A 72,089-nucleotide genomic window follows, 5' to 3' on the forward strand; every position below is an offset into this window, starting at 1 on the left:
CCCGAGTGGGACGGGTATGCTCTGACGTGAGTCCCGTGCTCTCCATGCCACTGGAATCAAGCTACCCTGGCTAAAGAGGGGTGAAACCCCAAAACCGGTCCTAGGATGCTTGTTTCCAGTCCAGGGATGACCTGGCCTGGCAGTTCGGGCTGGACAGTTCCCATTGGGCACAGGGTCAAGACTGATTTGCATATGGCTCTGTCCAAACTGGAATGGCATGGTGAGCAAAAAAACGATGGAATTAGGCCCAGATCTATGTACTGGGGTGAATGAATGACATTGTTCTGCATTCTGTCCATCAATAGTTCTTTTTGAATTTGTCACCCTGAGTGGAACGGGTATGCTCAGGCGTGAGTCTCGTGCTCTCCATGCCACTGGAATCAAGCTACCCTGGCGGAAGAGGGGTGAAACCCCAAAACCGGTCCTAGGATGCTTGTTTCCAGTCCAGGGAGGACCTGGCCTGGCAGTTTGGGCTGGACTGTTCCCATTGGGCACAGGGTCAAGACTGATTTGCATATGGCTGGGTCCAAACTGGAATGGCATGGTGAGCAAAAATACGATGGAATTAGGCCCAGATCTCTGTACTGGGGTGAATGTATGACATTGTTCTGCATTCTGTCCATCAATAGTTCTTTTTGCATTTGTCATCCCGAGTGGGACGGGTATGCTCAGACGTGAGTCCCGTGCTCTCCATGCCACTGGAATCAAGCTACCCTGGCTGAAGAGGGGTGAAACCCCGAAACCGGTCCTAGGATGCTTGTTTCCAGTCCAGGGAGGACCTGGCCTGGCAGTTTGGGTTGGACTGTTCCCATTGGGCACAGGGTCAAGACTGATTTGCATATGGCTTGGTCCAAACTGGAATGGCATGGTGAGCAAAAAAACGATGGAATTAGGCCCAGATCTCTGTACTGGGGTGAATGTATGACATTGTTCTGCATTCTGTCCATCAATAGTTCCTTTTGCATTTGTCACCCCGAATGGGACGGGTATGCTCAGACGTGAGTCCCGTGCTCTCCATGCCACTGGAATCAAGCTACCCTGGCGGAAGAGGGGTGAAACCCCAAAACCGGTCCTAGGATGCTTGTTTCCAGTCCAGGGAGGACCTGGCCTGGCAGTTTGGGCTGGACTGTTCCCATTGGGCACAGGGTCAAGACTGATTTGCATATGGCTGGGTCCAAACTGGAATGGCATGGTGAGCAAAAATACGATGGAATTAGTCCCAGATCTCTGTACTGGGGTGAATGTATGACATTGTTCTGCATTCTGTCCATCAATAGTTCTTTTTGCATTTGTCATCCCGAGTGTGACGGGTATGCTCAGACGTGAGTCCCGTGCTCTCCATGCCACTGGAACCAAGCTACCCTGGCTGAAGAAGGGTGAAACCCCGAAACCGGTCCTAGGATTCTAGTTTCAAGACCGGGGGGGACCTGGCCTGGCAGATCGGGCTGGACTGTTCCCATTGGGCACAGGGTCAAGACTGATTTGCATATGGCTGGGTCCAAACTGGACTGGCATGGTGAGCAAAAAAACGATGGAATTAGGCCCAGATCTCTGTACTGGGGTGAATGTATGACATTGTTATGCATTCTGTCCATCAATAGTTCTTTTTGCATTTGTCACCCCGAGTGGGACGGGTATGCTCAGACGTGAGTCCCGTGCTCTCCATGCCACTGGAATCAAGCTACCCTGGCTGAAGAAGGGTAAAACCCCGAAACCGGTCCTAGGATGCTTGTTTCCAGTCCAGGGAGGACCTGGCCTGGCAGTTCGGGCTGGACTGTTCCCATTGGGCACAGGGTCAAGACTGATTTGCATATGGCTGGATCCAAACTGGAGTGGCATGGCGAGCAAAAAAACGATGGAATTAGGCCCAGATCTCTGTACTGGGGTGAATGTATGACATTGTTCTGCATTCTGTCCATCAATAATTCTTTTTGCATTTGTCACCCCGAGTGGGACGGGTATGCTCAAACGTGACTCCCGTGCTCTCCATGCCACTGGAATCAAGCTACACTGGCTGAAGAGGGCTGAAACCCCGAAACCGGACCTAGGTTGCTTGTTTCCAGTCCAGGGAAGACCTGACCTGGCAATTCAGGCTGGACTGTTCCCATTGGGCACAGGGTCAAAACTGATTTGCATATGGCTGGGTCCAAACTGGAATGGCATGGTGAACAAAAATACGATGGAATTAAGCCCAGATCTCTGTACTGGGGTGAATGTATGACATTGTTCTGCATTCTGTCCATCAATAGTTCTTTTTGCATTTGTCACCCCGAGTGGGACGGGTATGCTCAAACGTGACTCCCGTGCTCTCCATGCCACTGGAATCAAGCTACACTGGCTGAAGAGGGCTGAAACCCCGAAACCGGTCCTAGGATGCTTGTTTCCAGTCCAGGGAGGACCTGGCCTGGCAGTTTGGGCTGGACTGTTCCCATTGGGCACAGGGTCAAGACAGATTTGCATATGGCTGTGTCCAAACTGGAATGGCATGGTGAGCAAAAAACCGATGGAATTAGGCCCTGATCTCTGTACTGGGGTGAATGTATGACATTGTTCTGCATTCTGTCCATCAATAGTTCTTTTTGCATTTGTCACCCCGAGTGGGACGGGTATGCTCAGACGTCAGTCCCATGCTCTCCATGCCACTGGAATCAAGCCACACTGGCCGAAGAGGGGTGAAACCCCGAAACCGGACCTAGGTTGCTTGTTTCCAGTCCAGGGAAGACCTGACCTGGCAGTTCAGGCTGGACTGTTCCCATTGGGCACAGGGTCAAGACTGATTTGCATATGGCTGGGTCCAAACTGGAATGGCATGGTGAGCAAAAATACGATGGAATTAAGCCCAGATCTCTGTACTGGGGTGAATGTATGACATTGTTCTGCATTCTTTCCATCAATAGTTCTTTTTGCATTTGTCACCCCGAGTGGGACGGGTATGCTCAAACGTGACTCCCGTGCTCTCCATGCCACTGGAATCAAGCTACCCTGGCTGAAGAGGGCTGAAACCCCGAAACCGGTCCTAGGATGCTTGTTTCCAGTCCAGGGAGGACCTGGCCTGGCAGTTTGGGCTGGACTGTTCCCATTGGGCACAGGGACAAGACAGATTTGCATATGGCTGTGTCCAAACTGGAATGGCATGGTGAGCAAAAAACCGATGGAATTAGGCCCTGATCTCTGTACTGGGGTGAATGTATGATATTGTTCTGCATTCTGTCCATCAATAGTTCTTTTTGCCTTGTTCACCCCGAGTGGGACGGGTATGCTCAGACGTGAGTCCCGTGCTCTCCATGCCACTGGAATTAAGCTACCCTGGCTTAAGAGGGGTGAAACCCCGAAACCGGTCCAATGGATTCTTGTTTCCAGTCCAGGGAGGACCTGGCCTGGCAGTTCGGGCTGGACTGTTCCCATTGGGCACAGGGTCAAGACTGATTTGCATATGGCTTGGTCCAAACTGGAATGGCATGGTGAGCAAAAAAACGATGGAATTAGGCCCAGATCTCTGTACTGGGGTGAATGTATGACATTGTTCTGCATTCTGTCCATCAATAGTTCTTTTTGCATTTGTCACCCCGAGTGGGACGGGTATGCTCAGACGGGAGTCCCATGCTCTCATGCCACTGGAATCAAGCTACCCTGGCTGAAGAGGGGTGAAACCCCGAAACCGTTCCTAGGATGCTTGTTTCCAGTCCAGGGAGGACCTGGCCTGGCAATTCGGGCTGGACTGTTCCCATTGGGCACAGGGTCAAGATTGATTTGCATATGGCTGGGTCCAAACTGGAATGGCATGGTGAGCAAAAATACGATGGAATTAGGCCCAGATCTCTGTACTGGGGTGAATGTATGACATTGTTCTGCATTCTGTCCATCAATAGTTCTTTTTGCATTTGTCACCCCGAGTGGGACGGGTATGCTGAGACGTGAGTCCCGTGCTCTCCATGCCACTGGAATCAAGCTACCCTGGCTGAAGAGGGGTGAAACCCCGAAACTGGTTCTAGGATGCTTTTTTCTAGTCCACGGAGGACCTGGCCTGGCAGTTCGGGCTGGACTGTTCCTATTGAGCACAGGGTCAAGACTGATTTTCATATGGCTGGGTCCAAACTGGAATGGCATGGTGAGCAAAAAAACGATGGTATTAGGCCCTGATCTCTGTACTGGGGTGAATGTATGACATTGTTCTGCATTCTGTCCGTCAGTAGTTCTTTTTGCATTTGTCAACCCGAGTGGGACGGGTATGCTCAGACGTGAGTCCCGTGCTCTCCATGCCACTGGAATCAAGCTACCCTGGCTGAAGAGGGGTGAAACCCCGAAACCGGTCCTAGGATGCTTGTTTCTAGTCCAGGGAGGACCTGGCCTGGCAGTTCGGGCTGGACTGTTCCCATTGGGCAAAGGGTCAAGACTGATTTGCATATAGCTGGGTCCATACTGGAATGGCATAGTGAGAAACAAAACAATGGAATTAGGCCCAGATCTCTGTACTGGGGTGAATGTATGACATTGTTCTGCATTCTGTCCATCAATAGTTCCTTTTGCATTTGTCACCCCGAGTGGGACGGGTATGCTCAGACGTCAGTCCCATGCTCTCCATGCCACTGGAATCAAGCCACATTGGCCGAAGAGGGCTGAGACCCCGAAACCGGACCTAGGTTGCTTGTTTCCAGTCCAGGGAGGACCTTACCTGGCAGTTCAGGCTGGACTGTTCCCATTGGGCACAGGGTCAAGACTGATTTGCATATGGCTGGGTCTAAACTGGAATGGCATGGTGAGCAAAAATACGATGGAATTAGGCCCAGATCTCTGTACTGGGGTGAATGTATGACATTGTTCTGCATTCTGTCCATCAATAGTTCTTTTTGCATTTGTCATCCCGAGTGGGACGGGTATGCTCAGACGTGAGTCCCGTGCTCTCCATCCCACTGGAATTAAGCTACCCTGGCTGAAGAGGGGTGAAACCCCGAAACCGGTCCTAGGATGCTTGTTTCCAGTCCAGGGAGGACCTGGCCTGGCAGTTCGGGCTGGACTGTTCCCATTGGGCACAGGGTCAAGACTGATTTGCATATGGCTTGGTCCAAACTGGAATGGCATGGTGAGCAAAAAAACGATGGAATTAGGCCCAGATCTCTGTACTGGGGTGAATGTATGACATTGTTCTGCATTCTGTCCCATCAATAGTTCTTTTTGCATTTGTCACCCCGAGTGGGACGGGTATGCTCAGACGGGAGTCCCATGCTCTGCATGCCACTGGAATCAAGCTACCCTGGCTGAAGAGGGGTGAAACCCCGAAACCGGTCCTAGGATGCTTGTTTCCAGTCCAGGGAGGACCTGGCCTGGCAGTTCGGACTGGACTGTTCCCATTGGGCACAGGGTCAAGACTGATTTGCATATGGCTGGGTCCAAACTGGAATGGCATGGTGAGCAAAAAAACGATGGAATTAGGCCCAGATCTCTGTACTGGGGTGAATGTATGACATTGTTCTGCATTCTGTCCATCAATAGTTCTTTTTGCATTTGTCACCCCGAGTGGGACGGGTATGCTCAGGCGTGAGTCTCGTGCTCTCCATGCCACTGGAATCAAGCTACCCTGGCGGAAGAGGGGTGAAACCCCAAAACCGGTCCTAGGATGCTTGTTTCCAGTCCAGGGAGGACCTGGCCTGGCAGTTTGGGCTGGACTGTTCCCATTGGGCACAGGGTCAAGACTGATTTGCATATGGCTGGGTCCAAACTGGAATGGCATGGTGAGCAAAAATAAGATGGAATTAGGCCCAGATCTCTGTACTGGGGTGAATGTATGACATTGTTCTGCATTCTGTCCATCAATAGTTCTTTTTGCATTTGTCATCCCGAGTGGGACGGGTATGCTCAGACGTGAGTCCCGTGCTCTCCATGCCACTGGAATCAAGCTACCCTGGCTGAAGAGGGGTGAAACCCCGAAACTGGTCCTAGGATGCTTGTTTCCAGTCCAGGGAGGACCTGGCCTGGCAGTTCGGGCTGGACTGTTCCCATTGGGCACAGGGTCAAGACTGATTTGCATATGGCTGGGTCCAAACCGGAATGGCATGGTGAGCAAAAAAACGATGGAATTAGGCCCAGATCTCTGTACTGGGGTGAATGTATGACATTGTTCTGCATTCTGTCCATCAATAGTTCTTTTTGCATTTGTCACCCCGAGTGGGACGGGTATGCTCAGGCGTGAGTCTCGTGCTCTCCATGCCACTGGAATCAAGCTACCCTGGCGGAAGAGGGGTGAAACCCCAAAACCGGTCCTAGGATGCTTGTTTCCAGTCCCGGGAGGACCTGGCCTGGCAGTTTGGGCTAGACTGTTCCCATTGGGCACAGGGTCAAGACTGATTTGCATATGGCTGGGTCCAAACTGGAATGGCATGGTGAGCAAAAATAAGATGGAATTAGGCCCAGATCTCTGTACTGGGGTGAATGTATGACATTGTTCTGCATTCTGTCCATCAATAGTTCTTTTTGCATTTGTCATCCCGAGTGGGACGGGTATGCTCAGACGTGAGTCCCGTGCTCTCCATGCCACTGGAATCAAGCTACCCTGGCTGAAGAGGGGTGAATCCCCGAAACCGGTCCTAGGATGCTTGTTTCCAGTCCAGGGAGGACCTGGCCTGGCAGTTTGGGCTGGACTGTTCCCATTGGGCACAGGGTCAAGACTGATTTGCATATGGCTGGGTCCAAACTGGAATGGCATGGTGAGCAAAAAAACGATGGAATTAGGCCCAGATCTATGTACTGGGGTGAATGAATGACATTGTTCTGCATTCTGTCCATCAATAGTTCTTTTTGAATTTGTCACCCTGAGTGGAACGGGTATGCTCAGGCGTGAGTCTCGTGCTCTCCATGCCACTGGAATCAAGCTACCCTGGTGGAAGAGGGGTGAAACCCCAAAACTGGTCCTAGGATGCTTGTTTCCAGTCCAGGGAGGACCTGGCCTGGCAGTTTGGGTTGGACTGTTCCCATTGGGCACAGGGTCAAGACTGATTTGCATATGGCTTCGTCCAAACTGGAATGGCATGGTGAGCAAAAAAACGATGGAATTAGGCCCAGATCTCTGTACTGGGGTGAATGTATGACATTGTTCTGCATTCTGTCCATCAATAGTTCCTTTTGCATTTGTCACCCCGAGTGGGACGGGTATGCTCAGACGTGAGTCCCGTGCTCTCCATGCCACTGGAACCAAGCTACCCTGGCTGAAGAAGGGTGAAACCCCGAAACCGGTCCTAGGATGCTAGTTTCAAGTCCGGGGGGGACCTGGCCTGGCAGATCGGGCTGGACTGTTCCCATTGGGCACAGGGTCAAGACTGATTTGCATATGGCTGGGTCCAAACTGGACTGGCATGGTGAGCAAAAAAACGATGGAATTAGGCCCAGATCTCTGTACTGGGGTGAATGTATGACATTGTTCTGCATTCTGTCCATCAATAGTGCTTTTTGCATTTGTCACCCCGAGTGGGACGGGTATGCTCAGACGTGAGTCCCGTGCTCTCCATGCCACTGGAATCAAGCTACCCTGGCTGAAGAGGGGTGAAACCCCGAAACCGGTCCTAGGATGCTTGTTTCCAGTCCAGGGATGACCTGGCCTGGCAGTTCGGGCTGGACTGTTCCTATTGAGCACAGGGTCAAGACTGATTTTCATATGGCTGGGTCCAAACTGGAATGGCATGGTGAGCTAAAAAACGATGGAATTAGGCCCAGATCTCTGTACTCGGGAGAATGTATGACATTGTTCTGCATTCTGTCCATCAATAGTTCTTTTTGCATTTGTCACCCCGAGTGGGACGGGTATGCTCAGACGTGAGTCCCGTGCTCTCCATGCCACTGGAATCAAGCTACCCTGGCTGAAGAGGGGTGAAACCCCGAAACCGGTCCTAGGATGCTTGTTTCCAGTCCAGGGATGACCTGGCCTGGCAGTTCGGGCTGGACTGTTCCCATTGGGCACAGGGTCAAGACTGATTTGCATATGGCTGGGTCCAAACTGGAATGGCATGGTGAGCAAAAAAACGATGGAATTAGGCCCAGATCTCTGTACTGGGGTGAATGTATGACATTGTTCTGCATTCTGTCCATCAATAGTTCTTTTTGCATTTGTCACCCCGAGTGCAATGGGTATGCTCAGACGCGAGTCCCGTGCTCTCCATGCCACTGAAATCCAGCTACCCTGGCTGAAGAGGGGTGAAACCCCGAAACCGGTCCTAGGATGCTTGTTTCCAGTCCAGGGAGGACCTGGCCTGGCAGTTCGGGCTGGAATGTTCCCATTGGGCAAAGGGTCAAGACTGATTTGCATATAGCTGGGTCCATACTGGAATGGCATAGTGAGAAACAAAACAATGGAATTAGGCCCAGATCTCTGTACTGGGGTGAATGTATGACATTGTTCTGCATTCTGTCCAACAATAGTTCTTTTTGCATTTGTCACCCCGAGTGGAACGGGTATGCTCAGACGTGAGTCCCGTGCTCTCTATGCCACTGGAATCAAGCTACCCTGGCTGAAGAGGGGTGAAACCCCGAAACCGGTCCTAGGATGCTTGTTTCCAGTCCAGGGAGGACCTGGCCTGGCAGTTTGGGCTGGACTGTTCCCATTGGGCACAGGGTCAAGACTGATTTGCATTTGGCTGTGTACAAACTGGAATGGCATAGTGAGCAAAAAAACGGATGGAATTAGGCCCAGATCTCTGTACTGGGGTGCATGTATGACATTGTTCTGCATTATGACCATCAATAGTTCCTTTTGCATTCGTCACCCCGAGTGGGATGGGTATGCTCAGACGTGAGTCCCATGCTCTCCATGCCACTGGAATCAAGCTAACCAGGCTGAAGAGGGGTGAAACCCCGAAACTGGTCCTAGGATGCTTGTTTCCAGTCCAGGGAGGACCTGGCCTGGCAGTTTGGGCTGGACTGTTCCCATTGGGTACAGGGTCAAGACTGATTTGCATTTGGCTGTGTACAAACTGGAATGGCATAGTGAGCAAAAAAACAATGGAATTAGGCCCAGATCTCTGTACTGGGGTGAATGTATGAAATTGTTCTGCATTCTGTCCATCAATAGTTCTTTTTGCATTTGTCACCCCGAGTGGGACGGGTATGCTCAGACGTGAGTCCCGTGCTCTCCATGCCACTGGAATCAAGCTACCCTGGCTGAAGAGGGGTGAAACCCCGAAGCCGGTCCTAGGATGCTTGTTTCCAGTCCAGGGAGTACCTGGCCTGGCAGTTCGGGTTGGACTGTTCCCATCGGGCACAGGGTCAAGACTGATTTGCATATGGCTGGGCCCAAACTGGAATGGCATGGTGAGCAAAAAAACGATGGTATTAGGCCCTGCTCTCTGTACTGGGGTGAATGTATGACATTGTTCTGCATTCTGTCCATCAACAGTTCTTTTTGCATTTGTCACCCCGAGTGGGACGGGTATGCTCAGACGTGAGTCCCGTGCTCTCCATGCCACTGGAATCAAGCTACCCTGGCTAAAGAGGGGTGAAACCCCAAAACCGGTCCTAGGATGCTTGTTTCCAGTCCAGGGATGACCTGGCCTGGCAGTTCGGGCTGGACTGTTCCCATTGGGCACAGGGTCAATACTGATTTGCATATGGCTGGGTCCAAACTGGAATGGCATGGTGAGCAAAAAAACAATGGAATTAGGCCCAGATCTCTGTACTGGGGTGAATGTATGACATTGTTCTGCATTCTGTCCATCAATAGTTCTTTTTGCATTTGTCACCCCGAGTGGGACGGGTATGCTCAGACGTGAGTCCCGTGCTCTCCATGCCACTGGAATCCAGCTACCCTGGCTGAAAAGGGGTGAAACCACGAAACCGGTCCTAGGATGCTTGTTTCCAGTCCAGGGAGGACCTGGCCTGGCAGTTCGGGCTGGACTGTTCCCATTGGGCAAAGGGTCAAGACTGATTTGCATATAGCTGGGTCCATACTGGAATGGCATAGTGAGAAACAAAACGATGGAATTAGGCTCAGATCTCTGTACTGGGGTGAATATATGACATTGTTCTGCATTCTGTCCATCAATAGTTCTTTTTGCATTTGTCACCCAGAGTGGAAAGGGTATGCTCAGACGTGAGTCCCGTGCTCTCTATGCCACTGGAATCAAGCTACCCTGGCTGAAGAGGGGTGAAACCCTGAAACCGGTCCTAGGATGCTTGTTTCCAGGCCAGGGAGGACCTGGCCTGGCAGTTTGGGCTGGACTGTTCCCATTGGGCACAGGGTCAAGACTGATTTGCATTTGGCTGTGTACAAACTGGAATGGCATAGTGAGCACAAAAAGGATGGAATTAGGCCCAGATCTCTGTACTGGGGTGAATGTATGACATTGTTCTGCATTATGACCATCAATAGTTCCTTTTGCATTTGTCACCCCGAGTGGGACGGGTATGCTCAGACGTGAGTCCCATGCTCTCCATGCCACTGGAATCAAGCTAACCAGGCTGAAGAGGGGTGAAACCCCGAAACTGGTCCTAGGATGCTTGTCTCCAGTCGAGGGAGGACCTGGCCTGGCAGTTCGGGCTGGACTGTTCCCATTGGGCACAGGGTCAAGACTGATTTGCATATGGCTTGGTCCAAACTGGAATGGCATGGTGAGCAAAAAAACTATGGAATTAGGCCCAGATCTCTGTATTGGGGTGAATGTATGACATTGTTCTGCATTCTGTCCATCAATAGTTCTTTTTGCATTTGTCACCCCGAGTGGGACGGGTATGCTCAGACGTGAGTCCCGTGCTCTCCATCCCACTGGAATTAAGCTACCCTGGCTGAAGAGGGGTGAAACCCCGAAACCGGTCCTAGGATGCTTGTTTCCAGTCCAGGGAGGACCTGGCCTGGCAGTTCAGGCTGGACTGTTCCCATTGGGCACAGGGTCAAGACTGATTTGCATATGGCTTGGTCCAAACTGGAATGGCGAGCAAAAAAACGATGGAATTAGGCCCAGATCTCTGTACTGGGTTGAATGTATGACATTGTTCTGCATTCTGTCCCATCAATAGTTCTTTTTGCATTTGTCACCCCGAGTGGGACGGGTATGCTCAGACGGGAGTCCCATGCTCTGCATGCCACTGGAATCAAGCTACCCTGGCTGAAGAGTGGTGAAACCCCGAAACCGGTCCTAGGATGCTTGTTTCCAGTCCAGGGAGGACCTGGCCTGGCAGTTCGGGCTGGACTGTTCCCATTGGGCACAGGGTCAAGACTGATTTGCATATGGCTCTGTCCAAACTGGAATGGCATGGTGAGCAAAAAAACGATGGAATTAGGCCCAGATCTATGTACTGGGGTGAATGAATGACCTTGTTCTGCATTCTGTCCATCAATAGTTCTTTTTGAATTTGTCACCCTGAGTGGAACGGGTATGCTCAGGCGTGAGTCTCGTGCTCTCCATGCCACTGGAATCAAGCTACCCTGGCGGAAGAGGGGTGAAACCCCGAAACCGGTCCAATGGATTCTTGTTTCCAGTCCAGGGAGGACCTGGCCTGGCAGTTCGGGCTGGACTGTTCCCATTGGGCACAGGGTCAAGACTGATTTGCATATGGCTTGGTCCAAACTGGAATGGCATGGTGAGCAAAAAAACGATGGAATTAGGCCCAGATCTCTGTACTGGGGTGAATGTATGACATTGTTCTGCATTCTGTCCATCAATAGTTCTTTTTGCATTTGTCACCCCGAGTGGGACGGGTATGCTCAGACGGGAGTCCCATGCGCTCCATGCCACTGGAATCAAGCTACCCTGGCTGAAGAGGGGTGAAACCCCGAAACCGTTCCTAGGATGCTTGTTTCCAGTCCAGGGAGGACCTGGCCTGGCAATTCGGGCTGGACTGTTCCCATTGGGCACAGGGTCAAGATTGATTTGCATATGGCTGGGTCCAAACTGGAATGGCATGGTGAGCAAAAATACGATGGAATTAGGCCCAGATCTCTGTACTGGGGTGAATGTATGACATTGTTCTGCATTCTGTCCATCAATAGTTCTTTTTGCATTTGTCACCCCGAGTGGGACGGGTATGCTCAGACGTGAGTCCCGTGCTCTCCATGCCACTGGAATCAAGCTACCCTGGCTGAAGAGGGGTGAAACCCCGAAACTGGTCCTAGGATGCTTGTTTCCAGTCCAGGGAGGACCTGGCCTGGCAGTTCGGGCTGGACTGTTCCCATTGGGCACAGGGTCAAGACTGATTTGCATATGGCTGGGTCCAAACTGGAATGGCATGGTGAGCAAAAAAACAATGGAATTAGGCCCAGATCTCTGTACTGGGGTGAATGTATGACATTGTTCTGCATTCTGTCCATCAATAGTTCTTTTTGCATTTGTCACCCCGAGTGGGACGGGTATGCTCAGGCGTGAGTCTCGTGCTCTCCATGCCACTGGAATCAAGCTACCCTGGCGGAAGAGGGGTGAAACCCCAAAACCGGTCCTAGGATGCTTGTTTCCAGTCCCGGGAGGACCTGGCCTGGCAGTTTGGGCTGGACTGGTCCCATTGGGCACAGGGTCAAGACTGATTTGCATATGGCTGGGTCCAAACTGGAATGGCATGGTGAGCAAAAATAAGATGGAATTAGGCCCAGATCTCTGTACTGGGGTGAATGTATGACATTGTTCTGCATTCTGTCCATCAATAGTTCTTTTTGCATTTGTCATCCCGAGTGGGACGGGTATGCTCAGACGTGAGTCCCGTGCTCTCCATGCCACTGGAATCAAGCTACCCTGGCTGAAGAGGGGTGAATCCCTGAAACCGGTCCTAGGATGCTTGTTTCCAGTCCAGGGAGGACCTGGCCTGGCAGTTTGGGCTGGACTGTTCCCATTGGGCACAGGGTCAAGACTGATTTGCATATGGCTGGGTCCAAACTGGAATGGCATGGTGAGCAAAAAAACGATGGAATTAGGCCCAGATCTATGTACTGGGGTGAATGAATGACATTGTTCTGCATTCTGTCCATCAATAGTTCTTTTTGAATTTGTCACCCTGAGTGGAACGGGTATGCTCAGGCGTGAGTCTCGTGCTCTCCATGCCACTGGAATCAAGCTACCCTGGTGGAAGAGGGGTGAAACCCCAAAACTGGTCCTAGGATGCTTGTTTCCAGTCCAGGGAGGACCTGGCCTGGCAGTTTGGGTTGGACTGTTCCCATTGGGCACAGGGTCAAGACTGATTTGCATATGGCTTGGTCCAAACTGGAATGGCATGGTGAGCAAAAAAACGATGGAATTAGGCCCAGATCTCTGTACTGGGGTGAATGTATGACATTGTTCTGCATTCTGTCCATCAATAGTTCCTTTTGCATTTGTCACCTCGAGTGGGACGGGTATGCTCAGACGTGAGTCCCGTGCTCTCCATGCCACTGGAACCAAGCTACCCTGGCTGAAGAAGGGTGAAACCCCGAAACCGGTCCTAGGATGCTAGTTTCAAGTCCGGGGGGGACCTGGCCTGGCAGATCGGGCTGGACTGTTCCCATTGGGCACAGGGTCAAGACTGATTTGCATATGGCTGGGTCCAAACTGGACTGGCATGGTGAGCAAAAAAACGATGGAATTAGGCCCAGATCTCTGTACTGGGGTGAATGTATGACATTGTTCTGCATTCTGTCCATCAATAGTGCTTTTTGCATTTGTCACCCCGAGTGGGACGGGTATGCTCAGACGTGAGTCCCGTGCTCTCCATGCCACTGGAATCAAGCTACCCTGGCTGAAGAGGGGTGAAACCCCGAAACCGGTCCTAGGATGCTTGTTTCCAGTCCAGGGATGACCTGGCCTGGCAGTTCGGGCTGGACTGTTCCTATTGAGCACAGGGTCAAGACTGATTTTCATATGGCTGGGTCCAAACTGGAATGGCATGGTGAGCTAAAAAACGATGGAATTAGGCCCAGATCTCTGTACTCGGGAGAATGTATGACATTGTTCTGCATTCTGTCCATCAATAGTTCTTTTTGCATTTGTCACCCCGAGTGGGACGGGTATGCTCAGACGTGAGTCCCGTGCTCTCCATGCCACTGGAATCAAGCTACCCTGGCTGAAGAGGGGTGAAACCCCGAAACCGGTCCTAGGATGCTTGTTTCCAGTCCAGGGATGACCTGGCCTGGCAGTTCGGGCTGGACTGTTCCCATTGGGCACAGGGTCAAGACTGATTTGCATATGGCTGGGTCCAAACTGGAATGGCATGGTGAGCAAAAAAACGATGGAATTAGGCCCAGATCTCTGTACTGGGGTGAATGTATGACATTGTTCTGCATTCTGTCCATCAATAGTTCTTTTTGCATTTGTCACCCCGAGTGCAATGGGTATGCTCAGACGCGAGTCCCGTGCTCTCCATGCCACTGAAATCCAGCTACCCTGGCTGAAGAGGGGTGAAACCCCGAAACCGGTCCTAGGATGCTTGTTTCCAGTCCAGGGAGGACCTGGCCTGGCAGTTCGGGCTGGACTGTTCCCATTGGGCAAAGGGTCAAGACTGATTTGCATATAGCTGGGTCCATACTGGAATGGCATAGTGAGAAACAAAACAATGGAATTAGGCCCAGATCTCTGTACTGGGGTGAATGTATGACATTGTTCTGCATTCTGTCCAACAATAGTTCTTTTTGCATTTGTCACCCCGAGTGGAACGGGTATGCTCAGACGTGAGTCCCGTGCTCTCTATGCCACTGGAATCAAGCTACCCTGGCTGAAGAGGGGTGAAACCCCGAAACCGGTCCTAGGATGCTTGTTTCCAGTCCAGGGAGGACCTGGCCTGGCAGTTTGGGCTGGACTGTTCCCATTGGGCACAGGGTCAAGACTGATTTGCATTTGGCTGTGTACAAACTGGAATGGCATAGTGAGCAAAAAAACGGATGGAATTAGGCCCAGATCTCTGTACTGGGGTGCATGTATGACATTGTTCTGCATTATGACCATCAATAGTTCCTTTTGCATTCGTCACCCCGAGTGGGATGGGTATGCTCAGACGTGAGTCCCATGCTCTCCATGCCACTGGAATCAAGCTAACCAGGCTGAAGAGGGGTGAAACCCCGAAACTGGTCCTAGGATGCTTGTTTCCAGTCCAGGGAGGACCTGGCCTGGCAGTTTGGGCTGGACTGTTCCCATTGGGTACAGGGTCAAGACTGATTTGCATTTGGCTGTGTACAAACTGGAATGGCATAGTGAGCAAAAAAACAATGGAATTAGGCCCAGATCTCTGTACTGGGGTGAATGTATGAAATTGTTCTGCATTCTGTCCATCAATAGTTCTTTTTGCATTTGTCACCCCGAGTGGGACGGGTATGCTCAGACGGGAGTCCCATGCTCTCCATGCCACTGGAATCAAGCTACCCTGGCTGAAGAGGGGTGAAACCCCGAAACCGGTCCTAGGATGCTTGTTTCCAGTCCAGGGAGGACCTGGCCTGGCAATTCGGGCTGGACTGTTCCCATTGGGCACAGGGTCAAGATTGATTTGCATATGGCTGGGTCCAAACTGGAATGGCATGGTGAGCAAAAAAAACGATGGAATTAGGCCCAGAGCTCTGTACTGAGGTGAATGTATGACATTGTTCTGCATTCTGTCCATCAGTAGTTTTTTTTGCATTTGTCACCCCGAGTGGGACGGGTATGCTCAGACGTGAGTCCTGTGCTCTCCATGCCACTGGAATCAAGCTACCCTGGCTGAAGAGGGGTGAAACCCCGAAGCCGGTCCTAGGATGCTTGTTTCCAGTCCAGGGAGTACCTGGCCTGGCAGTTCGGGTTGGACTGTTCCCATCGGGCACAGGGTCAAGACTGATTTGCATATGGCTGGGCCCAAACTGGAATGGCATGGTGAGCAAAAAAACGATGGTATTAGGCCCTGATCTCTGTACTGGGGTGAATGTATGACATTGTTCTGCATTCTGTCCATCAACAGTTCTTTTTGCATTTGTCACCCCGAGTGGGACGGGTATGCTCAGACGTGAGTCCCGTGCTCTCCATGCCACTGGAATCAAGCTACCCTGGCTAAAGAGGGGTGAAACCCCAAAACCGGTCCTAGGATGCTTGTTTCCAGTCCAGGGATGACCTGGCCTGGCAGTTCGGGCTGGACTGTTCCCATTGGGCACAGGGTCAAGACTGATTTGCATATGGCTGGGTCCAAACTGGAATGGCATGGTGAGCAAAAAAACAATGGAATTAGGCCCAGATCTCTGTACTGGGGTGAATGTATGACATTGTTCTGCATTCTGTCCATCAATAGTTCTTTTTGCATTTGTCACCCCGAGTGGGACGGGTATGCTCAGACGTGAGTCCCGTGCTCTCCATGCCACTGGAATCCAGCTACCCTGGCTGAAAAGGGGTGAAACCACGAAACCGGTCCTAGGATGCTTGTTTCCAGTCCAGGGAGGACCTGGCCTGGCAGTTCGGGCTGGACTGTTCCCATTGGGCAAAGGGTCAAGACTGATTTGCATATAGCTGGGTCCATACTGGAATGGCATAGTGAGAAACAAAACGATGGAATTAGGCTCAGATCTCTGTACTGGGGTGAATATATGACATTGTTCTGCATTCTGTCCATCAATAGTTCTTTTTGCATTTGTCACCCAGAGTGGAAAGGGTATGCTCAGACGTGAGTCCCGTGCTCTCTATGCCACTGGAATCAAGCTACCCTGGCTGAAGAGGGGTGAAACCCTGAAACCGGTCCTAGGATGCTTGTTTCCAGGCCAGGGAGGACCTGGCCTGGCAGTTTGGGCTGGACTGTTCCCATTGGGCACAGGGTCAAGACTGATTTGCATTTGGCTGTGTACAAACTGGAATGGCATAGTGAGCACAAAAAGGATGGAATTAGGCCCAGATCTCTGTACTGGGGTGAATGTATGACATTGTTCTGCATTATGACCATCAATAGTTCCTTTTGCATTTGTCACCCCGAGTGGGACGGGTATGCTCAGACGTGAGTCCCATGCTCTCCATGCCACTGGAATCAAGCTAACCAGGCTGAAGAGGGGTGAAACCCCGAAACTGGTCCTAGGATGCTTGTCTCCAGTCGAGGGAGGACCTGGCCTGGCAGTTCGGGCTGGACTGTTCCCATTGGGCACAGGGTCAAGACTGATTTGCATATGGCTTGGTCCAAACTGGAATGGCATGGTGAGCAAAAAAACTATGGAATTAGGCCCAGATCGCTGTATTGGGGTGAATGTATGACATTGTTCTGCATTCTGTCCCTCAATAGTTCTTTTTGCATTTGTCACCCCGAGTGGGACGGGTATGCTCAGACGTGAGTCCCGTGCTCTCCATCCCACTGGAATTAAGCTACCCTGGCTGAAGAGGGGTGAAACCCCGAAACCGGTCCTAGGATGCTTGTTTCCAGTCCAGGGAGGACCTGGCCTGGCAGTTCAGGCTGGACTGTTCCCATTGGGCACAGGGTCAAGACTGATTTGCATATGGCTTGGTCCAAACTGGAATGGCGAGCAAAAAAACGATGGAATTAGGCCCAGATCTCTGTACTGGGTTGAATGTATGACATTGTTCTGCATTCTGTCCCATCAATAGTTCTTTTTGCATTTGTCACCCCGAGTGGGACGGGTATGCTCAGACGGGAGTCCCATGCTCTGCATGCCACTGGAATCAAGCTACCCTGGCTGAAGAGTGGTGAAACCCCGAAACCGGTCCTAGGATGCTTGTTTCCAGTCCAGGGAGGACCTGGCCTGGCAGTTCGGGCTGGACTGTTCCCATTGGGCACAGGGTCAAGACTGATTTGCATATGGCTCTGTCCAAACTGGAATGGCATGGTGAGCAAAAAAACGATGGAATTAGGCCAAGATCTATGTACTGGGGTGAATGAATGACCTTGTTCTGCATTCTGTCCATCAATAGTTCTTTTTGAATTTGTCATCTGAGTGGAACGGGTATGCTCAGGCGTGAGTCTCGTGCTCTCCATGCCACTGGAATCAAGCTACCCTGGCGGAAGAGGGGTGAAACCCCGAAACCGGTCCAATGGATTCTTGTTTCCAGTCCAGGGAGGACCTGGCCTGGCAGTTCGGGCTGGACTGTTCCCATTGGGCACAGGGTCAAGACTGATTTGCATATGGCTTGGTCCAAACTGGAATGGCATGGTGAGCAAAAAAACGATGGAATTAGGCCCAGATCTCTGTACTGGGGTGAATGTATGACATTGTTCTGCATTCTGTCCATCAATAGTTCTTTTTGCATTTGTCACCCCGAGTGGGACGGGTATGCTCAGACGGGAGTCCCATGCGCTCCATGCCACTGGAATCAAGCTACCCTGGCTGAAGAGGGGTGAAACCCCGAAACCGTTCCTAGGATGCTTGTTTCCAGTCCAGGGAGGACCTGGCCTGGCAATTCGGGCTGGACTGTTCCCATTGGGCACAGGGTCAAGATTGATTTGCATATGGCTGGGTCCAAACTGGAATGGCATGGTGAGCAAAAATACGATGGAATTAGGCCCAGATCTCTGTACTGGGGTGAATGTATGACATTGTTCTGCATTCTGTCCATCAATAGTTCTTTTTGCATTTGTCACCCCGAGTGGGACGGGTATGCTGAGACGTGAGTCCCGTGCTCTCCATGCCACTGGAATCAAGCTACCCTGGCTGAAGAGGGGTGAAACCCCGAAACTGGTTCTAGGATGCTTTTTTCTAGTCCACGGAGGACCTGGCCTGGCAGTTCGGGCTGGACTGTTCCTATTGAGCACAGGGTCAAGACTGATTTTCATATGGCTGGGTCCAAACTGGAATGGCATGGTGAGCAAAAAAACGATGGAATTAGGCCCAGATCTCTGTACTGGGGTGAATGTATGACATTGTTCTGCATTCTGTCCATCAATAGTTCCTTTTGCATTTGTCACCCCGAGTGGGACGGGTATGCTCAGACGTGAGTCCCGTGCTCTCCATGCCACTGGAACCAAGCTACCCTGGCTGAAGAAGGGTGAAACCCCGAAACCGGTCCTAGGATGCTAGTTTCAAGTCCGGGGGGGACCTGGCCTGGCAGATCGGGCTGGACTGTTCCCATTGGGCACAGGGTCAAGACTGATTTGCATATGGCTGGGTCCAAACTGGACTGGCATGGTGAGCAAAAAAACGATGGAATTAGGCCCAGATCTCTGTACTGGGGTGAATGTATGACATTGTTCTGCATTCTGTCCATCAATAGTGCTTTTTGCATTTGTCACCCCGAGTGGGACGGGTATGCTCAGACGTGAGTCCCGTGCTCTCCATGCCACTGGAATCAAGCTACCCTGGCTGAAGAGGGGTGAAACCCCGAAACCGGTCCTAGGATGCTTGTTTCCAGTCCAGGGATGACCTGGCCTGGCAGTTCGGGCTGGACTGTTCCTATTGAGCACAGGGTCAAGACTGATTTTCATATGGCTGGGTCCAAACTGGAATGGCATGGTGAGCTAAAAAACGATGGAATTAGGCCCAGATCTCTGTACTCGGGAGAATGTATGACATTGTTCTGCATTCTGTCCATCAATAGTTCTTTTTGCATTTGTCACCCCGAGTGGTACGGGTATGCTCAGACGTGAGTCCCGTGCTCTCCATGCCACTGGAATCAAGCTACCCTGGCTGAAGAGGGGTGAAACCCCGAAACCGGTCCTAGGATGCTTGTTTCCAGTCCAGGGATGACCTGGCCTGGCAGTTCGGGCTGGACTGTTCCCATTGGGCACAGGGTCAAGACTGATTTGCATATGGCTGGGTCCAAACTGGAATGGCATGGTGAGCAAAAAAACGATGGAATTAGGCCCAGATCTCTGTACTGGGGTGAATGTATGACATTGTTCTGCATTCTGTCCATCAATAGTTCTTTTTGCATTTGTCACCCCGAGTGCAATGGGTATGCTCAGACGCGAGTCCCGTGCTCTCCATGCCACTGAAATCCAGCTACCCTGGCTGAAGAGGGGTGAAACCCCGAAACCGGTCCTAGGATGCTTGTTTCCAGTCCAGGGAGGACCTGGCCTGGCAGTTCGGGCTGGAATGTTCCCATTGGGCAAAGGGTCAAGACTGATTTGCATATAGCTGGGTCCATACTGGAATGGCATAGTGAGAAACAAAACAATGGAATTAGGCCCAGATCTCTGTACTGGGGTGAATGTATGACATTGTTCTGCATTCTGTCCAACAATAGTTCTTTTTGCATTTGTCACCCCGAGTGGAACGGGTATGCTCAGACGTGAGTCCCGTGCTCTCTATGCCACTGGAATCAAGCTACCCTGGCTGAAGAGGGGTGAAACCCCGAAACCGGTCCTAGGATGCTTGTTTCCAGTCCAGGGAGGACCTGGCCTGGCAGTTTGGGCTGGACTGTTCCCATTGGGCACAGGGTCAAGACTGATTTGCATTTGGCTGTGTACAAACTGGAATGGCATAGTGAGCAAAAAAACGGATGGAATTAGGCCCAGATCTCTGTACTGGGGTGCATGTATGACATTGTTCTGCATTATGACCATCAATAGTTCCTTTTGCATTCGTCACCCCGAGTGGGATGGGTATGCTCAGACGTGAGTCCCATGCTCTCCATGCCACTGGAATCAAGCTAACCAGGCTGAAGAGGGGTGAAACCCCGAAACTGGTCCTAGGATGCTTGTTTCCAGTCCAGGGAGGACCTGGCCTGGCAGTTTGGGCTGGACTGTTCCCATTGGGTACAGGGTCAAGACTGATTTGCATTTGGCTGTGTACAAACTGGAATGGCATAGTGAGCAAAAAAACAATGGAATTAGGCCCAGATCTCTGTACTGGGGTGAATGTATGAAATTGTTCTGCATTCTGTCCATCAATAGTTCTTTTTGCATTTGTCACCCCGAGTGGGACGGGTATGCTCAGACGTGAGTCCCGTGCTCTCCATGCCACTGGAATCAAGCTACCCTGGCTGAAGAGGGGTGAAACCCCGAAGCCGGTCCTAGGATGCTTGTTTCCAGTCCAGGGAGTACCTGGCCTGGCAGTTCGGGTTGGACTGTTCCCATCGGGCACAGGGTCAAGACTGATTTGCATATGGCTGGGCCCAAACTGGAATGGCATGGTGAGCAAAAAAACGATGGTATTAGGCCCTGCTCTCTGTACTGGGGTGAATGTATGACATTGTTCTGCATTCTGTCCATCAACAGTTCTTTTTGCATTTGTCACCCCGAGTGGGACGGGTATGCTCAGACGTGAGTCCCGTGCTCTCCATGCCACTGGAATCAAGCTACCCTGGCTAAAGAGGGGTGAAACCCCAAAACCGGTCCTAGGATGCTTGTTTCCAGTCCAGGGATGACCTGGCCTGGCAGTTCGGGCTGGACTGTTCCCATTGGGCACAGGGTCAATACTGATTTGCATATGGCTGGGTCCAAACTGGAATGGCATGGTGAGCAAAAAAACAATGGAATTAGGCCCAGATCTCTGTACTGGGGTGAATGTATGACATTGTTCTGCATTCTGTCCATCAATAGTTCTTTTTGCATTTGTCACCCCGAGTGGGACGGGTATGCTCAGACGTGAGTCCCGTGCTCTCCATGCCACTGGAATCCAGCTACCCTGGCTGAAAAGGGGTGAAACCACGAAACCGGTCCTAGGATGCTTGTTTCCAGTCCAGGGAGGACCTGGCCTGGCAGTTCGGGCTGGACTGTTCCCATTGGGCAAAGGGTCAAGACTGATTTGCATATAGCTGGGTCCATACTGGAATGGCATAGTGAGAAACAAAACGATGGAATTAGGCTCAGATCTCTGTACTGGGGTGAATATATGACATTGTTCTGCATTCTGTCCATCAATAGTTCTTTTTGCATTTGTCACCCAGAGTGGAAAGGGTATGCTCAGACGTGAGTCCCGTGCTCTCTATGCCACTGGAATCAAGCTACCCTGGCTGAAGAGGGGTGAAACCCTGAAACCGGTCCTAGGATGCTTGTTTCCAGGCCAGGGAGGACCTGGCCTGGCAGTTTGGGCTGGACTGTTCCCATTGGGCACAGGGTCAAGACTGATTTGCATTTGGCTGTGTACAAACTGGAATGGCATAGTGAGCACAAAAAGGATGGAATTAGGCCCAGATCTCTGTACTGGGGTGAATGTATGACATTGTTCTGCATTATGACCATCAATAGTTCCTTTTGCATTTGTCACCCCGAGTGGGACGGGTATGCTCAGACGTGAGTCCCATGCTCTCCATGCCACTGGAATCAAGCTAACCAGGCTGAAGAGGGGTGAAACCCCGAAACTGGTCCTAGGATGCTTGTCTCCAGTCGAGGGAGGACCTGGCCTGGCAGTTCGGGCTGGACTGTTCCCATTGGGCACAGGGTCAAGACTGATTTGCATATGGCTTGGTCCAAACTGGAATGGCATGGTGAGCAAAAAAACTATGGAATTAGGCCCAGATCTCTGTATTGGGGTGAATGTATGACATTGTTCTGCATTCTGTCCATCAATAGTTCTTTTTGCATTTGTCACCCCGAGTGGGACGGGTATGCTCAGACGTGAGTCCCGTGCTCTCCATCCCACTGGAATTAAGCTACCCTGGCTGAAGAGGGGTGAAACCCCGAAACCGGTCCTAGGATGCTTGTTTCCAGTCCAGGGAGGACCTGGCCTGGCAGTTCAGGCTGGACTGTTCCCATTGGGCACAGGGTCAAGACTGATTTGCATATGGCTTGGTCCAAACTGGAATGGCGAGCAAAAAAACGATGGAATTAGGCCCAGATCTCTGTACTGGGTTGAATGTATGACATTGTTCTGCATTCTGTCCCATCAATAGTTCTTTTTGCATTTGTCACCCCGAGTGGGACGGGTATGCTCAGACGGGAGTCCCATGCTCTGCATGCCACTGGAATCAAGCTACCCTGGCTGAAGAGTGGTGAAACCCCGAAACCGGTCCTAGGATGCTTGTTTCCAGTCCAGGGAGGACCTGGCCTGGCAGTTCGGGCTGGACTGTTCCCATTGGGCACAGGGTCAAGACTGATTTGCATATGGCTCTGTCCAAACTGGAATGGCATGGTGAGCAAAAAAACGATGGAATTAGGCCCAGATCTATGTACTGGGGTGAATGAATGACCTTGTTCTGCATTCTGTCCATCAATAGTTCTTTTTGAATTTGTCACCCTGAGTGGAACGGGTATGCTCAGGCGTGAGTCTCGTGCTCTCCATGCCACTGGAATCAAGCTACCCTGGCGGAAGAGGGGTGAAACCCCGAAACCGGTCCAATGGATTCTTGTTTCCAGTCCAGGGAGGACCTGGCCTGGCAGTTCGGGCTGGACTGTTCCCATTGGGCACAGGGTCAAGACTGATTTGCATATGGCTTGGTCCAAACTGGAATGGCATGGTGAGCAAAAAAACAATGGAATTAGGCCCAGATCTCTGTACTGGGGTGAATGTATGACATTGTTCTGCATTCTGTCCATCAATAGTTCTTTTTGCATTTGTCACCCCGAGTGGGACGGGTATGCTCAGACGGGAGTCCCATGCGCTCCATGCCACTGGAATCAAGCTACCCTGGCTGAAGAGGGGTGAAACCCCGAAACCGTTCCTAGGATGCTTGTTTCCAGTCCAGGGAGGACCTGGCCTGGCAATTCGGGCTGGACTGTTCCCATTGGGCACAGGGTCAAGATTGATTTGCATATGGCTGGGTCCAAACTGGAATGGCATGGTGAGCAAAAATACGATGGAATTAGGCCCAGATCTCTGTACTGGGGTGAATGTATGACATTGTTCTGCATTCTGTCCATCAATAGTTCTTTTTGCATTTGTCACCCCGAGTGGGACGGGTATGCTCAGACGTGAGTCCCGTGCTCTCCATGCCACTGGAATCAAGCTACCCTGGCTGAAGAGGGGTGAAACCCCGAAACTGGTCCTAGGATGCTTGTTTCCAGTCCAGGGAGGACCTGGCCTGGCAGTTCGGGCTGGACTGTTCCCATTGGGCACAGGGTCAAGACTGATTTGCATATGGCTGGGTCCAAACTGGAATGGCATGGTGAGCAAAAAAACGATGGAATTAGGCCCAGATCTCTGTACTGGGGTGAATGTATGACATTGTTCTGCATTCTGTCCATCAATAGTTCTTTTTGCATTTGTCACCCCGAGTGGGACGGGTATGCTCAGGCGTGAGTCTCGTGCTCTCCATGCCACTGGAATCAAGCTACCCTGGCGGAAGAGGGGTGAAACCCCAAAACCGGTCCTAGGATGCTTGTTTCCAGTCCCGGGAGGACCTGGCCTGGCAGTTTGGGCTGGACTGTTCCCATTGGGCACAGGGTCAAGACTGATTTGCATATGGCTGGGTCCAAACTGGAATGGCATGGTGAGCAAAAATAAGATGGAATTAGGCCCAGATCTCTGTACTGGGGTGAATGTATGACATTGTTCTGCATTCTGTCCATCAATAGTTCTTTTTGCATTTGTCATCCCGAGTGGGACGGGTATGCTCAGACGTGAGTCCCGTGCTCTCCATGCCACTGGAATCAAGCTACCCTGGCTGAAGAGGGGTGAATCCCCGAAACCGGTCCTAGGATGCTTGTTTCCAGTCCAGGGAGGACCTGGCCTGGCAGTTTGGGCTGGACTGTTCCCATTGGGCACAGGGTCAAGACTGATTTGCATATGGCTGGGTCCAAACTGGAATGGCATGGTGAGCAAAAAAACGATGGAATTAGGCCCAGATCTATGTACTGGGGTGAATGAATGACATTGTTCTGCATTCTGTCCATCAATAGTTCTTTTTGAATTTGTCACCCTGAGTGGAACGGGTATGCTCAGGCGTGAGTCTCGTGCTCTCCATGCCACTGGAATCAAGCTACCCTGGTGGAAGAGGGGTGAAACCCCAAAACTGGTCCTAGGATGCTTGTTTCCAGTCCAGGGAGGACCTGGCCTGGCAGTTTGGGTTGGACTGTTCCCATTGGGCACAGGGTCAAGACTGATTTGCATATGGCTTGGTCCAAACTGGAATGGCATGGTGAGCAAAAAAACGATGGAATTAGGCCCAGATCTCTGTACTGGGGTGAATGTATGACATTGTTCTGCATTCTGTCCATCAATAGTTCCTTTTGCATTTGTCACCCCGAGTGGGACGGGTATGCTCAGACGTGAGTCCCGTGCTCTCCATGCCACTGGAACCAAGCTACCCTGGCTGAAGAAGGGTGAAACCCCGAAACCGGTCCTAGGATGCTAGTTTCAAGTCCGGGGGGGACCTGGCCTGGCAGATCGGGCTGGACTGTTCCCATTGGGCACAGGGTCAAGACTGATTTGCATATGGCTGGGTCCAAACTGGACTGGCATGGTGAGCAAAAAAACGATGGAATTAGGCCCAGATCTCTGTACTGGGGTGAATGTATGACATTGTTCTGCATTCTGTCCATCAATAGTGCTTTTTGCATTTGTCACCCCGAGTGGGACGGGTATGCTCAGACGTGAGTCCCGTGCTCTCCATGCCACTGGAATCAAGCTACCCTGGCTGAAGAGGGGTGAAACCCCGAAACCGGTCCTAGGATGCTTGTTTCCAGTCCAGGGATGACCTGGCCTGGCAGTTCGGGCTGGACTGTTCCTATTGAGCACAGGGTCAAGACTGATTTTCATATGGCTGGGTCCAAACTGGAATGGCATGGTGAGCTAAAAAACGATGGAATTAGGCCCAGATCTCTGTACTCGGGAGAATGTATGACATTGTTCTGCATTCTGTCCATCAATAGTTCTTTTTGCATTTGTCACCCCGAGTGGGACGGGTATGCTCAGACGTGAGTCCCGTGCTCTCCATGCCACTGGAATCAAGCTACCCTGGCTGAAGAGGGGTGAAACCCCGAAACCGGTCCTAGGATGCTTGTTTCCAGTCCAGGGATGACCTGGCCTGGCAGTTCGGGCTGGACTGTTCCCATTGGGCACAGGGTCAAGACTGATTTGCATATGGCTGGGTCCAAACTGGAATGGCATGGTGAGCAAAAAAACGATGGAATTAGGCCCAGATCTCTGTACTGGGGTGAATGTATGACATTGTTCTGCATTCTGTCCATCAATAGTTCTTTTTGCATTTGTCACCCCGAGTGCAATGGGTATGCTCAGACGCGAGTCCCGTGCTCTCCATGCCACTGAAATCCAGCTACCCTGGCTGAAGAGGGGTGAAACCCCGAAACCGGTCCTAGGATGCTTGTTTCCAGTCCAGGGAGGACCTGGCCTGGCAGTTCGGGCTGGACTGTTCCCATTGGGCAAAGGGTCAAGACTGATTTGCATATAGCTGGGTCCATACTGGAATGGCATAGTGAGAAACAAAACAATGGAATTAGGCCCAGATCTCTGTACTGGGGTGAATGTATGACATTGTTCTGCATTCTGTCCAACAATAGTTCTTTTTGCATTTGTCACCCCGAGTGGAACGGGTATGCTCAGACGTGAGTCCCGTGCTCTCTATGCCACTGGAATCAAGCTACCCTGGCTGAAGAGGGGTGAAACCCCGAAACCGGTCCTAGGATGCTTGTTTCCAGTCCAGGGAGGACCTGGCCTGGCAGTTTGGGCTGGACTGTTCCCATTGGGCACAGGGTCAAGACTGATTTGCATTTGGCTGTGTACAAACTGGAATGGCATAGTGAGCAAAAAAACGGATGGAATTAGGCCCAGATCTCTGTACTGGGGTGCATGTATGACATTGTTCTGCATTATGACCATCAATAGTTCCTTTTGCATTCGTCACCCCGAGTGGGATGGGTATGCTCAGACGTGAGTCCCATGCTCTCCATGCCACTGGAATCAAGCTAACCAGGCTGAAGATGGGTGAAACCCCGAAACTGGTCCTAGGATGCTTGTTTCCAGTCCAGGGAGGACCTGGCCTGGCAGTTTGGGCTGGACTGTTCCCATTGGGTACAGGGTCAAGACTGATTTGCATTTGGCTGTGTACAAACTGGAATGGCATAGTGAGCAAAAAAACAATGGAATTAGGCCCAGATCTCTGTACTGGGGTGAATGTATGAAATTGTTCTGCATTCTGTCCATCAATAGTTCTTTTTGCATTTGTCACCCCGAGTGGGACGGGTATGCTCAGACGGGAGTCCCATGCTCTCCATGCCACTGGAATCAAGCTACCCTGGCTGAAGAGGGGTGAAACCCCGAAACCGGTCCTAGGATGCTTGTTTCCAGTCCAGGGAGGACCTGGCCTGGCAATTCGGGCTGGACTGTTCCCATTGGGCACAGGGTCAAGATTGATTTGCATATGGCTAGGTCCAAACTGGAATGGCATGGTGAGCAAAAAAAACGATGGAATTAGGCCCAGAGCTCTGTACTGAGGTGAATGTATGACATTGTTCTGCATTCTGTCCATCAGTAGTTTTTTTTGCATTTGTCACCCCGAGTGGGACGGGTATGCTCAGACGTGAGTCCCGTGCTCTCCATGCCACTGGAATCAAGCTACCCTGGCTGAAGAGGGGTGAAACCCCGAAGCCGGTCCTAGGATGCTTGTTTCCAGTCCAGGGAGTACCTGGCCTGGCAGTTCGGGTTGGACTGTTCCCATCGGACACAGGGTCAAGACTGATTTGCATATGGCTGGGCCCAAACTGGAATGGCATGGTGAGCAAAAAAACGATGGTATTAGGCCCTGATCTCTGTACTGGGGTGAATGTATGACATTGTTCTGCATTCTGTCCATCAACAGTTCTTTTTGCATTTGTCACCCCGAGTGGGACGGGTATGCTCAGACGTGAGTCCCGTGCTCTCCATGCCACTGGAATCAAGCTACCCTGGCTAAAGAGGGGTGAAACCCCAAAACCGGTCCTAGGATGCTTGTTTCCAGTCCAGGGATGACCTGGCCTGGCAGTTCGGGCTGGACTGTTCCCATTGGGCACAGGGTCAAGACTGATTTGCATATGGCTGGGTCCAAACTGGAATGGCATGGTGAGCAAAAAAACAATGGAATTAGGCCCAGATCTCTGTACTGGGGTGAATGTATGACATTGTTCTGCATTCTGTCCATCAATAGTTCTTTTTGCATTTGTCACCCCGAGTGGGACGGGTATGCTCAGACGTGAGTCCCGTGCTCTCCATGCCACTGGAATCCAGCTACCCTGGCTGAAAAGGGGTGAAACCACGAAACCGGTCCTAGGATGCTTGTTTCCAGTCCAGGGAGGACCTGGCCTGGCAGTTCGGGCTGGACTGTTCCCATTGGGCAAAGGGTCAAGACTGATTTGCATATAGCTGGGTCCATACTGGAATGGCATAGTGAGAAACAAAACGATGGAATTAGGCTCAGATCTCTGTACTGGGGTGAATATATGACATTGTTCTGCATTCTGTCCATCAATAGTTCTTTTTGCATTTGTCACCCAGAGTGGAAAGGGTATGCTCAGACGTGAGTCCCGTGCTCTCTATGCCACTGGAATCAAGCTACCCTGGCTGAAGAGGGGTGAAACCCTGAAACCGGTCCTAGGATGCTTGTTTCCAGGCCAGGGAGGACCTGGCCTGGCAGTTTGGGCTGGACTGTTCCCATTGGGCACAGGGTCAAGACTGATTTGCATTTGGCTGTGTACAAACTGGAATGGCATAGTGAGCACAAAAAGGATGGAATTAGGCCCAGATCTCTGTACTGGGGTGAATGTATGACATTGTTCTGCATTATGACCATCAATAGTTCCTTTTGCATTTGTCACCCCGAGTGGGACGGGTATGCTCAGACGTGAGTCCCATGCTCTCCATGCCACTGGAATCAAGCTAACCAGGCTGAAGAGGGGTGAAACCCCGAAACTGGTCCTAGGATGCTTGTCTCCAGTCGAGGGAGGACCTGGCCTGGCAGTTCGGGCTGGACTGTTCCCATTGGGCACAGGGTCAAGACTGATTTGCATATGGCTTGGTCCAAACTGGAATGGCATGGTGAGCAAAAAAACTATGGAATTAGGCCCAGATCTCTGTATTGGGGTGAATGTATGACATTGTTCTGCATTCTGTCCCTCAATAGTTCTTTTTGCATTTGTCACCCCGAGTGGGACGGGTATGCTCAGACGTGAGTCCCGTGCTCTCCATCCCACTGGAATTAAGCTACCCTGGCTGAAGAGGGGTGAAACCCCGAAACCGGTCCTAGGATGCTTGTTTCCAGTCCAGGGAGGACCTGGCCTGGCAGTTCAGGCTGGACTGTTCCCATTGGGCACAGGGTCAAGACTGATTTGCATATGGCTTGGTCCAAACTGGAATGGCGAGCAAAAAAACGATGGAATTAGGCCCAGATCTCTGTACTGGGTTGAATGTATGACATTGTTCTGCATTCTGTCCCATCAATAGTTCTTTTTGCATTTGTCACCCCGAGTGGGACGGGTATGCTCAGACGGGAGTCCCATGCTCTGCATGCCACTGGAATCAAGCTACCCTGGCTGAAGAGTGGTGAAACCCCGAAACCGGTCCTAGGATGCTTGTTTCCAGTCCAGGGAGGACCTGGCCTGGCAGTTCGGGCTGGACTGTTCCCATTGGGCACAGGGTCAAGACTGATTTGCATATGGCTCTGTCCAAACTGGAATGGCATGGTGAGCAAAAAAACGATGGAATTAGGCCCAGATCTATGTACTGGGGTGAATGAATGACCTTGTTCTGCATTCTGTCCATCAATAGTTCTTTTTGAATTTGTCATCTGAGTGGAACGGGTATGCTCAGGCGTGAGTCTCGTGCTCTCCATGCCACTGGAATCAAGCTACCCTGGCGGAAGAGGGGTGAAACCCCGAAACCGGTCCAATGGATTCTTGTTTCCAGTCCAGGGAGGACCTGGCCTGGCAGTTCGGGCTGGACTGTTCCCATTGGGCACAGGGTCAAGACTGATTTGCATATGGCTTGGTCCAAACTGGAATGGCATGGTGAGCAAAAAAACGATGGAATTAGGCCCAGATCTCTGTACTGGGGTGAATGTATGACATTGTTCTGCATTCTGTCCATCAATAGTTCTTTTTGCATTTGTCACCCCGAGTGGGACGGGTATGCTCAGACGGGAGTCCCATGCGCTCCATGCCACTGGAATCAAGCTACCCTGGCTGAAGAGGGGTGAAACCCCGAAACCGTTCCTAGGATGCTTGTTTCCAGTCCAGGGAGGACCTGGCCTGGCAATTCGGGCTGGACTGTTCCCATTGGGCACAGGGTCAAGATTGATTTGCATATGGCTGGGTCCAAACTGGAATGGCATGGTGAGCAAAAATACGATGGAATTAGGCCCAGATCTCTGTACTGGGGTGAATGTATGACATTGTTCTGCATTCTGTCCATCAATAGTTCTTTTTGCATTTGTCACCCCGAGTGGGACGGGTATGCTGAGACGTGAGTCCCGTGCTCTCCATGCCACTGGAATCAAGCTACCCTGGCTGAAGAGGGGTGAAACCCCGAAACTGGTTCTAGGATGCTTTTTTCTAGTCCACGGAGGACCTGGCCTGGCAGTTCGGGCTGGACTGTTCCTATTGAGCACAGGGTCAAGACTGATTTTCATATGGCTGGGTCCAAACTGGAATGGCATGGTGAGCAAAAAAACGATGGAATTAGGCCCAGATCTCTGTACTGGGGTGAATGTATGACATTGTTCTGCATTCTGTCCATCAATAGTTCCTTTTGCATTTGTCACCCCGAGTGGGACGGGTATGCTCAGACGTGAGTCCCGTGCTCTCCATGCCACTGGAATCAAGCTACCCTGGCTGAAGAGGGGTGAAACCCCGAAACCAGTCCTAGGATGCTTGTTTCTAGTCCAGGGAGGACCTGGCCTGGCAGTTCGGGCTGGACTGTTCCCATTGGGCAAAGGGTCAAGACTGATTTGCATATAGCTGGGTCCATACTGGAATGGCATAGTGAGAAACAAAACAATGGAATTAGGCCCAGATCTCTGTACTGGGGTGAATGTATGACATTGTTCTGCATTCTGTCCATCAATAGTTCCTTTTGCATTTGTCACCCCGAGTGGGACGGGTATGCTCAGACGTCAGTCCCATGCTCTCCATGCCACTGGAATCAAGCCACATTGGCCGAAGAGGGCTGAGACCCCGAAACCGGACCTAGGTTGCTTGTTTCCAGTCCAGGGAGGACCTTACCTGGCAGGTCAGGCTGGACTGTTCCCATTGGGCACAGGGTCAAGACTGATTTGCATATGGCTGGGTCTAAACTGGAATGGCATGGTGAGCAAAAATACGATGGAATTAGGCCCAGATCTCTGTACTGGGGTGAATGTATGACATTGTTCTGCATTCTGTCCATCAATAGTTCTTTTTGCATTTGTCATCCCGAGTGGGACGGGTATGCTCAGACGTGAGTCCCGTGCTCTCCATCCCACTGGAATTAAGCTACCCTGGCTGAAGAGGGGTGAAACCCCGAAACCGGTCCTAGGATGCTTGTTTCCAGTCCAGGGAGGACCTGGCCTGGCAGTTCGGGCTGGACTGTTCCCATTGGGCACAGGGTCAAGACTGATTTGCATATGGCTTGGTCCAAACTGGAATGGCATGGTGAGCAAAAAAACGATGGAATTAGGCCCAGATCTCTGTACTGGGGTGAATGTATGACATTGTTCTGCATTCTGTCCCATCAATAGTTCTTTTTGCATTTGTCACCCCGAGTGGGACGGGTATGCTCAGACGGGAGTCCCATGCTCTGCATGCCACTGGAATCAAGCTACCCTGGCTGAAGAGGGGTGAAACCCCGAAACCGGTCCTAGGATGCTTGTTTCCAGTCCAGGGAGGACCTGGCCTGGCAGTTCGGACTGGACTGTTCCCATTGGGCACAGGGTCAAGACTGATTTGCATATGGCTGGGTCCAAACTGGAATGGCATGGTGAGCAAAAAAACGATGGAATTAGGCCCAGATCTCTGTACTGGGGTGAATGTATGACATTGTTCTGCATTCTGTCCATCAATAGTTCTTTTTGCATTTGTCACCCCGAGTGGGACGGGTATGCTCAGGCGTGAGTCTCGTGCTCTCCATGCCACTGGAATCAAGCTACCCTGGCGGAAGAGGGGTGAAACCCCAAAACCGGTCCTAGGATGCTTGTTTCCAGTCCAGGGAGGACCTGGCCTGGCAGTTTGGGCTGGACTGTTCCCATTGGGCACAGGGTCAAGACTGATTTGCATATGGCTGGGTCCAAACTGGAATGGCATGGTGAGCAAAAATAAGATGGAATTAGGCCCAGATCTCTGTACTGGGGTGAATGTATGACATTGTTCTGCATTCTGTCCATCAATAGTTCTTTTTGCATTTGTCATCCCGAGTGGGACGGGTATGCTCAGACGTGAGTCCCGTGCTCTCCATGCCACTGGAATCAAGCTACCCTGGCTGAAGAGGGGTGAAACCCCGAAACTGGTCCTAGGATGCTTGTTTCCAGTCCAGGGAGGACCTGGCCTGGCAGTTCGGGCTGGACTGTTCCCATTGGGCACAGGGTCAAGACTGATTTGCATATGGCTGGGTCCAAACTGGAATGGCATGGTGAGCAAAAAAACGATGGAATTAGGCCCAGATCTCTGTACTGGGGTGAATGTATGACATTGTTCTGCATTCTGTCCATCAATAGTTCTTTTTGCATTTGTCATCCCGAGTGGGACGGGTATGCTCAGACGTGAGTCCCGTGCTCTCCATGCCACTGGAATCAAGCTACCCTGGCTGAAGAGGGGTGAAACCCCGAAACTGGTCCTAGGATGCTTGTTTCCAGTCCAGGGAGGACCTGGCCTGGCAGTTCGGGCTGGACTGTTCCCATTGGGCACAGGGTCAAGACTGATTTGCATATGGCTGGGTCCAAACTGGAATGGCATGGTGAGCAAAAAAACGATGGAATTAGGCCCAGATCTCTGTACTGGGGTGAATGTATGACATTGTTCTGCATTCTGTCCATCAATAGTTCTTTTTGCATTTGTCACCCCGAGTGGGACGGGTATGCTCAGGCGTGAGTCTCGTGCTCTCCATGCCACTGGAATCAAGCTACCCTGGCGGAAGAGGGGTGAAACCCCAAAACCGGTCCTAGGATGCTTGTTTCCAGTCCCGGGAGGACCTGGCCTGGCAGTTTGGGCTGGACTGTTCCCATTGGGCACAGGGTCAAGACTGATTTGCATATGGCTGGGTCCAAACTGGAATGGCATGGTGAGCAAAAATAAGATGGAATTAGGCCCAGATCTCTGTACTGGGGTGAATGTATGACATTGTTCTGCATTCTGTCCATCAATAGTTCTTTTTGCATTTGTCATCCCGAGTGGGACGGGTATGCTCAGACGTGAGTCCCGTGCTCTCCATGCCACTGGAATCAAGCTACCCTGGCTGAAGAGGGGTGAATCCCCGAAACCGGTCCTAGGATGCTTGTTTCCAGTCCAGGGAGGACCTGGCCTGGCAGTTTGGGTTGGACTGTTCCCATTGGGCACAGGGTCAAGACTGATTTGCATATGGCTTGGTCCAAACTGGAATGGCACGGTGAGCAAAAAAACGATGGAATTAGGCCCAGATCTCTGTACTGGGGTGAATGTATGACATTGTTCTGCATTCTGTCCATCAATAGTTCCTTTTGCATTTGTCACCCTGAGTTGGACGGGTATGCTCAGACGTGAGTCCCGTGCTCTCCATGCCACTGGAACCAAGCTACCCTGGCTGAAGAAGGGTGAAACCCCGAAACCGGTCCTAGGATGCTTGTTTCAACTACGGGGGGGACCTGGCATGGCAGATCGGGCTGGACTGTTCCCATTGGGCACAGGGTCAAGACTGATTTGCATATGGCTGGGTCCAAACTGGAATGGCATGGTGAGCAAAAAAACGATGGAATTAGGCCCAGATCTCTGTACTGGGGTGAATGTATGACATTGTTCTGCATTCTGTCCATCAATAGTTCTTTTTGCATTTGTCACCCCGAGTGGGACGGGTATGCTCAGACGTGAGTCCCGTGCTCTCCATGCCACTGGAATCAAGCTACCCTGGCTGAAGAAGGGTGAAACCCCGAAACCGGTCCTAGGATGCTTGTTTCCAGTCCAGGGAGGACCTGGCCTGGCAGATCGGGCTGGACTGTTCCCATTGGGCACAGGGTCAAGACTGATTTGCATATGGCTGGATCCAAACTGGAGTGGCATGGCGAGCAAAAAAACGATGGAATTAGGCCCAGATCTCTGTACTGGGGTGAATGTATGACATTGTTCTGCATTTTGTCCATCAATAGTTCTTTTTGCATTTGTTACCCCGAGTGGGACGGGTATGCTCAGACGTGAGTCCCGTGCTCTCCATGCCACTGGAATTAAGCTACCCTGGCTTAAGAGGGGTGAAACCCCGAAACCGGTCCAATGGATTCTTGTTTCCAGTCCAGGGAGGACCTGGCCTGGCAGTTCGGGCTGGACTGTTCCCATTGGGCACAGGGTCAAGACTGATTTGCATATGGCTTGGTCCAAACTGGAATGGCATGGTGAGCAAAAAAACGATGGAATTAGGCCCAGATCTCTGTACTGGGGTGAATGTATGACATTGTTCTGCATTCTGTCCATCAATAGTTCTTTTTGCATTTGTCACCCCGAGTGGGACGGGTATGCTCAGACGGGAGTCCCATGCTCTCCATGCCACTGGAATCAAGCTACCCTGGCTGAAGAGGGGTGAAACCCCAAAACCGTTCCTAGGATGCTTGTTTCCAGTCCAGGGAGGACCTGGCCTGGCAATTCGGGCTGGACTGTTCCCATTGGGCACAGGGTCAAGATTGATTTGCATATGGCTGGGTCCAAACTGGAATGGCATGGTGAGCAAAAAAACGATGGAATTAGGCCCAGATCTCTGTACTGGGGTGAATGTATGACATTGTTCTGCATTCTGTCCATCAATAGTTCTTTTTGCATTTGTCACCCCGAGTGGGACGGGTATGCTGAGACGTGAGTCCCGTGCTCTCCATGCCACTGGAATCAAGCTACCCTGGCTGAAGAGGGGTGAAACCCCGAAACTGGTTCTAGGATGCTTTTTTCTAGTCCACGGAGGACCTGGCCTGGCAGTTCGGGCTGGACTGTTCCTATTGAGCACAGGGTCAAGACTGATTTTCATATGGCTGGGTCCAAACTGGAATGGCATGGTGAGCAAAAAAACGATGGTATTAGGCCCTGATCTCTGTACTGGGGTGAATGTATGACATTGTTCTGCATTCTGTCCGTCAGTAGTTCTTTTTGCATTTGTCAACCCGAGTGGGACGGGTATGCTCAGACGTGAGTCCCGTGCTCTCCATGCCACTGGAATCAAGCTACCCTGGCTGAAGAGGGGTGAAACCCCGAAACCGGTCCTAGGATGCTTGTTTCCAGTCCAGGGAGGACCTGGCCTGGCAGTTCGGGCTGGACTGTTCCCATTGGGCAAAGGGTCAAGACTGATTTGCATATAGCTGGGTCCATACTGGAATGGCATAGTGAGAAACAAAACAATGGAATTAGGCCCAGATCTCTGTACTGGGGTGAATGTATGACATTGTTCTGCATTCTGTCCAACAATAGTTCTTTTTGCATTTGTCACCCCGAGTGGAACGGGTATGCTCAGACGTGAGTCCCGTGCTCTCTATGCCACTGGAATCAAGCTACCCTGGCTGAAGAGGGGTAAAACCCCGAAACCGGTCCTAGGATGCTTGTTTCCAGTCCAGGGAGAACCTGGCCTGGCAGTTTGGGCTGGACTGTTCCCATTGGGCACAGGGTCAAGACTGATTTGCATTTGGCTGTGTACAAACTGGAATGGCATAGTGAGCAAAAAAACGGATGGAATTAGGCCCAGATCTCTGTACTGGGGTGAATGTATGACATTGTTCTGCATTATGACCATCAATAGTTCCTTTTGCATTCGTCACCCCGAGTGGGATGGGTATGCTCAGACGTGAGTCTCATGCTCTCCATGCCACTGGAATCAAGCTAACCAGGCTGAAGAGGGGTGAAACCCCGAAACTGGTCCTAGGATGCTTGTTTCCAGTCCAGGGAGGACCTGGCCTGGCAGTTTGGGCTGGACTGTTCCTATTGGGTACAGGGTCAAGACTGATTTGCATTTGGCTGTGTACAAACTGGAATGGCATAGTGAGCAAAAAAACAATGGAATTAGGCCCAGATCTCTGTACTGGGGTGAATGTATGAAATTGTTCTGCATTCTGTCCATCAATAGTTCTTTTTGCATTTGTCACCCCGAGTGGGACGGGTATGCTCAGACGGGAGTCCCATGCTCTCCATGCCACTGGAATCAAGCTACCCTGGCTGAAGAGGGGTGAAACCCCGAAACCGGTCCTAGGATGCTTGTTTCCAGTCCAGGGAGGACCTGGCCTGGCAATTCGGGCTGGACTGTTCCCATTGGGCACAGGGTCAAGATTGATTTGCATATGGCTGGGTCCAAACTGGAATGGCATGGTGAGCAAAAAAAAGATGGAATTAGGCCCAGATCTCTGTACTGGGGTGAATGTATTACATTGTTCTGCATTCTGTCCATCAATAGTTCTTTTTGCATTTGTCACCCCGAGTGGGACGGGTATGCTGAGACGTGAGTCCCGTGCTCTCCATGCCACTGGAATCAAGCTACCCTGGCTGAAGAGGGGTGAAACCCCGAAACTGGTTCTACGATGCTTTTTTCTAGTCCAGGGAGGACCTGGCCTGGCAGTTCGGGCTGGACTGTTCCCATTGGGCAAAGGGTCAAGACTGATTTGCATATAGCTGGGTCCATACTGGAATGGCATAGTGAGAAACAAAACAATGGAATTAGGCCCAGATCTCTTTGTACTGGGGTGAATGTATGACATTGTTCTGCATTCTGTCCAACAATAGTTCTTTTTGCATTTGTCACCCCGAGTGGAACGGGTATGCTCAGACGTGAGTCCCGTGCTCTCTATGCCACTGGAATCAAGCTACCCTGGCTGAAGAGGGGTGAAACCCCAAAACCGGTCCTAGGATGCTTGTTTCCAGTCCAGGGAGGACCTGGCCTGGCAGTTTGGGCTGGACTGTTCCCATTGGGCACAGGGTCAAGACTGATTTGCATTTGGCTGTGTACAAACTGGAATGGCATAGTGAGCAAAAAAACGGATGGAATTAGGCCCAGATCTCTGTACTGGGGTGAATGTATGACATTGTTCTGCATTATGACCATCAATAGTTCCTTTTGCATTCGTCACCCCGAGTGGGATGGGTATGCTCAGACGTGAGTCCCATGCTCTCCATGCCACTGGAATCAAGCTAACCAGGCTGAAGAGGGGTGAAACCCCGAAACTGGTCCTAGGATGCATGTTTCCAGTCCAGGGAGGACCGGGCCTGGCAGTTTGGGCTGGACTGTTCCTATTGGGTACAGGGTCAAGACTGATTTGCATTTGGCTGTGTACAAACTGGAATGGCATAGTGAGCAAAAAAACAATGGAATTAGGCCCAGATCTCTGTACTGGGGTGAATGTATGAAATTGTTCTGCATTCTGTCCATCAATAGTTCTTTTTGCATTTGTCTCCCCGAGTGGGACGGGTATGCTCAGACGGGAGTCCCATGCTCTCCATGCCACTGGAATCAAGCTACCCTGGCTGAAGAGGGGTGAAACCCCGAAACCGGTCCTAGGATGCTTGTTTCCAGTCCAGGGAGGACCTGGCCTGGTAATTCGGGCTGGACTGTTCCCATTGGGCACAGGGTCAAGATTGATTTGCATATCGCTGGGTCCAAACTGGAATGGCATGGTGAGCAAAAAAAAGATGGAATTAGGCCCAGAGCTCTGTACTGGGGTGAATGTATGACATTGTTCTGCATTCTGTCCATCAGTAGTTTTTTTTGCATTTGTCACCCCGAGTGGGACGGGTATGCTCAGACGTGAGTCCCGTGCTCTCCATGCCACTGGAATCAAGCTACCCTGGCTGAAGAGGGTTGAAACCCCGAAGCCGGTCCTAGGATGCTTGTTTCCAGTCCAGGGAGTACCTGGCCTGGCAGTTCGGGTTGGACTGTTCCCATCGGGCACAGGGTCAAGACTGATTTGCATATGGCTAGGCCCAAACTGGAATGGCATGGTGAGCAAAAAAACGATGGTATTAGGCCCTGATCTCTGTACTGGGGTGAATGTATGACATTGTTCTGCATTCTGTCCATCAATAGTTCTTTTTGCATTTGTCACCCCGAGTGGGACGGGTATGCTCAGACGTGAGTCCCGTGCTCTCCATGCCACTGGAATCAAGCTACCCTGGCTAAAGAGGGGTGAAACCCCAAAACCGGTCCTAGGATGCTTATTTCCAGTCCAGGGAGGACCTGGCCTGGCAGTTTGGGCTGGACTGTTCCCATTGGGCACAGGGTCAAGACTGATTTGCATATGGCTGGGTCCAAACTGGAATGGCATGGTGAGCAAAAATACGATGGAATTAGGCCCAGATCTCTGTACTGGGGTGAATGTATGACATTGTTCTGCATTCTGTCCATCAATAGTTCTTTTTGCATTTGTCATCCCGAGTGGGACGGGTATGCTCAGACGTGAATCCCGTGCTCTCCATGCCACTGGAATCAAGCTACCCTGGCTGAAGAGGGGTGAAACCCCGAAACCGGTCCTAGGATGCTTGTTTCCAGTCCAGGGAGGACCTGGCCTGGCAGTTTGGGTTGGACTGTTCCCATTGGGCACAGGGTCAAGACTGATTTGCATATGGCTTGGTCCAAACTGGAATGGCATGGTGAGCAAAAAAACGATGGAATTAGGCCCAGATCTCTGTACTGGGGTGAATGTATGACATTGTTCTGCATTCTGTCCATCAATAGTTCCTTTTGCATTTGTCACCCCGAGTGGGACGGGTATGCTCAGACGTGAGTCCCGTGCTCTCCATGCCACTGGAATCAAGCTACCCTGGCGGAAGAGGGGTGAAACCCCAAAACCGGTCCTAGGATGCTTGTTTCCAGTCCAGGGAGGACCTGGCCTGGCAGTTTGGGCTGGACTGTTCCCATTGGGCACAGGGTCAAGACTGATTTGCATATGGCTGGGTCCAAACTGGAATGGCATGGTGAGCAAAAATACGATGGAATTAGGCCCAGATCTCTGTACTGGGGTGAATGTATGACATTGTTCTGCATTCTGTCCATCAATAGTTCTTTTTGCATTTGTCATCCCGAGTGTGACGGGTATGCTCAGACGTGAGTCCCGTGCTCTCCATGCCACTGGAACCAAGCTACCCTGGCTGAAGAAGGGTGAAACCCCGAAACCGGTCCTAGGATGCTAGTTTCAAGACCGGGGGGGACCTGGCCTGGCAGATCGGGCTGGACTGTTCCCATTGGGCACAGGGTCAAGACTGATTTGCATATGGCTGGGTCCAAACTGGACTGGCATGGTGAGCAAAAAAACGATGGAATTAGGCCCAGATCTCTGTACTGGGGTGAATGTATGACATTGTTATGCATTCTGTCCATCAATAGTTCTTTTTGCATTTGTCACCCCGAGTGGGACGGGTATGCTCAGACGTGAGTCCCGTGCTCTCCATGCCACTGGAATCAAGCTACCCTGGCTGAAGAAGGGTGAAACCCCGAAACCGGTCCTAGGATGCTTGTTTCCAGTCCAGGGAGGACCTGGCCTGGCAGTTCGGGCTGGACTGTTCCCATTGGGCACAGGGTCAAGACTGATTTGCATATGGCTGGATCCAAACTGGAGTGGCATGGCGAGCAAAAAAACGATGGAATTAGGCCCAGATCTCTGTACTGGGGTGAATGTATGACATTGTTCTGCATTCTGTCCATCAATAATTCTTTTTGCATTTGTCACCCCGAGTGGGACGGGTATGCTCAGACGTCAGTCCCATGCTCTCCATGCCACTGGAATCAAGCCACACTGGCCGAAGAGGGGTGAAACCCCGAAACCGGACCTAGGTTGCTTGTTTCCAGTCCAGGGAAGACCTGACCTGGCAATTCAGGCTGGACTGTTCCCATTGGGCACAGGGTCAAAACTGATTTGCATATGGCTGGGTCCAAACTGGAATGGCATGGTGAACAAAAATACGATGGAATTAAGCCCAGATCTCTGTACTGGGGTGAATGTATGACATTGTTCTGCATTCTGTCCATCAATAGTTCTTTTTGCATTTGTCACCCCGAGTGGGACGGGTATGCTCAAACGTGACTCCCGTGCTCTCCATGCCACTGGAATCAAGCTACACTGGCTGAAGAGGGCTGAAACCCCGAAACCGGTCCTAGGATGCTTGTTTCCAGTCCAGGGAGGACCTGGCCTGGCAGTTTGGGCTGGACTGTTCCCATTGGGCACAGGGTCAAGACAGATTTGCATATGGCTGTGTCCAAACTGGAATGGCATGGTGAGCAAAAAACCGATGGAATTAGGCCCTGATCTCTGTGCTGGGGTGAATGTATGACATTGTTCTGCATTCTGTCCATCAATAGTTCTTTTTGCATTTGTCACCCCGAGTGGGACGGGTATGCTCAAACGTGACTCCCGTGCTCTCCATGCCACTGGAATCAAGCTACCCTGGCTGAAGAGGGCTGAAACCCCGAAACCGGTCCAATGGATGCTTGTTTCCAGTCCAGGGAGGACCTGGCCTGGCAGTTCGGGCTGGACTGTTCCCATTGGGCACAGGGTCAAGACTGATTTGCATATGGCTTGGTCCAAACTGGAATGGCATGGTGAGCAAAAAAACGATGGAATTAGGCCCAGATCTCTGTACTGGGGTGAATGTATGACATTGTTCTGCATTCTGTCCATCAATAGTTCTTTTTGCATTTGTCACCCCGAGTGGGACGGGTATGCTCAGACGGGAGTCCCATGCTCTCCATGCCACTGGAATCAAGCTATCCTGGCTGAAGAGGGGTGAAACCCCGAAACTGGTTCTAGGATGCTTTTTTCCAGTCCACGGAGGACCTGGCCTGGCAGTTCGGGCTGGACTGTTCCTATTGGGCACAGGGTCAAGACTGATTTTCATATGGCTGGGTCCAAAGTGGAATGGCATGGTGAGCAAAAAAATGATGGAATTAGGCCCAGAGCTCTGTACTGTGGTGAATGTATGACATTGTTCTGCATTCTGTCCATCAATAGTTATTTTTGCATTTGTCACCATGAGTGGGGCGGGTATGCTCAGACGTGAGTCCCGTGCTCTCCATGCCACTGGAATCAAGCTACCCTGGCTGAAGAGGGGTGAAACCCCGAAACCGGTCCTAGGATGCTTATTTCCAGTCCAGGGAGGACCTGGCCTGGCAGTTCGGGCTGGACTGTTCCCATCGGGCACAGGGTCAAGACTGATTTGCATATGGCTGGGTCCAAACTGGAATGGCATGGTGAGCAAAAAAACGATGGTATTAGGCCCTGATCTCTGTACTGGGGTGAATGTATGACATTGTTCTGCATTCTGTCCATCAATAGTTCTTTTTGCATTTGTCACCCCGAGTGGGACGGGTATGCTCAGACGTGAGTCCCGTGCTCTCCATGCCACTGGAATCAAGCTACCCTGGCTGAAGAGGGGTGAAACCCCGAAACCGGTCCTAGGATGCTTGTTTCCAGTCCAGGGATGACCTGGCCTGGCAGTTCGGGCTGGACTGTTCCCATTGGGCACAGGGTCAAGACTGATTTGCATATGGCTGGGTCGAAACTGGAATGGCATGGTGAGCAAAAAAACGATGGAATTAGGCCCAGATCTCTGTACTGGGGTGAATGTATGACATTGTTCTGCATTCTGTCCATCAATAGTTCTTTTTGCATTTGTCACCCCGAGTGGGATGGGTATGCTCAGACGTGAGTCCCGTGCTCTCCATGCCACTGGAATCCAGCTACCCTGGCTGAAGAGGGGTGAAACCCCGAAACCGGTCCTAGGATGCTTGTTTCCAGTCCAGGGAGGACCTGGCCTGGCAGTTCGGGCTGGACAGTTCCCATTGGGCACAGGGTCAAGACTGATTTGCATATGGCTGGGTCCAAACTGGAATGGCATGGTGAGCAAAAAAACAATGGAATTAGGCCCAGATCTCTGTACTGGGGTGAATGTATGAAATTGTTCTGCATTCTGTCCATCAATAGTTCTTTTTGCATTTGTCACCCCGAGTGGGACGGGTATGCTCAGACGGGAGTCCCATGCTCTCCATGCCACTGGAATCAAGCTACCCTGGCTGAAGAGGGGTGAAACCCCGAAGCCGGTCCTAGGATGCTTGTTTCCAGTCTAGGGAGGACCTGGCCTGACAGTTCGGGCTGGACTGTTCCCATTGGGCACAGGGTCAAGACTGATTTGCATATGGCTGGGTCCAAACTGGAATGGCATGGTGAGCAAAAAAACGATGGAATTAGGCTCAGATCTCTGTACTGGGGTGAATGTATGACATTGTTCTGCATTCTGTCCATCAATAGTTCTTTTTGCATTTGTCACCCCGAGTGGGACGGGTATGCTCAGACGGGAGTCCCATGCTCTCCATGCCACTGGAATCAAGCTACCCTGGCTGAAGAGGGCTGAAACCCCGAAACCGGTCCAATGGATGCTTGTTTCCAGTCCAGGGAGGACCTGGCCTGGCAGTTCGGGCTGGACTGTTCCCATTGGGCACAGGGTCAAGACTGATTTGCATATGGCTTGGTCCAAACTGGAATGGCATGGTGAGCAAAAAAACGATGGAATTAGGCCCAGATCTCTGTACTGGGGTGAATGTATGACATTGTTCTGCATTCTGTCCATCAATAGTTCTTTTTGCATTTGTCACCCCGAGTGGGACGGGTATGCTCAGACGGGAGTCCCATGCTCTCCATGCCACTGGAATCAAGCTACCCTGGCTGAAGAGGGGTGAAACCCCGAAACCGGTCCTAGGATGCTTGTTTCCAGTCCAGGGAGGACCTGGCCTGGCAATTCGGGCTGGACTGTTCCCATTGGGCACAGGGTCAAGATTGATTTGCATATGGCTGGGTCCAAACTGGAATGGCATGGTGAGCAAAAAAACGATGGAATTAGGCCCAGATCTCTGTACTGGGGTGAATGTATGACATTGTTCTGCATTCTGTCCATCAATAGTTCTTTTTGCATTTGTCACCCCGAGTGGGACGGGTATGCTGAGACGTGAGTCCCGTGCTCTCCATGCCACTGGAATCAAGCTACCCTGGCTGAAGAGGGGTGAAACCCCGAAACTGGTTCTAGGATGCTTTTTTCCAGTCCACGGAGGACCTGGCCTGGCAGTTCGGGCTGGACTGTTCCTATTGGGCACAGGGTCAAGACTGATTTTCATATGGCTGGGTCCAAAGTGGAATGGCATGGTGAGCAAAAAAATGATGGAATTAGGCCCAGAGCTCTGTACTGTGGTGAATGTATGACATTGTTCTGCATTCTGTCCATCAATAGTTCTTTTTGCATTTGTCATCCCGAGTGGGACGGGTATGCTCAGACGTGAGTCCCATGCTCTCCATGCCACTGGAATCAAGCTACCCTGGCTGAAGAGGGGTGAAACCCCGAAACCGGTCCTAGGATGCTTGCTTCCAGTCCAGGGAGGACCTGGCCTGGCAATTCGGGCTGGACTGTTCCCATTGGGCACAGGGTCAAGATTGATTTGCATATGGCTGGGTCCAAACTGGAATGGCATGGTGAGCAAAAAAACGATGGAATTAGGCCCAGATCTCTGTACTGGGGTGAAAGTATGACATTGTTCTGCATTCTGTCCATCAATAGTTCTTTTTGCATTTGTCACCCCGAGTGGGACGGGTATGCTGAGACGTGAGTCCCGTGCTCTCCATGCCACTGGAATCAAGCTACCCTGGCTGAAGAGGGGTGAAACCCCGAAACTGGTTCTAGGATGCTTTTTCCCAGTCCACGGAGGACCTGGCCTGGCAGTTCGGGCTGGACTGTTCCTATTGGGCACAGGGTCAAGACTGATTTTCATATGGCTGGGTCCAAAGTGGAATGGCATGGTGAGCAAAAAAACAATGGAATTAGGCCCAGAGCTCTGTACTGTGGTGAATGTATGACATTGTTCTGCATTCTGTCCATCAATAGTTCCTTTTGCATTTGTCACCCCGAGTGGGACGGGTATGCTCAGACGTGAGTCCCATGCTCTCCATGCCACTGGAATCAAGCTAACCAGGCTGAAGAGGGGTGAAACCCCGAAACTGGTCCTAGGATGCTTGTCTCCAGTCGAGGGAGGACCTGGCCTGGCAGTTCGGGCTGGACTGTTCCCATTGGGCACAGGGTCAAGACTGATTTGCATATGGCTTGGTCCAAACTGGAATGGCATGGTGAGCAAAAAAACGATGGAATTAGGCCCAGATCTCTGTACTGGGGTAAATGTATGACATTGTTCTGCATTCTGTCCATCAATAGTTCTTTTTGCATTTGTCACCCCGAGTGGGACGGGTATGCTCAGACGTGAGTCCCGTGCTCTCCATCCCACTGGAATTAAGCTACCCTGGCTGAAGAGGGGTGAAACCCCGAAACCGGTCCTAGGATGCTTGTTTCCAGTCCAGGGAGGACCTGGCCTGGCAGTTCGGGCTGGACTGTTCCCATTGGGCACAGGGTCAAGACTGATTTGCATATGGCTTGGTCCAAACTGGAATGGCATGGTGAGCAAAAAAACGATGGAATTAGGCCTAGATCTCTGTACTGGGGTGAATGTATGACATTGTTCTGCATTCTGTCCCATCAATAGTTCTTTTTGCATTTGTCACCCCCGAGTGGGACGGGTATGCTCAGACGGGAGTCCCATGCTCTGCATGCCACTGGAATCAAGCTACCCTGGCTGAAGAGGGGTGAAACCCCGAAACCGGTCCTAGGATGCTTGTTTCCAGTCCAGGGAGGACCTGGCCTGGCAGTTCGGGCTGGACTGTTCCCATTGGGCACAGGGTCAAGACTGATTTGCATATGGCTCTGTCCAAACTGGAATGGCATGGTGAGCAAAAAAACAATGGAATTAGGCCCAGATCTATGTACTGGGGTGAATGAATGATATTGTTCTGCATTCTGTCCATCAATAGTTCTTTTTGAATTTGTCACCCTGAGTGGAACGGGTATGCTCAGGCGTGAGTCTCGTGCTCTCCATGCCACTGGAATCAAGCTACCCTGGCGGAAGAGGGGTGGAACCCCAAAACCGGTCCTAGGATGCTTGTTTCCAGTCCAGGGAGGACCTGGCCTGGCAGTTTGGGCTGGACTGTTCCCATTGGGCACAGGGTCAAGACTGATTTGCATATGGCTGGGTCCAAACTGGAATGACATGATGAGCAAAAATACAATGGAATTAGGCCCAGATCTCTGTACTGGGGTGAATGTATGACATTGTTCTGCATTCTGTCCATCAATAGTTCTTTTTGCATTTGTCATCCCGAGTGGGACGGGTATGCTCAGACGTGAGTCCCGTGCTCTCCATGCCACTGGAATCAAGCTACCCTGGCTGAAGAGGGGTGAAACCCCGAAACCGGTCCTAGGATGCTTGTTTCCAGTCCAGGGAGGACCTGGCCTGGCAGTTTGGGTTGGACTGTTCCCATTGGGCACAGGGTCAAGACTGATTTGCATATGGCTTGGTCCAAACTGGAATGGCATGGTGAGCAAAAAAACGATGGAATTAGGCCCAGATCTCTGTACTGGGGTGAATGTATGACATTGTTCTGCATTCTGTCCATCAATAGTTCCTTTTGCATTTGTCACCCCGAGTGGGACGGGTATGCTCAGACGTGAGTCCCGTGCTCTCCATGCCACTGGAATCAAGCTACCCTGGCGGAAGAGGGGTGAAACCCCAAAACCGGTCCTAGGATGCTTGTTTCCAGTCCAGGGAGGACCTGGCCTGGCAGTTTGGGCTGGACTGTTCCCATTGGGCACAGGGTCAAAACTGATTTGCATATGGCTGGGTCCAAACTGGAATGGCATGGTGAACAAAAATACGATGGAATTAAGCCCAGATCTCTGTACTGGGATGAATGTATGACATTGTTCTGCATTCTGTCCATCAATAGTTCTTTTTGCATTTGTCACCCCGAGTGGGACGGGTATGCTCAAACGTGACTCCCGTGCTCTCCATGCCACTGGAATCAAGCTACCCTGGCTGAAGAGGGGTGAAACCCCGAAACCGGTCCTAGGATGCTTGTTTCCAGTCCAGGGAGGACCTGGCCTGGCAATTCGGGCTGGACTGTTCCCATTGGGCACAGGGTCAAGATTGATTTGCATATGGCTGGGTCCAAACTGGAATGGCATGGTGAGCAAAAAAACGATGGAATTAGGCCCAGGTCTCTGTACTGGGGTGAATGTATGACATTGTTCTGCATTCTGTCCATCAATAGTTCTTTTTGCATTTGTCACCCCGAGTGGGACGGGTATGCTGAGACGTGAGTCCCGTGCTCTCCATGCCACTGGAATCAAGCTACCATGGCTGAAGAGGGGTGAAACCCCGAAACTGGTTCTAGGATGCTTTTTTCCAGTCCACGGAGGACCTGGCCTGGCAGTTCGGGCTGGACTGTTCCTATTGGGCACAGGGTCAAGACTGATTTTCATATGGCTGGGTCCAAAGTGGAATGGCATGGTGAGCAAAAAAATGATGGAATTAGGCCCAGAGCTCTGTACTGTGGTGAATGTATGACATTGTTCTGCATTCTGTCCATCAATAGTTCTTTTTGCATTTGTCACCATGAGTGGGGCGGGTATGCTCAGACGTGAGTCCCGTGCTCTCCATGCCACTGGAATCAAGCTACCCTGGCTGAAGAGGGGTGAAACCCCGAAACCGGTCCTAGGATGCTTATTTCCAGTCCAGGGAGGACCTGGCCTGGCAGTTCGGGCTGGACTGTTCCCATCGGGCACAGGGTCAAGACTGATTTGCATATGGCTGGGTCCAAACTGGAATGGCATGGTGAGCAAAAAAACGATGGTATTAGGCCCTGATCTCTGTACTGGGGTGAATGTATGACATTGTTCTGCATTCTGTCCATCAATAGTTCTTTTTGCATTTGTCACCCCGAGTGGGACGGGTATGCTCAGACGTGAGTCCCGTGCTCTCCATGCCACTGGAATCAAGCTACCCTGGCTGAAGAGGGGTGAAACCCCGAAACCGGTCCTAGGATGCTTGTTTCCAGTCCAGGGATGACCTGGCCTGGCAGTTCGGGCTGGACTGTTCCCATTGGGCACAGGGTCAAGACTGATTTGCATATGGCTGGGTCGAAACTGGAATGGCATGGTGAGCAAAAAAACGATGGAATTAGGCCCAGATCTCTGTACTGGGGTGAATGTATGACATTGTTCTGCATTCTGTCCATCAATAGTTCTTTTTGCATTTGTCACCCCGAGTGGGATGGGTATGCTCAGACGTGAGTCCCGTGCTCTCCATGCCACTGGAATCCAGCTACCCTGGCTGAAGAGGGGTGAAACCCCGAAACCGGTCCTAGGATGCTTGTTTCCAGTCCAGGGAGGACCTGGCCTGGCAGTTCGGGCTGGACTGTTCCCATTGGGCACAGGGTCAAGACTGATTTGCATATGGCTGGGTCCAAACTGGAATGGCATAGTGAGCAAAAAAACAATGGAATTAGGCCCAGATCTCTGTACTGGGGTGAATGTATGAAATTGTTCTGCATTCTGTCCATCAATAGTTCTTTTTGCATTTGTCACCCCGAGTGGGACGGGTATGCTCAGACGTGAGTCCCGTGCTCTCCATGCCACTGGAATCAAGCTACCCTGGCTGAAGAGGGGTGAAACCCCGAAATTGGTCCTAGGATGCTTTTTTCCAGTCCACGGAGGACCTGGCCTGGCAGTTCGGGCTGGACTGTTCCCATTGGGCACAGGGTCAAGACTGATTTTCATATGGCTGGGTCCAAATTGGAATGGCATGGTGAGCAAAAAAACGATGGAATTAGGCCCAGAGCTCTGTACTGTGGTGAATGTATGACATTGTTCTGCATTCTGTCCATCAATAGTTCTTTTTGCATTAGTCACCCCGAGTGGGACGGGTATGCTCAGACGTGAGTCCCGTGCTCTCCATGCCACTGGAATCAAGCTACCCTGGCGGAAGAGGGGTGAAACCCCAAAACCGGTCCTAGGATGCTTGTTTCCAGTCCAGGGAGGACCTGGCCTGGCAGTTTGGGCTGGACTGTTCCCATTGGGCACAGGGTCAAGACTGATTTGCATATGGCTGGGTCCAAACTGGAATGGCATGGTGAGCAAAAATAAGATGGAATTAGGCCCAGATCTCTGTACTGGGGTGAATGTATGACATTGTTCTGCATTCTGTCCATCAATAGTTCTTTTTGCATTTGTCATCCCGAGTGGGACGGGTATGCTCAGACGTGAGTCCCGTGCTCTCCATGCCACTGGAATCAAGCTACCCTGGCTGAAGAGGGGTGAAACCCCGAAACCGGTCCTAGGATGCTTGTTTCCAGTCCAGGGAGGACCTGGCCTGGCAGTTTGGGTTGGACTGTTCCCATTGGGCACAGGGTCAAGACTGATTTGCATATGGCTTGGTCCAAACTGGAATGGCACGTTGAGCAAAAAAACGATGGAATTAGGCCCAGATCTCTGTACTGGGGTGAATGTATGACATTGTTCTGCATTCTGTCCATCAATAGTTCCTTTTGCATTTGTCACCCTGAGTTGGACGGGTATGCTCAGACGTGAGTCCCGTGCTCTCCATGCCACTGGAACCAAGCTACCCTGGCTGAAGAAGGGTGAAACCCCGAAACCGGTCCTAGGATGCTTGTTTCAACTCCGGGGGGGACCTGGCATGGCAGATCGGGCTGGACTGTTCCCATTGGGCACAGGGTCAAGACTGATTTGCATATGGCTGGGTCCAAACTGGAATGGCATGGTGAGCAAAAAAACGATGGAATTAGGCCCAGATCTCTGTACTGGGGTGAATGTATGACATTGTTCTGCATTCTGTCCATCAATAGTTCTTTTTGCATTTGTCACCCCGAGTGGGACGGGTATGCTCAGACGTGAGTCCCGTGCTCTCCATGCCACTGGAATCAAGCTACCCTGGCTGAAGAAGGGTGAAACCCCGAAACCTGTCCTAGGATGCTTGTTTCCAGTCCAGGGAGGACCTGGCCTGGCAGTTCGGGCTGGACTGTTCCCATTGGGCACAGGGTCAAGACTGATTTGCATATGGCTGGATCCAAACTGGAGTGGCATGGCGAGCAAAAAAACGATGGAATTAGGCCCAGATCTCTGTACTGTGGTGAATGTATGACATTGTTCTGCATTCTGTCCATCAATAGTTCTTTTTGCATTTGTCACCCCGAGTGGGACGGGTATGCTCAGACGTCAGTCCCATGCTCTCCATGCCACTGGAATCAAGCCACACTGGCCGAAGAGGGGTGAAACCCCGAAACCGGACCTAGGTTGCTTGTTTCCAGTCCAGGGAAGACCTGACCTGGCAGTTCAGGCTGGACTGTTCCCATTGGGCACAGGGTCAAGACTGATTTGCATATGGCTGGGTCCAAACTGGAATGGCATGGTGAGCAAAAATACGATGGAATTAAGCCCAGATCTCTGTACTGGGGTGAATGTATGACATTGTTCTGCATTCTTTCCATCAATAGTTCTTTTTGCATTTGTCACCCCGAGTGGGACGGGTATGCTCAAACGTGACTCCCGTGCTCTCCATGCCACTGGAATCAAGCTACCCTGGCTGAAGAGGGCTGAAACCCCGAAACCGGTCCTAGGATGCTTGTTTCCAGTCCAGGGAGGACCTGGCCTGGCAGTTTGGGCTGGACTGTTCCCATTGGGCACAGGGACAAGACAGATTTGCATATGGCTGTGTCCAAACTGGAATGGCATGGTGAGCAAAAAACCGATGGAATTAGGCCCTGATCTCTGTACTGGGGTGAATGTATGATATTGTTCTGCATTCTGTCCATCAATAGTTCTTTTTGCCTTGTTCACCCCGAGTGGGACGGGTATGCTCAGACGTGAGTCCCGTGCTCTCCATGCCACTCGAATTAAGCTACCCTGGCTTAAGAGGGGTGAAACCCCGAAACCGGTCCAATGGATTCTTGTTTCCAGTCCAGGGAGGACCTGGCCTGGCAGTTCGGGCTGGACTGTTCCCATTGGGCACAGGGTCAAGACTGATTTGCATATGGCTTGGTCCAAACTGGAATGGCATGGTGAGCAAAAAAACGATGGAATTAGGCCCAGATCTCTGTACTGGGGTGAATGTATGACATTGTTCTGCATTCTGTCCATCAATAGTTCTTTTTGCATTTGTCACCCCGAGTGGGACGGGTATGCTCAGACGGGAGTCCCATGCTCTCCATGCCACTGGAATCAAGCTACCCTGGCTGAAGAGGGGTGAAACCCCGAAACCGTTCCTAGGATGCTTGTTTCCAGTCCAGGGAGGACCTGGCCTGGCAATTCGGGCTGGACTGTTCCCATTGGGCACAGGGTCAAGATTGATTTGCATATGGCTGGGTCCAAACTGGAATGGCATGGTGAGCAAAAAAACGATGGAATTAGGCCCAGATCTCTGTACTGGGGTGAATGTATGACATTGTTCTGCATTCTGTCCATCAATAGTTCTTTTTGTATTTGTCACCCCGAGTGGGACGGGTATGCTGAGACGTGAGTCCCGTGCTCTCCATGCCACTGGAATCAAGCTACCCTGGCTGAAGAGGGGTGAAACCCCGAAACTGGTTCTAGGATGCTTTTTTCTGGTCCACGGAGGACCTGGCCTGGCAGTTCGGGCTGGACTGTTCCTATTGAGCACAGGGTCAAGACTGATTTTCATATGGCTGGGTCCAAACTGGAATGGCATGGTGAGCAAAAAAACGATGGTATTAGGCCCTGATCTCTGTACTGGGGTGAATGTATGACATTGTTCTGCATTCTGTCCGTCAGTAGTTCTTTTTGCATTTGTCAACCCGAGTGGGACGGGTATGCTCAGACGTGAGTCCCGTGCTCTCCATGCCACTGGAATCAAGCTACCCTGGCTGAAGAGGGGTGAAACCCCGAAAACGGTCCTAGGATGCTTGTTTCCAGTCCAGGGAGGACCTGGCCTGGCAGTTCGGGCTGGACTGTTCCCATTGGGCAAAGGGTCAAGACTGATTTGCATATAGCTGGGTCCATACTGGAATGGCATAGTGAGAAACAAAACAATGGAATTAGGCCCAGATCTCTGTACTGGGGTGAATGTATGACATTGTTCTGCATTCTGATCAATCAATAGTTCCTTTTGCATTTGTCACCCCGAGTGGGACGGGTATGCTCAGACGTCAGTCCCATGCTCTCCATGCCACTGGAATCAAGCCACATTGGCCGAAGAGGGCTGAGACCCCGAAACCGGACCTAGGTTGCTTGTTTCCAGTCCAGGGAGGACCTTACCTGGCAGTTCAGGCTGGACTGTTCCCATTGGGCACAGGGTCAAGACTGATTTGCATATGGCTGGGTCCAAACTGGAATGGCATGCGGAGCAAAAATACGATGGAATTAGGCCCAGATCTCTGTACTGGGGTGAATGTATGACATTGTTCTGCATTCTGTCCATCAATAGTTCTTTTTGCATTTGTCATCCCGAGTGGGACGGGTATGCTCAGACGTGAGTCCCGTGCTCTCCATCCCACTGGAATTAAGCTACCCTGGCTGAAGAGGGGTGAAACCCCGAAACCGGTCCTAGGATGCTTGTTTCCAGTCCAGGGAGGACCTGGCCTGGCAGTTCGGGCTGGACTGTTCCCATTGGGCACAGGGTCAAGACTGATTTGCATATGGCTTGGTCCAAACTGGAATGGCATGGTGAGCAAAAAAACGATGGAATTAGGCCCAGATCTCTGTACTGGGGTGAATGTATGACATTGTTCTGCATTCTGTCCCATCAATAGTTCTTTTTGCATTTGTCACCCCGAGTGGGACGGGTATGCTCAGACGGGAGTCCCATGCTCTGCATGCCACTGGAATCAAGCTACCCTGGCTGAAGAGGGGTGAAACCCCGAAACCGGTCCTAGGATGCTTGTTTCCAGTCCAGGGAGGACCTGGCCTGGCAGTTCGGGCTGGACTGTTCCCATTGGGCACAGGGTCAAGACTGATTTGCATATGGCTGGGTCCAAACTGGAATGGCATGGTGAGCAAAAAAACGATGGAATTAGGCCCAGATCTCTGTACTGGGGTGAATGTATGACATTGTTCTGCATTCTGTCCGTCAGTAGTTCTTTTTGCATTTGTCAACCCGAGTGGGACGGGTATGCTCAGACGTGAGTCCCGTGCTCTCCATGCCACTGGAATCAAGCTACCCTGGCTGAAGAGGGGTGAAACCCCGAAAACGGTCCTAGGATGCTTGTTTCCAGTCCAGGGAGGACCTGGCCTGGCAGTTCGGGCTGGACTGTTCCCATTGGGCAAAGGGTCAAGACTGATTTGCATATAGCTGGGTCCATACTGGAATGGCATAGTGAGAAACAAAACAATGGAATTAGGCCCAGATCTCTGTACTGGGGTGAATGTATGACATTGTTCTGCATTCTGTCCATCAATAGTTCCTTTTGCATTTGTCACCCCGAGTGGGACGGGTATGCTCAGACGTCAGTCCCATGCTCTCCATGCCACTGGAATCAAGCCACATTGGCCGAAGAGGGCTGAGACCCCGAAACCGGACCTAGGTTGCTTGTTTCCAGTCCAGGGAGGACCTTACCTGGCAGTTCAGGCTGGACTGTTCCCATTGGGCACAGGGTCAAGACTGATTTGCATATGGCTGGGTCCAAACTGGAATGGCATGCGGAGCAAAAATACGATGGAATTAGGCCCAGATCTCTGTACTGGGGTGAATGTATGACATTGTTCTGCATTCTGTCCATCAATAGTTCTTTTTGCATTTGTCATCCCGAGTGGGACGGGTATGCTCAGACGTGAGTCCCGTGCTCTCCATCCCACTGGAATTAAGCTACCCTGGCTGAAGAGGGGTGAAACCCCGAAACCGGTCCTAGGATGCTTGTTTCCAGTCCAGGGAGGACCTGGCCTGGCAGTTCGGGCTGGACTGTTCCCATTGGGCACAGGGTCAAGACTGATTTGCATATGGCTTGGTCCAAACTGGAATGGCATGGTGAGCAAAAAAACGATGGAATTAGGCCCAGATCTCTGTACTGGGGTGAATGTATGACATTGTTCTGCATTCTGTCCCATCAATAGTTCTTTTTGCATTTGTCACCCCGAGTGGGACGGGTATGCTCAGACGGGAGTCCCATGCTCTGCATGCCACTGGAATCAAGCTACCCTGGCTGAAGAGGGGTGAAACCCCGAAACCGGTCCTAGGATGCTTGTTTCCAGTCCAGGGAGGACCTGGCCTGGCAGTTCGGGCTGGACTGTTCCCATTGGGCACAGGGTCAAGACTGATTTGCATATGGCTGGGTCCAAACTGGAATGGCATGGTGAGCAAAAAAACGATGGAATTAGGCCCAGATCTCTGTACTGGGGTGAATGTATGACATTGTTCTGCATTCTGTCCATCAATAGTTCTTTTTGCATTTGTCACTCCGAGTGGGACGGGTATGCTCAGGCGTGAGTCTCGTGCTCTCCATGCCACTGGAATCAAGCTACCCTGGCGGAAGAGGGGTGAAACCCCAAAACCGGTCCTAGGATGCTTGTTTCCAGTCCAGGGAGGACCTGGCCTGGCAGTTTGGGCTGGACTGTTCCCATTGGGCACAGGGTCAAGACTGATTTGCATATGGCTGGGTCCAAACTGGAATGGCATGGTGAGCAAAAATAAGATGGAATTAGGCCCAGATCCCTGTACTGGGGTGAATGTATGACATTGTTCTGCATTCTGTCCATCAATAGTTCTTTTTGCATTTGTCATCCCGAGTGGGACGGGTATGCTCAGACGTGAGTCCCGTGCTCTCCATGCCACTGGAATCAAGCTACCCTGGCTGAAGAGGGGTGAAACCCCGAAACTGGTCCTAGGATGCTTGTTTCCAGTCCAGGGAGGACCTGGCCTGGCAGTTCGGGCTGGACTGTTCCCATTGGGCACAGGGTCAAGACTGATTTGCATATGGCTGGGTCCAAACTGGAATGGCATGGTGAGCAAAAGAACGATGGAATTAGGCCCAGATCTCTGTACTGGGGTGAATGTATGACATTGTTCTGCATTCTGTCCATCAATAGTTCTTTTTGCATTTGTCACCCCGAGTGGGACGTGTATGCTCAGGCGTGAGTCTCGTGCTCTCCATGCCACTGGAATCAAGCTACCCTGGCGGAAGAGGGGTGAAACCCCAAAACCGGTCCTAGGATGCTTGTTTCCAGTCCAGGGAGGACCTGGCCTGGCAGTTTGGGCTGGACTGTTCCCATTGGGCACAGGGTCAAGACTGATTTGCATATGGCTGGGTCCAAACTGGAATGGCATGGTGAGCAAAAATAAGATGGAATTAGGCCCAGATCTCTGTACTGGGGTGAATGTATGACATTGTTCTGCATTCTGTCCATCAATAGTTCTTTTTGCATTTGTCATCCCGAGTGGGACGGGTATGCTCAGACGTGAGTCCCGTGCTCTCCATGCCACTGGAATCAAGCTACCCTGGCTGAAGAGGGGTGAAACCCCGAAACCGGTCCTAGGATGCTTGTTTCCAGTCCAGGGAGGACCTGGCCTGGCAGTTTGGGTTGGACTGTTCCCATTGGGCACAGGGTCAAGACTGATTTGCATATGGCTTGGTCCAAACTGGAATGGCACGGTGAGCAAAAAAACGATGGAATTAGGCCCAGATCTCTGTACTGGGGTGAATGTATGACATTGTTCTGCATTCTGTCCATCAATAGTTCCTTTTGCATTTGTCACCCTGAGTTGGACGGGTATGCTCAGACGTGAGTCCCGTGCTCTCCATGCCACTGGAACCAAGCTACCCTGGCTGAAGAAGGGTGAAACCCCGAATCCGGTCCTAGGATGCTTGTTTCAACTCCGGGGGGGACCTGGCATGGCAGATCGGGCTGGACTGTTCCCATTGGGCACAGGGTCAAGACTGATTTGCATATGGCTGGGTCCAAACTGGAATGGCATGGTGAGCAAAAAAACGATGGAATTAGGCCCAGATCTCTGTACTGGGGTGAATGTATGACATTGTTCTGCATTCTGTCCATCAATAGTTCTTTTTGCATTTGTCACCCCGAGTGGGACGGGTATGCTCAGACGTGAGTCCCGTGCTCTCCATGCCACTGGAATCAAGCTACCCTGGCCGAAGAGGGGTGAAACCCCGAAACCGGACCTAGGTTGCTTGTTTCCAGTCCAGGGAAGACCTGACCTGGCAGTTCAGGCTGGACTGTTCCCATTGGGCACAGGGTCAAGACTGATTTGCATATGGCTGGGTCCAAACTGGAATGGCATGGTGAGCAAAAATACGATGGAATTAGTCCCAGATCTCTGTACTGGGGTGAATGTATGACATTGTTCTGCATTCTGTCCATCAATAGTTCTTTTTGCATTTGTCATCCCGAGTGTGACGGGTATGCTCAGACGTGAGTCCCGTGCTCTCCATGCCACTGGAACCAAGCTACCCTGGCTGAAGAAGGGTGAAACCCCGAAACCGGTCCTAGGATTCTAGTTTCAAGACCGGGGGGGACCTGGCCTGGCAGATCGGGCTGGACTGTTCCCATTGGGCACAGGGTCAAGACTGATTTGCATATGGCTGGGTCCAAACTGGACTGGCATGGTGAGCAAAAAAACGATCGAATTAGGCCCAGATCTCTGTACTGGGGTGAATGTATGACATTGTTATGCATTCTGTCCATCAATAGTTCTTTTTGCATTTGTCACCCCGAGTGGGACGGGTATGCTCAGACGTGAGTCCCGTGCTCTCCATGCCACTGGAATCAAGCTACCCTGGCTGAAGAAGGGTGAAACCCCGAAACCGGTCCTAGGATGCTTGTTTCCAGTCCAGGGAGGACCTGGTCTGGCAGTTTGGGCTGGACTGTTCCCATTGGGCACAGGGACAAGACAGATTTGCATATGGCTGTGTCCAAACTGGAATGGCATAGTGAGCAAAAAACCGATGGAATTAGGCCCTGATCTCTGTACTGGGGTGAATGTATGATATTGTTCTGCATTCTGTCCATCAATAGTTCTTTTTGCCTTGTTCACTCCGAGTGGGACGGGTATGCTCAGACGTGAGTCCCGTGCTCTCCATGCCACTGGAATTAAGCTACCCTGGCTTAAGAGGGGTGAAACCCCGAAACCGGTCCAATGGATTCTTGTTTCCAGTCCAGGGAGGACCTGGCCTGGCAGTTCGGGCTGGACTGTTCCCATTGGGCACAGGGTCAAGACTGATTTGCATATGGCTTGGTCCAAACTGGAATGGCATGGTGAGCAAAAAAACGATGGAATTAGGCTCAGATCTCTGTACTGGGGTGAATGTATGACATTGTTCTGCATTCTGTCCATCAATAGTTCTTTTTGCATTTGTCACCCCGAGTGGGACGGGTATGCTCAGACGGGAGTCCCATGCTCTCCATGCCACTGGAATCAAGCTACCCTGGCTGAAGAGGGGTGAAACCCCGAAACCGTTCCTAGGATGCTTGTTTCCAGTCCAGGGAGGACCTGGCCTGGCAATTCGGGCTGGACTGTTCCCATTGGGCACAGGGTCAAGATTGATTTGCATATGGCTGGGTCCAAACTGGAATGGCATGGTGAGCAAAAAAACGATGGAATTACGCCCAGATCTCTGTACTGGGGTGAATGTATGACATTGTTCTGCATTCTGTCCATCAATAGTTCTTTTTGCATTTGTCACCCCGAGTGGGACGGGTATGCTGAGACGTGAGTCCCGTGCTCTCCATGCCACTGGAATCAAGCTACCCTGGCTGAAGAGGGGTGAAACCCCGAAACTGGTTCTAGGATGCTTTTTTCTAGTCCACGGAGGACCTGGCCTGGCAGTTCGGGCTGGACTGTTCCTATTGAGCACAGGGTCAAGACTGATTTTCATATGGCTGGGTCCAAACTGGAATGGCATGGTGAGCAAAAAAACGATGGTATTAGGCCCTGATCTCTGTACTGGGGTGAATGTATGACATTGTTCTGCATTCTGTCCGTCAGTAGTTCTTTTTGCATTTGTCAACCCGAGTGGGACGGGTATGCTCAGACGTGAGTCCCGTGCTCTCCATGCCACTGGAATCAAGCTACCCTGGCTGAAGAGGGGTGAAACCCCGAAACCGGTCCTAGGATGCTTGTTTCCAGTCCAGGGAGGACCTGGCCTGGCAGTTCGGGCTGGACTGTTCCCATTGGGCAAAGGGTCAAGACTGATTTGCATATAGCTGGGTCCATACTGGAATGGCATAGTGAGAAACAAAACAATGGAATTATGCCCAGATCTCTGTACTGGGGTGAATGTATGACATTGTTCTGCATTCTGTCCAACAATAGTTCTTTTTGCATTTGTCACCCCGAGTGGAACGGGTATGCTCAGACGTGAGTCCCGTGCTCTCTATGCCACTGGAATCAAGCTACCCTGGCTGAAGAGGGGTAAAACCCCGAAACCGGTCCTAGGATGCTTGTTTCCAGTCCAGGGAGAACCTGGCCTGGCAGTTTGGGCTGGACTGTTCCCATTGGGCACAGGGTCAAGACTGATTTGCATTTGGCTGTGTACAAACTGGAATGGCATAGTGAGCAAAAAAACGGATGGAATTAGGCCCAGATCTCTGTACTGGGGTGAATGTATGACATTGTTCTGCATTATGACCATCAATAGTTCCTTTTGCATTCGTCACCCCGAGTGGGATGGGTATGCTCAGACGTGAGTCCCATGCTCTCCATGCCACTGGAATCAAGCTAACCAGGCTGAAGAGGGGTGAAACCCCGAAACTGGTCCTAGGATGCTTGTTTCCAGTCCAGGGAGGACCTGGCCTGGCAGTTTGGGCTGGACTGTTCCTATTGGGTACAGGGTCAAGACTGATTTGCATTTGGCTGTGTACAAACTGGAATGGCATAGTGAGCAAAAAAACAATGGAATTAGGCCCAGATCTCTGTACTGGGGTGAATGTATGAAATTGTTCTGCATTCTGTCCATCAATAGTTCTTTTTGCATTTGTCACCCCGAGTGGGACGGGTATGCTCAGACGGGAGTCCCATGCTCTCCATGCCACTGGAATCAAGCTACCCTGGCTGAAGAGGGGTGAAACCCCGAAACCGGTCCTAGGATGCTTGTTTCCAGTCCAGGGAGGACCTGGCCTGGCAATTCGGGCTGGACTGTTCCCATTGGGCACAGGGTCAAGATTGATTTGCATATGGCTGGGTCCAAACTGGAATGGCATGGTGAGCAAAAAAAAGATGGAATTAGGCCCAGATCTCTGTACTGGGGTGAATGTATGACATTGTTCTGCATTCTGTCCATCAATAGTTCTTTTTGCATTTGTCACCCCGAGTGGGACGGGTATGCTGAGACGTGAGTCCCGTGCTCTCCATGCCACTGGACTCAAGCTACCCTGGCTGAAGAGGGGTGAAACCCCGAAACTGGTTCTACGATGCTTTTTTCTAGTCCACGGAGGACCTGGCCTGGCAGTTCGGGCTGGACTGTTCCTATTGAGCACAGGGTCAAGACTGATTTTCATATGGCTGGGTCCAAACTGGAATGGCATGGTGAGCAAAAAAACGATGGTATTAGGCCCTGATCTCTGTACTGGGGTGAATGTATGACATTGTTCTGCATTCTGTCCGTCAGTAGTTCTTTTTGCATTTGTCAACCCGAGTGGGACGGGTATGCTCAGACGTGAGTCCCGTGCTCTCCATGCCACTGGAATCAAGCTACCCTGGCTGAAGAGAGGTGAAACCCCGAAACCGGTCCTAGGATGCTTGTTTCCAGTCCAGGGAGGACCTGGCCTGGCAGTTCGGGCTGGACTGTTCCCATTGGGCAAAGGGTCAAGACTGATTTGCATATAGCTGGGTCCATACTGGAATGGCATAGTGAGAAACAAAACAATGGAATTAGGCCCAGATCTCCGTACTGGGGTGAATGTATGACATTGTTCTGCATTCTGTCCAACAATAGTTCTTTTTCCATTTGTCACCCCGAGTGGAACGGGTATGCTCAGACGTGAGTCCTGTGCTCTCTATGCCACTGGAATCAAGCTACCCTGGCTGAAGAGGGGTGAAACCCCGAAACCGGTCCTAGGATGCTTGTTTCCAGTCCAGGGAGGACCTGGCCTGGCAGTTTGGGCTGGACTGTTCCCATTGGGCACAGGGTCAAGACTGATTTGCATTTGGCTGTGTACAAACTGGAATGGCATAGTGAGCAAAAAAACGGATGGAATTAGGCCCAGATCTCTGTACTGGGGTGAATGTATGACATTGTTCTGCATTATGACCATCAATAGTTCCTTTTGCATTCGTCACCCCGAGTGGGATGGGTATGCTCAGACGTGAGTCCCATGCTCTCCATGCCACTGGAATCAAGCTAACCAGGCTGAAGAGGGGTGAAACCCCGAAACTGGTCCTAGGATGCATGTTTCCAGTCCAGGGAGGACCTGGCCTGGCAGTTTGGGCTGGACTGTTCCTATTGGGTACAGGGTCAAGACTGATTTGCATTTGGCTGTGTACAAACTGGAATGGCATAGTGAGCAAAAAAACAATGGAATTAGGCCCAGATCTCTGTACTGGGGTGAATGTATGAAATTGTTCTGCATTCTGTCCATCAATAGTTCTTTTTGCATTTGTCTCCCCGAGTGGGACGGGTATGCTCAGACGGGAGTCCCATGCTCTCCATGCCACTGGAATCAAGCTACCCTGGCTGAAGAGGGGTGAAACCCCGAAACCGGTCCTAGGATGCTTGTTTCCAGTCCAGGGAGGACCTGGCCTGGTAATTCGAGCTGGACTGTTCCCATTGGGCACAGGGTCAAGATTGATTTGCATATGGCTGGGTCCAAACTGGAATGGCATGGTGAGCAAAAAAAAGATGGAATTAGGCCCAGAGCTCTGTACTGGGGTGAATGTATGACATTGTTCTGCATTCTGTCCATCAGTAGTTTTTTTTGCATTTGTCACCCCGAGTGGGACGGGTATGCTCAGACGTGAGTCCCGTGCTCTCCATGCCACTGGAATCAAGCTACCCTGGCTGAAGAGGGTTGAAACCCCGAAGCCGGTCCTAGGATGCTTGTTTCCAGTCCAGGGAGTACCTGGCCTGGCAGTTCGGGTTGGACTGTTCCCATCGGGCACAGGGTCAAGACTGATTTGCATATGGCTGGATCCAAACTGGAGTGGCATGGCGAGCAAAAAAACGATGGAATTAGGCCCAGATCTCTGTACTGGGGTGAATGTATGACATTGTTCTGCATTTTGTCCATCAATAGTTCTTTTTGCATTTGTCACCCCGAGTGGGACGGGTATGCTCAGACGTCAGTCCCATGCTCTCCATGCCACTGGAATCAAGCCACACTGGCCGAAGAGGGGTGAAACCCCGAAACCGGACCTAGGTTGCTTGTTTCCAGTCCAGGGAAGACCTGACCTGGCAGTTCAGGCTGGACTGTTCCCATTGGGCACAGGGTCAAGACTGATTTGCATATGGCTGGGTCCAAACTGGAATGGCATGGTGAGCAAAAATACGATGGAATTAGTCCCAGATCTCTGTACTGGGGTGAATGTATGACATTGTTCTGCATTCTGTCCATCAATAGTTCTTTTTGCATTTGTCATCCCGAGTGTGACGGGTATGCTCAGACGTGAGTCCCGTGCTCTCCATGCCACTGGAACCAAGCTACCCTGGCTGAAGAAGGGTGAAACCCCGAAACCGGTCCTAGGATTCTAGTTTCAAGACCGGGGGGGACCTGGCCTGGCAGATCGGGCTGGACTGTTCCCATTGGGCACAGGGTCAAGACTGATTTGCATATGGCTGGGTCCAAACTGGACTGGCATGGTGAGCAAAAAAACGATCGAATTAGGCCCAGATCTCTGTACTGGGGTGAATGTATGACATTGTTATGCATTCTGTCCATCAATAGTTCTTTTTGCATTTGTCACCCCGAGTGGGACGGGTATGCTCAGACGTGAGTCCCGTGCTCTCCATGCCACTGGAATCAAGCTACCCTGGCTGAAGAAGAGTGAAACCCCGAAACCGGTCCTAGGATGCTTGTTTCCAGTCCAGGGAGGACCTGGTCTGGCAGTTTGGGCTGGACTGTTCCCATTGGGCACAGGGACAAGACAGATTTGCATATGGCTGTGTCCAAACTGGAATGGCATGGTGAGCAAAAAACCGATGGAATTAGGCCCTGATCTCTGTACTGGGGTGAATGTATGATATTGTTCTGCATTCTGTCCATCAATAGTTCTTTTTGCCTTGTTCACTCCGAGTGGGACGGGTATGCTCAGACGTGAGTCCCGTGCTCTCCATGCCACTGGAATTAAGCTACCCTGGCTTAAGAGGGGTGAAACCCCGAAACCGGTCCAATGGATTCTTGTTTCCAGTCCAGGGAGGACCTGGCCTGGCAGTTCGGGCTGGACTGTTCCCATTGGGCACAGGGTCAAGACTGATTTGCATATGGCTTGGTCCAAACTGGAATGGCATGGTGAGCAAAAAAACGATGGAATTAGGCTCAGATCTCTGTACTGGGGTGAATGTATGACATTGTTCTGCATTCTGTCCATCAATAGTTCTTTTTGCATTTGTCACCCCGAGTGGGACGGGTATGCTCAGACGGGAGTCCCATGCTCTCCATGCCACTGGAATCAAGCTACCCTGGCTGAAGAGGGGTGAAACCCCGAAACCGTTCCTAGGATGCTTGTTTCCAGTCCAGGGAGGACCTGGCCTGGCAATTCGGGCTGGACTGTTCCCATTGGGCACAGGGTCAAGATTGATTTGCATATGGCTGGGTCCAAACTGGAATGGCATGGTGAGCAAAAAAACGATGGAATTAGGCCCAGATCTCTGTACTGGGGTGAATGTATGACATTGTTCTGCATTCTGTCCATCAATAGTTCTTTTTGCATTTGTCACCCCGAGTGGGACGGGTATGCTGAGACGTGAGTCCCGTGCTCTCCATGCCACTGGAATCAAGCTACCCTGGCTGAAGAGGGGTGAAACCCCGAAACTGGTTCTAGGATGCTTTTTTCTAGTCCACGGAGGACCTGGCCTGGCAGTTCGGGCTGGACTGTTCCTATTGAGCACAGGGTCAAGACTGATTTTCATATGGCTGGGTCCAAACTGGAATGGCATGGTGAGCAAAAAAACGATGGTATTAGGCCCTGATCTCTGTACTGGGGTGAATGTATGACATTGTTCTGCATTCTGTCCGTCAGTAGTTCTTTTTGCATTTGTCAACCCGAGTGGGACGGGTATGCTCAGACGTGAGTCCCGTGCTCTCCATGCCACTGGAATCAAGCTACCCTGGCTGAAGAGGGGTGAAACCCCGAAACCGGTCCTAGGATACTTGTTTCCAGTCCAGGGAGGACCTGGCCTGGCAGTTCGGGCTGGACTGTTCCCATTGGGCAAAGGGTCAAGACTGATTTGCATATAGCTGGGTCCATACTGGAATGGCATAGTGAGAAACAAAACAATGGAATTAGGCCCAGATCTCTGTACTGGGGTGAATGTATGACATTGTTCTGCATTCTGTCCAACAATAGTTCTTTTTGCATTTGTCACCCCGAGTGGAACGGGTATGCTCAGACGTGAGTCCCGTGCTCTCTATGCCACTGGAATCAAGCTACCCTGGCTGAAGAGGGGTAAAACCCCGAAACCGGTCCTAGGATGCTTGTTTCCAGTCCAGGGAGAACCTGGCCTGGCAGTTTGGGCTGGACTGTTCCCATTGGGCACAGAGTCAAGACTGATTTGCATTTGGCTGTGTACAAACTGGAATGGCATAGTGAGCAAAAAAACGGATGGAATTAGGCCCAGATCTCTGTACTGGGGTGAATGTATGACATTGTTCTGCATTATGACCATCAATAGTTCCTTTTGCATTCGTCACCCCGAGTGGGATGGGTATGCTCAGACGTGAGTCCCATGCTCTCCATGCCACTGGAATCAAGCTAACCAGGCTGAAGAGGGGTGAAACCCCGAAACTGGTCCTAGGATGCTTGTTTCCAGTCCAGGGAGGACCTGGCCTGGCAGTTTGGGCTGGACTGTTCCTATTGGGTACAGGGTCAAGACTGATTTGCATTTGGCTGTGTACAAACTGGAATAGCATAGTGAGCAAAAAAACAATGGAATTAGGCCCAGATCTCTGTACTGGGGTGAATGTATGAAATTGTTCTGCATTCTGTCCATCAATAGTTCTTTTTGCATTTGTCACCCCGAGTGGGACGGGTATGCTGAGACGTGAGTCCCGTGCTCTCCATGCCACTGGAATCAAGCTATCCTGGCTGAAGAGGGGTGAAACCCCGAAACTGGTTCTACGATGCTTTTTTCTAGTCCACGGAGGACCTGGCCTGGCAGTTCGGGCTGGACTGTTCCTATTGAGCACAGGGTCAAGACTGATTTTCATATGGCTGGGTCCAAACTGGAATGGCATGGTGAGCAAAAAAACGATGGTATTAGGCCCTGATCTCTGTACTGGGGTGAATGTATGACATTGTTCTGCATTCTGTCCGTCAGTAGTTCTTTTTGCATTTGTCAACCCGAGTGGGACGGGTATGCTCAGACGTGAGTCCCGTGCTCTCCATGCCACTGGAATCAAGCTACCCTGGCTGAAGAGAGGTGAAACCCCGAAACCGGTCCTAGGATGCTTGTTTCCAGTCCAGGGAGGACCTGGCCTGGCAGTTCGGGCTGGACTGTTCCCATTGGGCAAAGGGTCAAGACTGATTTGCATATAGCTGGGTCCATACTGGAATGGCATAGTGAGAAACAAAACAATGGAATTAGGCCCAGATCTCCGTACTGGGGTGAATGTATGACATTGTTCTGCATTCTGTCCAACAATAGTTCTTTTTGCATTTGTCACCCCGAGTGGAACCGGTATGCTCAGACGTGAGTCCTGTGCTCTCTATGCCACTGGAATCAAGCTACCCTGGCTGAAGAGGGGTGAAACCCCGAAACCGGTCCTAGGATGCTTGTTTCCAGTCCAGGGAGGACCTGGCCTGGCAGTTTGGGCTGGACTGTTCCCATTGGGCACAGGGTCAAGACTGATTTGCATTTGGCTGTGTACAAACTGGAATGGCATAGTGAGCAAAAAAACGGATGGAATTAGGCCCAGATCTCTGTACTGGGGTGAATGTATGACATTGTTCTGCATTATGACCATCAATAGTTCCTTTTGCATTCGTCACCCCGAGTGGGATGGGTATGCTCAGACGTGAGTCCCATGCTCTCCATGCCACTGGAATCAAGCTAACCAGGCTGAAGAGGGGTGAAACCCCGAAACCGGTCCTAGGATGCTTGTTTCCAGTCCAGGGAGGACCTGGCCTGGTAATTCGAGCTGGACTGTTCCCATTGGGCACAGGGTCAAGATTGATTTGCATATGGCTTGGTCCAAACTGGAATGGCATGGTGAGCAAAAAAAAGATGGAATTAGGCCCAGAGCTCTGTACTGGGGTGAATGTATGACATTGTTCTGCATTCTGTCCATCAGTAGTTTTTTTTGCATTTGTCACCCCGAGTGGGACGGGTATGCTCAGACGTGAGTCCCGTGCTCTCCATGCCACTGGAATCAAGCTACCCTGGCTGAAGAGGGTTGAAACCCCGAAGCCGGTCCTAGGATGCTTGTTTCCAGTCCAGGGAGTACCTGGCCTGGCAGTTCGGGTTGGACTGTTCCCATCGGGCACAGGGTCAAGACTGATTTGCATATGGCTAGGCCCAAACTGGAATGGCATGGTGAGCAAAAAAACGATGGTATTAGGCCCTGATCTCTGTACTGGGGTGAATGTATGACATTGTTCTGCATTCTGTCCATCAATAGTTCTTTTTGCATTTGTCACCCCGAGTGGGACGGGTATGCTCAGACGTGAGTCACGTGCTCTCCATGCCACTGGAATCAAGCTACCCTGGCTAAAGAGGGGTGAAACCCCAAAACCGGTCCTAGGATGCTTGTTTCCAGTCCAGGGATGACCTGGCCTGGCAGTTCGGGCTGGACTGTTCCCATTGGGCACAGGGTCAAGACTGATTTGCATATGGCTCTGTCCAAACTGGAATGGCATGGTGAGCAAAAAAACGATGGAATTAGGCCCAGATCTATGTACTGGGGTGAATGAATGACATTGTTCTGCATTCTGTCCATCAATAGTTCTTTTTGAATTTGTCACCCTGAGTGGAACGGGTATGCTCAGGCGTGAGTCTCGTGCTCTCCATGCCACTGGAATCAAGCTACCCTGGCGGAAGAGGGGTGAAACCCCAAAACCGGTCCTAGGATGCTTGTTTCCAGTCCAGGGAGGACCTGGCCTGGCAGTTTGGGCTGGACTGTTCCCATTGGGCACAGGGTCAAGACTGATTTGCATATGGCTGGGTCCAAACTGGAATGGCATGGTGAGCAAAAATACGATGGAATTAGGCCCAGATCTCTGTACTGGGGTGAATGTATGACATTGTTCTGCATTCTGTCCATCAATAGTTCTTTTTGCATTTGTCATCCCGAGTGGGACGGGTATGCTCAGACGTGAGTCCCGTGCTCTCCATGCCACTGGAATCAAGCTACCCTGGCTGAAGAGGGGTGAAACCCCGAAACCGGTCCTAGGATGCTTGTTTCCAGTCCAGGGAGGACCTGGCCTGGCAGTTTGGGTTGGACTGTTCCCATTGGGCACAGGGTCAAGACTGATTTGCATATGGCTTGGTCCAAACTGGAATGGCATGGTGAGCAAAAAAACGATGGAATTAGGCCCAGATCTCTGTACTGGGGTGAATGTATGACATTGTTCTGCATTCTGTCCATCAATAGTTCCTTTTGCATTTGTCACCCCGAGTGGGACGGGTATGCTCAGATGTGAGTCCCGTGCTCTCCATGCCACTGGAATCAAGCTACCCTGGCGGAAGAGGGGTGAAACCCCAAAACCGGTCCTAGGATGCTTGTTTCCAGTCCAGGGAGGACCTGGCCTGGCAGTTTGGGCTGGACTGTTCCCATTGGGCACAGGGTCAAGACTGATTTGCATATGGCTGGGTCCAAACTGGAATGGCATGGTGAGCAAAAATACGATGGAATTAGGCCCAGATCTCTGTACTGGGGTGAATGTATGAAATTGTTCTGCATTCTGTCCATCAATAGTTCTTTTTGCATTTGTCATCCCGAGTGTGACGGGTATGCTCAGACGTGAGTCCCGTGCTCTCCATGCCACTGGAACCAAGCTACCCTGGCTGAAGAAGGGTGAAACCCCGAAACCGGTCCTAGGATGCTAGTTTCAAGACCGGGGGGGACCTGGCCTGGCAGATCGGGCTGGACTGTTCCCATTGGGCACAGGGTCAAGACTGATTTGCATATGGCTGGGTCCAAACTGGACTGGCATGGTGAGCAAAAAAACGATGGAATTAGGCCCAGATCTCTGTACTGGGGTGAATGTATGACATTGTTATGCATTCTGTCCATCAATAGTTCTTTTTGCATTTGTCACCCCGAGTGGGACGGGTATGCTCAGACGTGAGTCCCGTGCTCTCCATGCCACTGGAATCAAGCTACCCTGGCTGAAGAAGGGTGAAACCCCGAAACCGGTCCTAGGATGCTTGTTTCCAGTCCAGGGAGGACCTGGCCTGGCAGTTCGGGCTGGACTGTTCCCATTGGGCACAGGGTCAAGACTGATTTGCATATGGCTGGATCCAAACTGGAGTGGCATGGCGAGCAAAAAAACGATGGAATTAGGCCCAGATCTCTGTACTGGGGTGAATGTATGACATTGTTCTGCATTCTGTCCATCAATAATTCTTTTTGCATTTGTCACCCCGAGTGGGACGGGTATGCTCAGACGTCAGTCCCATGCTCTCCATGCCACTGGAATCAAGCCACACTGGCCGAAGAGGGGTGAAACCCCGAAACCGGACCTAGGTTGCTTGTTTCCAGTCCAGGGAAGACCTGACCTGGCAATTCAGGCTGGACTGTTCCCATTGGGCACAGGGTCAAAACTGATTTGCATATGGCTGGGTCCAAACTGGAATGGCATGGTGAACAAAAATACGATGGAATTAAGCCCAGATCTTTGTACTGGGGTGAATGTATGACATTGTTCTGCATTCTGTCCATCAATAGTTCTTTTTGCATTTGTCACCCCGAGTGGGACGGGTATGCTCAAACGTGACTCCCGTGCTCTCCATGCCACTGGAATCAAGCTACACTGGCTGAAGAGGGCTGAAACCCCGAAACCGGTCCTAGGATGCTTGTTTCCAGTCCAGGGAGGACCTGGCCTGGCAGTTTGGGCTGGACTGTTCCCATTGGGCACAGGGTCAAGACAGATTTGCATATGGCTGTGTCCAAACTGGAATGGCACGGTGAGCAAAAAACCGATGGAATTAGGCCCTGATCTCTGTACTGGGGTGAATGTATGACATTGTTCTGCATTCTGTCCATCAATAGTTCTTTTTGCATTTGTCACCCCGAGTGGGACGGGTATGCTCAAACGTGACTCCCGTGCTCTCCATGCCACTGGAATCAAGCTACCCTGGCTGAAGAGGGCTGAAACCCCGAAACCGGTCCAATGGATGCTTGTTTCCAGTCCAGGGAGGGCCTGGCCTGGCAGTTCGGGCTGGACTGTTCCCATTGGGCACAGGGTCAAGACTGATTTGCATATGGCTTGGTCCAAACTGGAATGGCATGGTGAGCAAAAAAACGATGGAATTAGGCCCAGATCTCTGTACTGGGGTGAATGTATGACATTGTTCTGCATTCTGTCCATCAATAGTTCTTTTTGCATTTGTCACCCCGAGTGGGACGGGTATGCTCAGACGGGAGTCCCATGCTCTCCATGCCACTGGAATCAAGCTACCCTGGCTGAAGAGGGGTGAAACCCCGAAACCGGTCCTAGGATGCTTGTTTCCAGTCCAGGGAGGACCTGGCCTGGCAATTCGGGCTGGACTGTTCCCATTGGGCACAGGGTCAAGATTGATTTGCATATGGCTGGGTCCAAACTGGAATGGCATGGTGAGCAAAAAAACGATATAATTAGGCCCAGATCTCTGTACTGGGGTGAATGTATGACATTGTTCTGCATTCTGTCCATCAATAGTTCTTTTTGCATTTGTCACCCCGAGTGGGACGGGTATGCTGAGACGTGAGTCCCGTGCTCTCCATGCCACTGGAATCAAGCTACCCTGGCTGAAGAGGGGTGAAACCCCGAAACTGGTTCTAGGATGCTTTTTTCCAGTCCACGGAGGACCTGGCCTGGCAGTTCGGGCTGGACTGTTCCTATTGGGCACAGGGTCAAGACTGATTTTCATATGGCTGGGTCCAAAGTGGAATGGCATGGTGAGCAAAAAAATGATGGAATTAGGCCCAGAGCTCTGTACTGTGGTGAATGTATGACATTGTTCTGCATTCTGTCCATCAATAGTTCTTTTTGCATTTGTCACCATGAGTGGGGCGGGTATGCTCAGACGTGAGTCCCGTGCTCTCCATGCCACTGGAATCAAGCTACCCTGGCTGAAGAGGGGTGAAACCCCGAAACCGGTCCTAGGATGCTTATTTCCAGTCCAGGGAGGACCTGGCCTGGCAGTTCGGGCTGGACTGTTCCCATCGGGCACAGGGTCAAGACTGATTTGCATATGGCTGGGTCCAAACTGGAATGGCATGGTGAGCAAAAAAAAGATGGAATTAGGCCCAGATCTCTGTACTGGGGTGAATGTATGACATTGTTCTGCATTCTGTCCATCAATAGTTCTTTTTGCATTTGTCACCCCGAGTGGGACGGGTATGCTGAGACGTGAGTCCCGTGCTCTCCATGCCACTGGAATCAAGCTACCCTGGCTGAAGAGGGGTGAAACCCCGAAACTGGTTCTACGATGCTTTTTTCTAGTCCACGGAGGACCTGGCCTGGCAGTTCGGGCTGGACTGTTCCTATTGAGCACAGGGTCAAGACTGATTTTCATATGGCTGGGTCCAAACTGGAATGGCATGGTGAGCAAAAAAACGATGGTATTAGGCCCTGATCTCTGTACTGGGGTGAATGTATGACATTGTTCTGCATTCTGTCCGTCAGTAGTTCTTTTTGCATTTGTCAACCCGAGTGGGACGGGTATGCTCAGACGTGAGTCCCGTGCTCTCCATGCCACTGGAATCAAGCTACCCTGGCTGAAGAGAGGTGAAACCCCGAAACCGGTCCTAGGATGCTTGTTTCCAGTCCAGGGAGGACCTGGCCTGGCAGTTCGGGCTGGACTGTTCCCATTGGGCAAAGGGTCAAGACTGATTTGCATATAGCTGGGTCCATACTGGAATGGCATAGTGAGAAACAAAACAATGGAATTAGGCCCAGATCTCCGTACTGGGGTGAATGTATGACATTGTTCTGCATTCTGTCCAACAATAGTTCTTTTTGCATTTGTCACCCCGAGTGGAACGGGTATGCTCAGACGTGAGTCCTGTGCTCTCTATGCCACTGGAATCAAGCTACCCTGGCTGAAGAGGGGTGAAACCCCGAAACAGGTCCTAGGATGCTTGTTTCCAGTCCAGGGAGGACCTGGCCTGGCAGTTTGGGCTGGACTGTTCCCATTGGGCACAGGGTCAAGACTGATTTGCATTTGGCTGTGTACAAACTGGAATGGCATAGTGAGCAAAAAAACGGATGGAATTAGGCCCAGATCTCTGTACTGGGGTGAATGTATGACATTGTTCTGCATTATGACCATCAATAGTTCCTTTTGCATTCGTCACCCCGAGTGGGATGGGTATGCTCAGACGTGAGTCCCATGCTCTCCATGCCACTGGAATCAAGCTAACCAGGCTGAAGAGGGGTGAAACCCCGAAACCGGTCCTAGGATGCTTGTTTCCAGTCCAGGGAGGACCTGGCCTGGTAATTCGAGCTGGACTGTTCCCATTGGGCACAGGGTCAAGATTGATTTGCATATGGCTGGGTCCAAACTGGAATGGCATGGTGAGCAAAAAAAAGATGGAATTAGGCCCAGAGCTCTGTACTGGGGTGAATGTATGACATTGTTCTGCATTCTGTCCATCAGTAGTTTTTTTTGCATTTGTCACCCCGAGTGGGACGGGTATGCTCAGACGTGAGTCCCGTGCTCTCCATGCCACTGGAATCAAGCTACCCTGGCTGAAGAGGGTTGAAACCCCGAAGCCGGTCCTAGGATGCTTGTTTCCAGTCCAGGGAGTACCTGGCCTGGCAGTTCGGGTTGGACTGTTCCCATCGGGCACAGGGTCAAGACTGATTTGCATATGGCTAGGCCCAAACTGGAATGGCATGGTGAGCAAAAAAACGATGGTATTAGGCCCTGATCTCTGTACTGGGGTGAATGTATGACATTGTTCTGCATTCTGTCCATCAATAGTTCTTTTTGCATTTGTCACCCCGAGTGGGACGGGTATGCTCAGACGTGAGTCCCGTGCTCTCCATGCCACTGGAATCAAGCTACCCTGGCTAAAGAGGGGTGAAACCCCAAAACCGGTCCTAGGATGCTTGTTTCCAGTCCAGGGATGACCTGGCCTGGCAGTTCGGGCTGGACTGTTCCCATTGGGCACAGGGTCAAGACTGATTTGCATATGGCTCTGTCCAAACTGGAATGGCATGGTGAGCAAAAAAACGATGGAATTAGGCCCAGATCTATGTACTGGGGTGAATGAATGACATTGTTCTGCATTCTGTCCATCAATAGTTCTTTTTGAATTTGTCACCCTGAGTGGAACGGGTATGCTCAGGCGTGAGTCTCGTGCTCTCCATGCCACTGGAATCAAGCTACCCTGGCGGAAGAGGGGTGAAACCCCAAAACCGGTCCTAGGATGCTTGTTTCCAGTCCAGGGAGGACCTGGCCTGGCAGTTTGGGCTGGACTGTTCCCATTGGGCACAGGGTCAAGACTGATTTGCATATGGCTGGGTCCAAACTGGAATGGCATGGTGAGCAAAAATACGATGGAATTAGGCCCAGATCTCTGTACTGGGGTGAATGTATGACATTGTTCTGCATTCTGTCCATCAATAGTTCTTTTTGCATTTGTCATCCCGAGTGGGACGGGTATGCTCAGACGTGAGTCCCGTGCTCTCCATGCCACTGGAATCAAGCTACCCTGGCTGAAGAGGGGTGAAACCCCGAAACCGGTCCTAGGATGCTTGTTTCCAGTCCAGGGAGGACCTGGCCTGGCAGTTTGGGTTGGACTGTTCCCATTGGGCACAGGGTCAAGACTGATTTGCATATGGCTTGGTCCAAACTGGAATGGCATGGTGAGCAAAAAAACGATGGAATTAGGCCCAGATCTCTGTACTGGGGTGAATGTATGACATTGTTCTGCATTCTGTCCATCAATAGTTCCTTTTGCATTTGTCACCCCGAGTGGGACGGGTATGCTCAGACGTGAGTCCCGTGCTCTCCATGCCACTGGAATCAAGCTACCCTGGCGGAAGAGGGGTGAAACCCCAAAACCGGTCCTAGGATGCTTGTTTCCAGTCCAGGGAGGACCTGGCCTGGCAGTTTGGGCTGGACTGTTCCCATTGGGCACAGGGTCAAGACTGATTTGCATATGGCTGGGTCCAAACTGGAATGGCATGGTGAGCAAAAATACGATGGAATTAGGCCCAGATCTCTGTACTGGGGTGAATGTATGACATTGTTCTGCATTCTGTCCATCAATAGTTCTTTTTGCATTTGTCATCCCGAGTGTGACGGGTATGCTCAGACGTGAGTCCCGTGCTCTCCATGCCACTGGAACCAAGCTACCCTGGCTGAAGAAGGGTGAAACCCCGAAACCGGTCCTAGGATGCTAGTTTCAAGACCGGGGGGGACCTGGCCTGGCAGATCGGGCTGGACTGTTCCCATTGGGCACAGGGTCAAGACTGATTTGCATATGGCTGGGTCCAAACTGGACTGGCATGGTGAGCAAAAAAACGATGGAATTAGGCCCAGATCTCTGTACTGGGGTGAATGTATGACATTGTTATGCATTCTGTCCATCAATAGTTCTTTTTGCATTTGTCACCCCGAGTGGGACGGGTATGCTCAGACGTGAGTCCCGTGCTCTCCATGCCACTGGAATCAAGCTACCCTGGCTGAAGAAGGGTGAAACCCTGAAACCGGTCCTAGGATGCTTGTTTCCAGTCCAGGGAGGACCTGGCCTGGCAGTTCGGGCTGGACTGTTCCCATTGGGCACAGGGTCAAGACTGATTTGCATATGGCTGGATCCAAACTGGAGTGGCATGGCGAGCAAAAAAACGATGGAATTAGGCCCAGATCTCTGTACTGGGGTGAATGTATGACATTGTTCTGCATTCTGTCCATCAATAATTCTTTTTGCATTTGTCACCCCGAGTGGGACGGGTATGCTCAGACGTCAGTCCCATGCTCTCCATGCCACTGGAATCAAGCCACACTGGCCGAAGAGGGGTGAAACCCCGAAACCGGACCTAGGTTGCTTGTTTCCAGTCCAGGGAAGACCTGACCTGGCAATTC

Source organism: Triturus cristatus, chromosome 1_1, assembly GCF_964204655.1.
Source record: "Triturus cristatus chromosome 1_1, aTriCri1.1, whole genome shotgun sequence".
Taxonomy (NCBI): Eukaryota; Metazoa; Chordata; class Amphibia; order Caudata; family Salamandridae; genus Triturus; species Triturus cristatus.